This window comes from Macrotis lagotis, chromosome 4 (assembly GCF_037893015.1).
Source record: "Macrotis lagotis isolate mMagLag1 chromosome 4, bilby.v1.9.chrom.fasta, whole genome shotgun sequence".
Lineage (NCBI taxonomy): Eukaryota > Metazoa > Chordata > Mammalia > Peramelemorphia > Peramelidae > Macrotis > Macrotis lagotis.
Genome location: NC_133661.1, coordinates 216345469 through 216417557, shown reverse-complemented (window position 1 = coordinate 216417557; position 72089 = coordinate 216345469).

The window sequence follows — 72089 nt, the reverse complement described above, 5'->3', positions numbered from 1 at the left end:
AAGGGAGGAGATGAGAACCACCTGAATCTTCATCTCCTAAGACTTAGCTTAAAGTTAACTTAGACACACTTAATCAAGTTAAGAAACTTATCTTACCTTTCAAGCATTAAAAGGGGGGAAAGGGGAGGGGAAATCAGAAGGGGGACATAAAAGGGAACTAACAAAACAAAGGGAAGAAAGGGAAAAGGAAAAGGAAAAGGGGGAAAGTGGGAGGGGGTTTATATAAGAGGGCAAACACACTGAAAGTGATGATATTCAGAAGTAAAACACTGGGGAATATGGATAAAGAAAAAAAGGAGAAAGATACAAACAGAAGGAATATAGCATGGAAGGCAATAAAGAGGTAGTAATTATAACTTTGAATGTGAATAGGATGTACTCTAACTTTAAAACTTAAGCAAATAACAGAGTGGATTAAAAACCAGAATCCTATAATATCCTGCTTAAAAGAAACTCATTTGAAGCAGAGAGATACAATTACAGCAAAGGTAAAAGGTTGGAGCAAAATATATTTTGATGTAGCTGAAAAGAAAAAAGAAGGTGTAGCAATCCTTATCTCAGACAAAGCAGTTGCAAAAATATATAGGATTAAAAGAGATAAAGAAGGAAACTATATCCTCCTAAAAGGTACCATAAATAATAAATTAATTTCAATACTAAATATGTATTCACCCAAAAGGACAGCATCCAGATTCTTAGAGGAGAAGTTGAAAGAGCTAGAATTAGATCACAAAACTCTACTAGTGGGAGTTCTCAACCTTCCACTCTCAGATTTAGATAAATTGAATTATAAAATAAACAAGAAGGAAGTTAAGGAGGTAAATAGATTGTTAGAAAACCTAGATATGATAGACCTATGGAGGAAATTGAATGGGGATAGAAAGGAATATACCTTTTTTTCTGCAGTACATGGCACTTAAACAAAAAATTGACCACGTACTAGGGCATAAAACCCTAATGATCAGTTGCAGAAAGGCAGAAATAGTGAACATATCTTTCTCAGATCATAATGCAATAAAAATCTTATGCAATATTGAACCAGGGAGATGTAATTGGAAACTAAATAACCTCAAATTAAATAATGAGTGTATCAAGCAACAAACTAGGGAAAGAATTACTTTTTTAATTCTAGATAATGACAATAATGATACAACCTACCAAAACCTATGGGATACACTAAAGGCAGCTGTCAGGGGATATATTATATCTTTAAATGCTTACATGAATCAATTAGAGAAAGAAGAACTCAATGAACTCAATATGGAACTAAAAAAATTAGAGAAAGAAAAAATTCAAAACCCCCAATTAAATACCAAATTAGAAATTCTAAAACCTAAAGGAAAAAGGAATAAAATAGAAAGCAAGAAAACTATTGAAGTAGTAAATAAAACTAAGATCCGGTTTTGTACAAAAACAATAGAGCTCTGGTAAATTTGATTTAAAAAAAGAAAGAAGAAAACCAAATTGCTAGTATCATAAATGACAAAGGTGAACTCATCACCTATGAGGAATAAATTAAAATAATAATTCAGAATTATTTTGTCCAACTGTATGCCAATAAATTTGACAATCTAAGGGAAATGAATGGATATTTCAAAAATATAAGTTGTCCAGGTTAAATGAAGAGGAATTTAAAAACCTAAATAACACTATCTCAGAAAAAGACATTACTGAACTCCCTAAGAAAAAATCTCCAGGACCAGTTGGATTCACAAGTGAATTCTATCAAACAATTAAAAAATATTTGGTTCCAATTCCATATAAACTCTTTGGAAAAATAGATAAAGATGGGACTCTGCCTAACTCTTTTTATGACACCAATATTGTACTGATAACCTAAACCAGGAAGAGTTAAAACAGAGAAAGAAAATTATAGACCTATCTCCCTGATGAATATAGTTGCAAAAATCTTAAATAAAATCTTAGCAAAATTATTACAAGTTATCATGAGGACAATACATTATGATCAAGTAGGATTTATCCAAGGAGTGCAGGGTTGGTTCAATATTAGGAAAACTGTTAGCATAATTAATTCTATCAATAACATACCTATCAGAAATCATATGATCATATCAATAGATGCTGATAAAGCTTTTGCCAAAATACAGCATACATTCCTATTAAAAACACTAGAGAGTGTAGGAATAAATGGACTGTTCCTTAAAATAATTAGCAGTATCTATCTGAAACCATCAAGAAGCATTATATTCATTGGGGATAGGCTTGAAGCATTCCCAATAAAATCAGGGGTGAAAGAAGGATACCCATTATATCACTACTACTACTACTATACAATATAGTCTTACAAATTTTAGCCTCAACAATAAGAGATGAAAAAGAAATTGAAGGAATTAGAATAGGGAATGAGGAGACAAAACTCTTATTCTTTGAAAATGACATGATAATTCCAAAAGATAATCCCAAAAATTCATCTAAAAAACTACTAAAAATAATTAGCAACTTTAGCAAAGTACCAGCATATAAAATAAACCCTCATATATCCTCAACATTTCTATATATAACTGGCAAGATACTGCAGAAAGAGCTAAAAAGAGAAATCCTATTCAAAATAAGCTCAGACAAAATAAAATTCCTGGGAGTCTACCTGCCAAGGCAAACTCAAAACTTTTTGAAAATAATTACAAAACACTTCACATGCAAATAAAATCAGATTTAGATACCTGGTCAAACATCAACTGTTCATGATGGGGTGGAGCCAAAATGGCAATAGGAGAGGATCTCTCTTAGCTACTCTCTGTCTCCCATAATTCCAAACTTATAAACTAAGGACTCTAACTAAATTTTAGAGAGACAGAATCCACAGAAGTATCCCATGAGGCAGTTCTCCAGCCCAAGGTAAAGTTGAAAAGAGTGGGAAAGCTCCGTTCCATGGGGTTAGATGAGCAGCTTGCCACAGTGAAAGAACTTCAGCCTCCTAGAGGCAGCCCCAGGGTGCTGGAAGCCACGACTCTCAGCAACAGGGGCAGTTTCCTGATCTACACCCTGGGGAGCACCAGGAACAACTTGGGGGATGAGTGGGGTACCTCTACCAGAGTGAGCACATGAAGCCCAGCTCTCAGGGAACTCAGTGAGCAGCATGGCCAAGGCAGCCCAGATCCAGGAATTGGAAGCAGGCAGAGCCGGTAAGCAGGAGCCCCCAGACGCAAGTGCTAACCCTAGGGAGGGGAGTGAAGAGAGACTGCTGAGCTCTGTCCTCTGTCCCTGGAACAGGACTCTGGGTCTCTGACCACATTCAGATTCTTATCCCAGTCTAGGCCCCCCATAGAACACCAGGGCCCCGCCAACTCTGGCCTGTGGCAGAGGGGTGCACTTGTGGTTATTCACAGACTAGGAGAGAAGACAGAGCCACAAACATGGAGATCCTTGATGGGGGGGGGTGTCCCAATAGTACTCAAAAGCTCAGGAAGCACAGCAAAAGCAGGCACAGGTTGGGGAAATGAGTAAACAGAGAAAAAAGAAGAACACCATTGAGAAATACTTTGCCTAGGATTTCAAGAAGCATCAAAACACTCAATCTGAAGATGAGGAAGTACAAGCTCCTGCATCTACAGACTCCAGGGAAAACATAAATTGGGGTCAGGCTATGACAGAGCTCAAAAAAGACTTTGAAAATCAAGTGAAGCAGATAGAAGAAAAATTGGGAAAAGTAATCACAGAGATTCAGGAAAAACATGAAAATGAAGTCAGCAGCTTAGTCAAGGAGAACAAAAAATGATGATGAAAATAACATGTTAAAAACCAGCATAGGTCAAAGGAATAAAACAGTTCAAAAAGTTATTGAGGAGAAGAATGCTTTAAAAAAGCAGAATTGACCAGATGGATAAAGAGATAAGAAAACTCTCTCAGGAAAACAAATCCTTCAGGTGTAGAATGGAACTTTGGAAGGTTGCTGATTTTTTTTTAGATTTTTGCAAGGCAATGGGGTTAAGTGGCTTGCCCAAGGCCACACAGCTAGGTAACTATTAAGTGTCTGAGGCCGGATTTGAACTCAGCTACTCCTGACTCCTAGGCCAGTGCTCTATCCACTGCACCACCTAGCCGCCCCTGAGGTTGCTGATTTTATGATAAATCAGGACACAATACTTCAAAACCAAAAGAAGGAAAAATTACAAGAAAACGTGAAACATCTCATAGAAAAAAAAAAACAACTGATATGGAAAACAGATTTAGGAAAGAAAATTTAAAAATTATTGGAATAACAAAAGTCATGATCAGGAAAACAGCCTTCACATAATTTTCAAATAATTACTACATGAAAATTGCCCAGATATCCTAGAAACAGAGAGCAAAATAGAAATTGAAAGAATCCACCAATCTCCCCAAGAAAGAGATCCAAAAAGATCAAACCCCAGGAATAGTATAGCTAAGTTCCAGAACTCCCAGGTGAAAGAGAAATATTGCAAGCAGCCAGAAGGACACAATTCACATATTTTGGATCTGCAGTCAGGATCACACAGGACTTAGTAGCAACTACATTAAAAGCTAGTAGGTCTTGGAATATAATATTCCAGAAGGCAAAAGGGCTCAGAATCTACCTGAGAATCAACTACCCAGAAAAACTGAACATCCTCTTCCAGGGTAAAAGTTGGACTTTCAATGAATCAGGGGAATTTCAAATGTTACTGTTGGAATTGCCAGAGTTGAACAGAAGGTGTTATCTTCAAATAGAGGACTCAGGTGAAGGATAGAGAGTGGAGGAGAAGGGGAAAATATGAGGGACTTAATGATGATGAACTACATGTATTCCTGCATAGAAAAATGATACTGATAATATTCATATGAGCCTTCTCATTTAACAGAGCAAGTAGAAGTAGCTTTTATAGATGAACCACAGAAGAGAGCTGAATTTGAAGATATAATGTGGTATACAAATGGAGTCAATAGCTAAAAGGGAAATGTAATGGGAGAAAAAAAAGGAAAGGGAGAATAGTCAAAGGTATTTCATATAATAAGATATTTTTATTACAATGAGCTATTGCAATAATATAGAAGGGGAGAAGGCAAGGGGGTATGAGGGAATCTTTGTTCTCATCAGAGATGGCCAGGAGAGGAAACAGCATATATACTTAATGCAGTATAGACATCTAGAGTAAAAAGGAGAGAAGGGGGACAGGGGAAAGGAGGGTGAATGTGAGTGATGGAGGAGAGGATGGACCATGGAGGGAAATTGGTCAGATATAACACATTTTCTTTTTTTACTTCTTGCAAGGGGCTGGGAATGGATGGCCTGTCCAGGACCATAGGTCTAGGTGGATGCTGGGCCTAAGGGGTGGTTTGTGGCCTCGGGGCCTCTTGGCCCCAAGGCTGAGGAATCTGTCTGCTGCGCTACTCAGCTACCCTACAGCAGAGACAGCGTGAAAGGAGAAATAAAATATAGTATATGGTAGGGCATAAGTACGAATGGAGGAAGTTGTGATCAACAATGGCAACGTTGGAAAAATATGTGAGTAGCATTTGTGATGGACTTATCATGAAGAAAGAGATCCATCTGTGACAGAGCTGGAGGTGTTGTAACACAGACTGTAGCACATTTATTATTACTATTATTATTATTGGAGAGAGGTATGTAGGGCATATGGGGCTGGGTGGCTCACCTGGTACTGCACAGCTGGGAGAACGTTGGGTGTCTGAGGCCAGATTTGGATCCGATTGCTCCTGGCTCAGGGTCAGTGCTCTAACCACTGTGACACCTGGCCATCCCTACTATTATTATTATCATTATTATTATTATCATTTTATTTTAATTTGGGTCTTTTTTTGTTTTCTGGGTTTTTTTTACAGGGCAATGGGGTTGGGATGGCTTTCCTGGGGTCCCACAGCTGGATGACTTTTGGATGTCTGAGGGCAGATTTGGCCTCGGGTGCTCCTGGTTCCAGGGCCAGCTCTCCACCCACTGCACCACCTAGCTGCACCTATTATTATTAATATTCACTTTTATTATTATTATTATTAATTTCAATTTTAATTTTTTCTCTTTACTTTATCACTCATACAGGTCTATATTTTTTGGAAGGGGTATTATGTTTACTCTTAAATGAGAATATTTTAGTAAAGTATAAAAAAGCAACATCTGCACAAAAATAAGAATAAATAAACTAACAAACAAACAAAAAAATAAATAAAAACAACAATTCTACCAAAACTAAAATACTTATTTAGTGCCCCACCAAACAAAATTCCAAAAAATTACTTAAATGAGTTAGAAAAATATGCAAGTAAATTTATATGGAAAAATAAAAAGTCAAAAATTTCAAGGGATTTAATGAAAAAAGTGAAAAAGAAGGTGGTTTAGCCCTATTTTATCTAAAATATATTATAAATCATCAGTCATCAAAACTGGCTGGTATTACCTAAGAAATAGAGTGGTTTACCAGTGGAATAGACTAGGTGCAAAGCAGGAAACGATTATAGTAATCTGCTCTTTTATAAACCCAAATAGTCTGGCTATTAGGATAAAAACTCTCTCTTTGATTAAAACTGTTGGGAAAATGGAAGTTAGTATGGAAGAAATTTAGATTAGACAAATATATCACACACTATACCAAGATAAGATCCATGATTTAGACATAAAAAACAATATTATAAGCAAACTAGAAGATCAAGGAGTAGTTCACCTGTCAGATCTATGGAAAGGGAAACATTTTATGATGAAGGAAGAGATGGAGAACATCATTCAAAACAAACTAGATAATTCTGACTACATTAAGTAGAAAAGCTTTTGCACAGACGATACCACTGTAACCAAGATCTGAAGAAATATAATAAATTGGGAAACAATTTTTGTAGCTAGTATTTCCAACAAAAAACTCATTTCTAATACATACAGAGAACTGAGTCAAATTTTAAAACAAAAAAGTCATTCCCAGATTGACAAATGGTCAAAGGATATGCAAAGACAATTTACAGATGAGGAAATCAAAGCAATACATAATCATATGAAAAATTGCTCCAAATCATTACTTATTAGACAAATACAAATTAAATCATCTCTGAGATACTACATCACACCTCTCAGACTGGCCTATATGACCAGAATGGACAATGATCAATGTTGGAAGTGATGCGGGAAATCTGGGACACTAATATATTGTTGGTGGACCTGTGAACTCATCCAACCTTTCTGCAGAGCAGTTTGGGATTAAGCCCAAAGGGCAACAAAAATATGCACACTCTTCGACCCAGCAATAACACTACTAGGTCTATACCTTTAAGAGATGATTTAAAAAGGGTAAAAACATCAGTTGTACAAAATTTATTTATAGCAGCCCTGTTTGTGGTGGCAAATTTTGGAAATGAAGTGAATGTCCTTCAATTGGGGAATGGCTTAGCAACCTGTGGCATATGTATGTCATGGAACACTATTGTTTTATCAGAAACCAACATGGATGGGAATTCATGGAAGCGTGAAAATATTTGCATGGACTGAAGCTGAGCAAAATAAGCTGAACCAGAAGCACACTGTCAACCCTAACAGCAACATGGGAGTTATGATCAACACTGATGGACTTACTCATCCCTTCAGTGCAACAATCAGGGACAATTTAGAACTATCTGCAATGGAGAATACCATCTGTATCTAGAGAACAAATTATGGAAATTAAATAAAGACCAAAGACTACTACTGTGAAATTCGAAAAAATAAAGGTGCTATATTATTATGTAATTTTACTATCTTATAATTTATTCTCCTTCCTTAAATATATGATCTCTCTGTCATCACATTCAATTTAGATCAATGGAACAAATGTAAACACTAACAGAATACTGACTTGTGGGCTGGGGGGAGGGAAGAAAGGATTGGGGGAAATTGTAAAACTCAATTTAAATAAAATCTTTCTTAAAAAAAGTTTTGCCCAGCCAATTAACAGCAAGCAATGAAATTCGAGAGTTGAAAGAAAGCAAAAATTTGGAATATAATTCTTTTACAGTCAATGTTTCTGATAATAAACTTATTATTTAAAATATAAAGATATCTCAATGAATTTTAAAAGTCTGCATGTCATTCTTCAATTGAAAAATGTGTGCATGATATCAGGTAATTTTCAGATGAAAAATTAAAGCTATCTAGAGTCATATCAAAATAATTCTCAAAATCATTATTGAATAGAGAAATGCAAATTTTAAAACAGCTTTGAGGTACCACTTTATACCTATAAGATTGGCCAATATGACAAAAAATAGAAATGATGAATGGTGAATGGGATGTGGGAAAATTGTAACACTAATCTACAGTTGGTGGAATTGTTAATTGATCCAACCATTATACAATGAAATTTGGAAGTATACCAAAAAGGTTTCAAAATTGTGTGTACCCTTTGCATCAGAATACCACTACTAGGTCTGTGTTTCAAAGAAATCATAAAAAAGTGAAAATTATTCACTTGTATAAAAATATTTATAACAGCTCTTTTTTGTGGTGACATGCAATTGGAAACTGGTGATGCCCAGAAATTAGGTTATGGTTGAATAAGCAAGTTGTGATATAATATGATGAAATATTATTCTATAAGAAATGATGAGAAGGTTGTTTTCAGAAAAAACTGAAAAGATTCACATGAACTTGTGCAGAATGAAGTGACAAGAATGATGAGAACATTGTGCACATTAACAGAAACATTGTGTAATGATCAACAATGGTAGATTTAACTGTTCTCAGCTACAGACAATACCAAAAAACTCGTAATAGGAAATGTCATTCACACCCAGAGAAAGAACTATGGAGTCTGAATGTAAACCAAAGCATAATATTTTTATTTTTTCTATTTGTTTTGTTTTGTTTTCATTTTTTATTCCTCATGCCTTATTCCCCTCCTGTTGTGATTCTTTTTTCCCACAGCTTAACTAATATGGAACATATTTAACATGATCATATATGTATAACATATATATGTATATATATATATATATTTTAACTTTTAAAAATATTTTGAATATCAAAATTTCTCCTTTCACTCTACCAGCTCCTACCTTCCTGAGACTGTAAGCAATTTGGTATGTTATGCATGTACAATCATACAAAGTGTATTTCCACATTAGTCATATTTTGAAGGAAGAAACAAATCAAAAGGGGGAAAACATGAAAAAAAGAAAATGTAAAACAGCATGTTTGAATCTGCATTCACAATAAGTACTTTCTTTGGATGTTAGTTATTTTGTTCATCATGAGTTCTTTGGAATTGTTTAGAATCATTGTCTAAAAGAGAATAGATGAGACATTTGTGGTTGATATTTTTTTCAATATTGTTACCATACTCAATATTCTCTTGGTTTCTATTCACTTAATTCTTTATCAGTTCATTCAACTCTTTTCAAAGTTGTCAAGGAGAGATTCAATTACAGAAGACAATTCCCTTGAAACAAACTTTTTCTCCCTTTAATCTGCTGAAGTATGCATATATAAAATTTTAAAAAGGAAATCATTAGAACTTTGGATTTTATACATCAAACAGACAACAAATTGGAATTCACTATCATTTTACTAGTAAATTTCCTAAACTCTACTGGATTTCACAGTCAGTTTGAAGTGCCATTTAATCAAATGTTCAGCATTTCTCTTAGTAAAATGTATATATATATATATATATGTGTGTATGTATATATGTATATATAATGTAATATATGTGCTATAATTTCATATCACAACATGATCATCTATTTCCTAATTGATGATCATCCCTTAATTTTCAATTCTTTGAAACACAAAAAGAATTTTGATTAATGTTTTCTATATACACAAATTTGACTAAATTCTCTATGAATTTGAGAATTGAGGTTTTTATCAGAATCACTGTTTAAATTGTTTCCCAGTTTCTGCTTGCTTTCTAATATTGGTTGTTTTGGAGTTTTTTGGGCTGATTATTTTAATTTAATTAAATCAAAGTTATCAATTTTGCTTAAAGAAATGCTCTCTGTCTTTTATTTAATCAAAAATTCTTCTCTTCTCCAAAGATGTGTTAAATAAATGGTTCTATACTCTCTAATTTGCTTATTTTATCATTCTTGTTGTCAAAAGCATATATCCATTTTGACCTTCTCTTGGTATTTGGGTTAAGATGCCCTACTGTTTTGGAAGTCATTTTTGTCTTTTTTGAATTCTTATTCCCAAAATATCACTTTTTAAATAATACTAACTTGAAAAATACTAACTCTCAAAATAATACTAACTAAAATTTAGCTCCCTGAATATCCCAAAAATATTTATTTGTCCCTATGAATTGGAAAATTTCAATTTAATACTGGAGAAAGCGCAAACATCACTGGGGACCAAATTATTATTAAAAGACAAATCAGTAAATTACTTGCAGTTTAATTGGTAGGTTTAAATTTACCCTAGTTCCAGATAACATTCTGCTGAATATGATGATCTTGATTTTTAATTTTAATTTTCTAATTCTTCTGAACATCAACAATAGAAAGACTGTGTGTCCATTCCTAACACCTCAGGATCAAGAAGAGACTAAAAAGATGCTTAATTAATTTGGAAGACCTGCTCTAGAAAAATAAATGCATTTTACATTAGGTTAATCTGGTACAAAAATACAGTAAAAGACATTTTGAGAAATCAAAATTTTGAGAAATCAAAAGTATCAGGTCTACTTTTATTTTTGAAAAGTTGCCTGTTTGAAATATATTCATAAATCATTTAGTCATTTCACTTTCCATGCCTCGCTAAAAGAAAAGAAATATGACTGTTGACCTTTTTTTAATCCCATAACTACTTTTAACCTACTACTTGCTCTGTCTGTTATGTTCTATATCCCATTTCTGAAGGAAGTATACTATGATACTGTTAGAGCTTTATGGATGAAGAGATAAAATGGTACAATTCTGAGAACACTGAACAGGACAAAGTTTAAATTTCAGACTCTACCACTAACTTGATAATCTTGGACAAATTGTTGAAATTGGAAACTTAAAATTTCATTGAATTTCAAATTTTGGAGTTCTTGGTTTCAATTTGGCTTTGATTAGACAAGGGATAAAACAATTTTTTTAAGGTAAAGAAGCATGTTGAAAATGACAATGGGGACACTTCCATCCAAAATGACAGAGAGAAGACAGACACAGTTTTAATCAGATCTTTCCCCATCTATGATATGAAACAAACGTCTTAAGAGAAATCTGATCAGCAAAATCCAGAAAGAAAAGCCAGGAGAAAGAACATCTACCTCAGCATTTGTCTTCCACAGTCCTGGGTGAGTCCAGGGACAGAGGGCAGACCAGCTATGGATTAACCTGATTAGCTGCAGGGTTGGAGACTGGGAGGCTGAGGGCCCTAGAACTGGACTTCCTTGATCAGCTGCATGGCTAGAGCCTGGTCAACCCCAGGGGCTTGGGTCAACTAGGGAGCAGAGTCATTGGTGGTGTCAGTGACATTCTGGTGCTTGCCAGTAGAGAAAGGGGAAAATTCTGATGCAGGAGAGTTGCAGACATCATCCCAGGGCTCACTGGTCAGGATGAACTCCTACTGCAAGCCTCCATTACAGTTGAAGGCTCTTCCCAGAACAAACACAATTACATACTACTTCTACCCTAGGCACAGGTGTGTGAGCAGAAGAACCAGCTAAGCTGACAATAGGAAGAGGGATGACCTCACCCCAGGATAAAGCCCACCATTGATTTAAGACAAAATTATTTAAAAGCTTCAATCACTCCCTCCAGGCCAAGGTAGAAGGCCTCAATCAGGGTCACAGCCATTCCAGAGAAAGCAAACAGCACCTGCTACTGGCCAGCTGGAGAAATTACACTTAGTGAGCAAATCCTCAGCTGGAGATATTACATTCAGTAAATAAAGTGAAGTAAGTAAAGCCTCTAGGGATCCCAACACCCAACCTCTGTGAACCAGTCCCTCCCCAACTCAAGTTTTCAGCAAAACGAAGAAAGGTCAGCAGAAAGTTGGATCCATAGAAAAATTCTTGGAAAGAAAAGACACCAGCTCAGAGAGACCTAGAACCTCTGAGGAGAATATGATCTGGTCTCCAGCACAAAAGATTTCCTTGAAGAAATAATGAAGGAGTTTAAAAATCACCTGGAAAATTTGGGAAAAGAAACCCAAGAGAAAATTAACACCCTGCAACAAGAAAACAAACCATTGGAAAATATAATTGGATAAATACAAAATGTGAATCATTCTTTTAGATACTCAATTGGGCAAATGGAAAACAAAAATAATTCTCTCAAAACCTCAATTGCTCAAATTGAAAGCTCTTTCAAAAATAGAATTGATCAATTGGAAAAGTAGGTACAAAAGGTAAATGAAAAAAAATTCTACTCTAAAAAAGAATGGAGTCTGCAGAAACAAATAGATTTCATGAGACAGCAAGAGCCTGTTAAACAAAATCAAAAGATAGAAAAAATAGAAGAAAATGTAAACTACCTCATCAGAAAATGTAAACTACCTCACTGACCTTGAGAATAGATTGAGGAGCAACAACCTGAGAATTACTGGACTTCCTGAAAAGATTGAAGAGAAAAAAATCCTGGACTTAATATTACAGGATCTAGTGATGAAAAATTGCCTTTATATCATGGAATCAGAGGGCAAAGTAGTTATTGAAAAAATACATCGATCCTCTCTGGTAAAGAGATCCTAAAATGAAACTACAAAGGAATGTTTTGGCTAAATTCCAGAACTATCAGATAAAAGAGAAAATCCTTTAAGTAACCAAAAAGAAACAATAAATATATCAAGGAGCGACAGTAAGGCTTACACGGGACCTGGCTGCTTCAACGTTAAGGGATAGAAGGGCCTGGAATAAGTATTTGGAAGAGTAAGGGAGCTTGGATTGCAGCCAAGAATCCACTATTCCACAAAGCTAAGCCTTCTTTTTCAGGGGGGAAAAGATAGACATTTCACAAAGTGGAAGATTTCCAAAAATTCCTGATAAAAAGACCAGAGCTAAATAGACAATTTGGACATAAAATAGTGGGTTCAAAAGACACATGAAAAGGTAAAAAATGTGGGGAACTGTTATCCAATAATATGAAACTGGCTATATCCCAGCATCGGGAAAAAGATTCTCATAACTCTTGAGAATTGTCATTCAAAGAGAGAGAGAGAGAATATACCCAGGCTCAAGTGATGAACATTCATGACTTATCCATGAGATTGCTATCCAAAGGGATGAAACTGGCTATAACCCTACTTGGGAGAAAGAATCTAATAATTCTCAAGAATTGTAACTATTAGATAGAATATACTTAACTAGAAGTGATGGATACTCGGAATTTTCTATAACAGAAAGAATGATTTAAAAACACTTCCTCCTTAAAAAGGGGAACAGGAAGGAGATGGGAGGAGGGAGGGGATTGAATGGGGTAAATCTCATTACATTAAAAGGTACTAAAGACCTATGGTAATAGAGGGGAAGAAAGGAGGAGATGAGAAACACCTGAATCTTCTTCTCATTAGACTTGGCTTAAAGTCAACTAACACACATACTCAGTTACATTAAAAATATTTTACCTTTCAGGTATTAAAAAGAGAAAAGGGGAGGACAGCCATAGAAAGGGGGAGAAAAGGGGCACTAAGAGAAGGAATGGAAGGGAAAAGGGGAAAAGGGAAATGGGAGTGGGTTGGATATAGGAGGGCAAACACACAGAAGGATGTAGTATTCAGAAACAAAATACTGAGGAATATGGATAAAAGGGGGAAGGGGAAAAATACAAACAGAGGGAAGATAGCATGGAGGGCAATAAAGAGTTAGTAGTTATAACTTTGAATGTGAATGTGATGAACTCTCCCTTAAAACGTAAGTGAATAGCAGAGTGGGTTAAAAATCAAAATCCTACAATATGCTGCTTATAAGAAACTCATTTAAAGCAGAGAGATACAGAGTAAAGGTAAGAGGTTGGAGCAAAATATATTTTTGTGTAGCTGAAATGAACAAAACAGGGGTAGCAATCCTTGTCTCAGACAAAACAGCTGTAAAAATAGATAGTGTTAAAAGATCCACCTAAAAGGTACCATAGACAATAAAGTGATTACAATACTGAATATGTATATATATATATATGTATATATGTATATATATATACATATATGTATATATATATACATATATACATATATATATATATATATATATATATATATATATATATATACACCCAATGGAATAGTATCCAAATTCTTAGAGGAGAAGATGAAAGAGCCACAGGAAGACACAGACAGCAAAACTCTACTAGTGGGTGATCTCAACCTCCCTCTCTCAGATATAGATAAATTGTATCATAAAATAAACAAGAAAGAAGTTAAGAAGGCTAATAGATTGTTAGAAAAAACTAGGGGAGTCTAGGTGGCATAGTGGATGGAGCACCTGCCCTGGAGTCAAGAGTACATGACTTCAAACCTGGCCTCAGACACTTAATAATTGGGCAGCTAGGTGATGCAGTGCATAGAGCACCAGCCCTGGAGTTAGGAGTACCTGAGTTTAAATCCAGCCTCAGATAGTTAATAATTACCTAGCCTTGGGCAAGCCACTTAAGCACATTGCCTGGAAAAAATCTAAAAAAAAAAAGAATGAGTAGATCAAGCAACAAATTATAGAATGAATTATATTATCCTACATAATGACAATAATGAAACAATATAGCAAAACCTATGGGATTCACTCAAGGAGGCTGTTAGGGGATATATTATATCTTTAAATGCTTATATGAATATATTGGAGAAAGAGGAAATCAATGAAGTAAATATGTAACTAAAAAAATTAGAGAAAGAGCAATTTAAAAATCCTCAATCAAATACCAAAATAGAAATTCTAAAAATTAAAGGAGGAAATTAATAAAATCAAAAGTAAAATAAAACTATTGAATTAATAAATAAAACCAAGAGTTCATTTTATGAAAAGACTAATAAAATTGATAAACCTCTAATCAATTTGATTTAAAAAAAGAAAGAAGAAAACCAAATTGCTTGTATCATAAATGAAAACGGTGAACTCAGAACCTATGAGGAAGAAATTGAAGAAATAATTCACATTTATTTTGCCCAACTCTCTGCCAATAAATTTGGCAATCTAAGTGAAATGGATGCATAGTTACAAAAATATAAGTAGCTGAGGTTAAATGGACAGGAGATTAAATGCCTAAACTGCCCTATCTCAGAAAAAGAAATTCATCAAGCCATTATTGAACTCCCTAAAAAATATCTCCAGGGCCTGATGAATTCAAAAGTGAATTCTATCAAACATTAAGGAAAAATTGGTTCCAATTCTACATAACCTCTTTGGAAACATAGGGGAAGATGGGACTCTGCCTAAATCTTTCTATGAAACCAATATGGTGCTGATACCTAAACCAGGAAGAGGTAAAACAGAGAAAGAAAATTATAGACCTATCTCCCTGATGAATATAGATGCAAACATTTTAAATAAAATCTTAGCAAAATGATTACAAGTTATCGCTAGGATAACACATTTTGAACAAAGGTTTCATTTCAGGAATGCAGGGTTGGTTCAGTACTGGGAAACAGTATAATCAATTATATCAACAACAAACCTATCAGAAATTATATGATCATATCAATAGGTGCTGAAGAATCTTTTGACAAAATACAGCACCCAATTCCTACTAAAAGCACTAGAGAGTGTAGGAATAAATGGATTGTTCTTTAGAACAATAAGCAATATCTATCTTAAACCATCAACAAACATTATATTCAATGGGGAGAGGCAACAAGCATTCCCAATAATACCAGGGGTGAAACAAGGATGCACATTATCACCACTGCTATGCAATATCATATTTGAAATGTTAGCTTCAGCAATTAGAGAAGAAAAAAAAATTGAAGTAATTAGAATTGGGAAGGAAGAGACAAAACTCTCACTTTTGCAGATAACATGATGGTATAGCTAGATAATCCCAAGAAATCATCCCAAAACCCACTGGTAACAATTAACAATTTTAACAAAGTTGAAGGATATAAAATAAACCCTCATAAATCCTCAACCTTTCTATGTATATATCTAGCAAGATACAGCAGGAAGAGCTAGAAAGAGAACTCCCATTCAAAGTAACCTTAGGTGATATAAAATATCTGGGAGTCTATTTGCCAAGAAGACTCAGAAACTTTTTGAAAACAATTTTTTTTTTTTTAGTTTTTGCAAGGTAATGGGGTTACATAGCTAGGTAATTTTTAAGTGTCTGAAGCCGGTTTTGAACTTAAGATACTCCTGACTCCAGGACTGGTGCACTATCCACTGTGCCACCTAGCCACCACCTTGAAAACAATTATAAAACACTTCTCACAAAATTTAAATCAAATTTATATAACTGGGCAAACATCAACTGCTCATGGATATGTCAAGCTAATATAATAAAAATGACAGTTCTACCAAAACTAAACTCCCTGTTTAGTGCCTTACCAATAAAAATTCCTAAAAATTACTTTAATGAGTTAGAAAAATTTGTAAGTAAATTCATATGGAGAAATAAAAAGTCAAGAATTTCCAGAGGGGTGGCTAGGTGGCACAATGGATAGAGCACCAGCCCTGGAGTCTGGAGTACCTGAGTTCAAATCCAGCCTCAGACACTTAGTAATTACTTAGCTGTGTGGCCTTGGGCAAGACACTTAACTCCATTTGCCTTGCAAAAACCTAAAAAATAAAAATAAAAATGGGGAAAAAAAGTGTAAAAGATAGTGGCTTAGCCCTACCTGATGCAAACTTATGTTATAAAGCATCAGTCATCAAAACTTTCTGGTATTGGCTAATAAATAGAGTAGTTTACCAGTGGAATAGACTAGGTGCAAAAGCAGGAGATGTTTATAGTAATCTGCTGTTTGATAAACCCAGAGTCCAGCTACTGGGATAAAAATTCTCTCTTTGATAAATACTGCTGGGAAAATTGGAAGTTAGTGTGGAAGAAACTTATGTTAGACTAATACCTCACAACCTATTCCAAAACGAGATCCAAAATGGATAAAGGATTTAGACATAAAATAACAATACTAGAAGCAAACTAGAAGATTAAGGACTAGTTTACCTGTCTGATCTATGGAAAGGGAAGTAGTTTATGACTAAGGAAGAAATGGAGAACATGCACTCAAAACAAATTAGATGACTTCGATTACATTAAATTAAAAAGCTTTTGTACAGACAAAGCCACTTTAACTAAGAATCAAAGAAATTCAGTAAACTGGGAAACAATCTTTACAACTAATGTTTCTAACAACGGACTAATTTCTACAAAACACAGAGAACTGAGTCAAATTTTTTAAAAAGCCATTCCCTAATTTACAAATGATCAAAGGATATGCAATGGCAATTTATAGATGAGGAGATGAAAGAAATCCACAGACATATGAAAAATTGCTCTTAATCATTACTTCTTATAGAAATGCAAATTAAAGCTTCTCTGACATACCTCCTCACACCTCTCGAACTGGTCAATATGACCAGAAAGGATAATGATCACCATTGGAACGGTTGTGGGAAATCTGGGACACTATTTCATTGTTGGTGGAGGTGTGAACTCATCCTACCTTTTTGGAGACAAATCTGGACCTACGCCCAAAGGGCAGCAAAATGTGCATACTCTTTGATCCAGCAACACCACTCCTGGGTCTGTATCCTGAAGAGATGATGTAAAAGGGTAAAAACATCACTTTTTCAAAAATATTCATAGTGGCACTGTTTGTGGTGGCAAAGAATTGGAAATCAAATAAATGTCCTTCATTTGGGGAATGGCTTAGCAAATTGTGGTATATGTATGTCATGGATCACTATTGTTCTACAAGAAACTAGGAGGGAGCAGATATCAGAGAACCCTGAAAGGATTTACATGAACTGATGCTGAGCAAATGAGCAGAAGAAGTAAAACATTGTACATCCTAACAGGAACATGGGGGCAATGAGCAAACTTGATGGACTTGCTCATTCTAGCAGTGCAATACTCAGGGACAATTTGGTGCTCTCTTCAATGGAGAATACCATCTGTATCCAGAGACAGTACTGTGGAGTTTGAACAAAGAGCAAGAAGAAATACCTTTCATTAAGGGAAAAAAAAAACTGATATCTTATTGTCTGATCTTTCTATCTCTTAAACTTTGCTTCTTCCTTAAGGATATGATTTCTCTCTCATCACATTCAATTTGGATCAATGTATACCGTGGAAACAATGTAAAGACTGAAAAATTGCCTTCTGTGGGGGAGGGGGAGGGAAGCAAGACTAGGGAAAAAAAACTATAAAACTCAAAATAAGTTAAATAAATATGTTTGCCTGACTTCTGCAAAGATAGGGGCTCGATAAATGGGAGAGTAGATAATATGAAAAAGGAGGTTTTGTCACCATCAAACTGGTGTTCAGAGGCCCAATATCATGTAGATGCTCAAAGGTTCACAGTTTTGCTCTACCTAACTTCTCCAGGTTCTTGACTCTATTTTGACAAATACTATTCCAGTTTCAGCTTTCTCTTTAAAAAAAATCTTTCTCAAAAAGGAACACTATAGGTTGTTCTAATACTGTTAGGATACCATCTAGCCTAGAGTCAATGAAAGCCCCCTGCAATGAGAATGAAAGCCCCCTGCAATGAGAATTTGAGGTCTTTGGCCATAAATCTCTCTGTGAGCATTACAATGATGTCCTTCATCAGACTTTCAAAGCTATGTAATCCTGCTCTTACCTAGGGAACTCCCTTCACAATACAGCTAAAATGTTTTGAAGACTTAAAAATGCAACAATGATTTTAAAAAGTGACAGTTTCCTGAAACATATGAATTTCTTTAAAATGCCCACACCTCCCTAGGGTACTACAGCTTCAAAGTTGTCTGCTCCCACATTCATCTCAGCTTGGATTAAAGGTGAAAATAAACATGTTTTTTAAATTAATGGGATCAATGTATTTTTTTATGTGGTGAATGCCCTCAATACAGAGTTTGGAGAGATTTCATTACAGAAAACAATTCACTTGAAATAAACTTTTTCTCCCTTTAAACTCCCAAAGTATGCATATCATATAGGATTTTATAAAGGAAATCATTAGAACTTTGGATTTTATACATCAAACAGACAACAAAATGGAAATCACTATGATTTTACTAGTAAATTTCCTAAACTCTATGGGATTTCACAATCACTTTGAGGTGCCATTTAACTGAACAAGAGGATTGTCTTACAAAATAGGAGTATAAAAAATAATAGGTGACATTTATAAAGCACATTTAAGGTTCTGAAATATTACACAAATGCTTTCTTTTTTAAAAAAATATTTATTTTCACTGTTTTCTTCCACCCTCCCTTCCCATTACCCTCCCCTGAGAGATGAGCAGTCAGATTAGCATTATACCTAGATATTTTGATTAACATGTTTAAAGATTAGTAATTTTCAGTATGAGGAATTAGGATTAAGGGAAAGAGATACATAATAGATAATTTTTATAAAGTGTTCATCAGATTCTGAAGGGTTGGGGTTTTTGGTGAGTTTTGTTTTGTTTTGCTTCCTCTGGATGGAGAAAATATAGTCCATAGCCAGTCAAATACAGTTGTTCTAGCTCAATGGACTGCTGAGAGGGGCTGTATCCATCAACGTTGTACATGTCACAATGCTGTTGTTGATGTATATTATTCTCTTAGTTCTACTTCCTTTGCTTAGCATCGGATCCCTTAAGTCATTTCATGCTTTTCTAGAGTCCAACCACTTATGATTTCTTATTGAACAATAGTATTCCATAGCATTCATGTACAATAACTTGTTTAACCATTCCCCATTTGATGGGCATCCCTTCAATTTCCTTCTTTGTCACTACAAAAAGAGTTGCTATGAATATTTTGGAACATGAAGGACTTTTCACATTTTCTACAATTTCTTCTGGATGTATCACAAGTGCTTTCTGATTTTAATGTGATAATTACATTGCGAAATATATCTCATCATTAACTTCATGTTACAAAGACTTTGAAGTGCATAGAATAACTTGACTAGAGTAATATAACAAATAATTGAATGAAACACAATTCAATCACAGGTCTCTTATACTCATTCTTGCAATCTATTCACTATGCCATGGTGCATTGGTAGCTATGAGAGTACAGTCACAACCATTTTTTCACTCATAAAATTAATTATAACTTTATGGGTCTTCTGGTTGTAATAGAAAATAACACAAATGAATAGGAGCCAGGCATTGATGGACTGAATAAGAAACTTTATAGAGTACATTATACAAAACTACTCTCTTATTACATTTTTGTTTTTTCAGGATTAAGATTGTGAGGAAATTATAAAGCATATATCTATTGAAATCTCAAAAACTAGAATTTTGTTGTTTTTCAATTTTGTAACCTAGACCAAAGTTTAAACCTACAAGTCCTGTGCCACATGATTAAAATAAAGGTTGATGGGTTGAAAATTTTTTAAAAACATGAAATAAGGAATGGAATCATGTCTCAAAAAATAATTATTGAGATTTATGAATTTAATTCTATAGCAGCATTGAGGCAGATGAACAAATGAATAGATGGATAAATAGTAAATATACAAATAAATGAGTGAGGGAACAAATGGTTAAATAAATGAATGATTAAATTAAGCAAATAAATAAATGAGGAAACATAAATTGATAAAATAATATTTGTTGAATGGATTTATAAGCAATGAGAAGAATGAACAGAAAATTAAATGCAGGAAATATTATTTAATGAATAAACAGCTAGGTGAATGAATAAAAATGCTAAATGACTTAATGAATAGATTAATATACAATTGCATAAATAAAATCATGATCCATGCTGCTTCACTTTTTATAGATATCAATAAAAATGATGATTTAAGAGAAGGTATGCAGTCATTTTCTTTTAATTGAATCGATTATTGTACACTCTTTTCTTTCTTTTTTAAATTTATTTTCATCTATTGACATATATATATATATATATATATATATATATATATATATATATATATATCCAAGTTGCAAATTTTCCCTCCACCATCTTTTCTCACCCCCATCCCATTACTTGGGAACAGTCCGATTAGCATTTTACACAAACATTTTGTTTAACATATTTACAGATTAGTAGTTTTTGGCATGAGGAATTAGGATTAAGGGAAAGAGATATATAAGAGATAATTTTCAAAAAGTGTTCATCAGATTAGGTAGGGGTGGTTTTTTCTATGTATTTTGTTTTGTTTTGTTTTTCTTCCTATAGTTGAGGTTAATAAAGTTCATAATCTGTCAAATACAGTTGTCCTAGCTCTCTGGACTGCCGAGAGGGGTTGCTTCCATCAAGGTTGTTCATCTCATAATATTGATAGGTAAATTGTTCTCTTGGCTCTACTCCCTCTACTCAGTATCAGATCCTGTATGTCATTCCATGCTTTTCTAGAATCAGACCATTTATTGTTATTCATAAAACAATAATATTCCATAGTTTTTCTCTTACTATAACTTGCTTAGCCATTCCCTAATTGATGGGCATCTGCTCAAATTCCAATTCTTTGCCACTTAAAGAAGGGCTGCTATGAATATTTTAGAATATATAGAACTTTTTCCACTTTTTTCCAGTTTCTTCTGTCTATATTCTAAGAATTGTAATTGCTAGGTCAAAGGGTAAGAACAGTTTTATTGTTTTGGGGGGAATCATTCCATATTGTTCTCCAGAAAAGTTGGATTCATTCACAATGCCACCAGAAATGCATGAATGTCCCAATCCTCCCACAACCTCTCGAACATTGATCATCTTCCCTTTTTCTCATCTGGGCTAATCTAATAGGTGTGAGATGATAACTCATTGTTATATAATTTGCATTTCTCTAATCAATAGTGGTTTGGAGCATTTTCATATACGTATATATTGCTTTAACTTCTTCACTTGAAAACTGTCTGTTCATATCCTTTGACAATTTATCAACTGGGGAATGTTTTGTGACCTTACTAATTAATGCAATTCTCTATATAATTTAGAAATGTGATCTTTATCAGAACTTCTGGGTGTGAAAATTGTTTCCCAGCTTTCTGCTTTTCTTGTAATTTTGGCAGCATTGATTTTTTAGTGCAAAACCTTTTTGGTTTAATATGGTCAAAATCATTCATTTTGCAGTTTATAATGTGCTCTAATTCACGTATGGTCATAAATGTATACTTTTTCCCCATGGATCAGATAGATGGAATATTTTTTGATCTGTTAATTTATCTATGTAATTGCTCTTTATGTCTAAATCCTGTACCCATTTTGATCTTATTATGGTATACAGTGTGAGATGTGGATCTGTGCCTAGGTTTTTCCATTTTTTCCAGTTTTCCCAAAGATTTTGCTCAAATAGTGAATTATTATCCCAGCAACTGCTGCAGTAGTTTACTATACTTTCTGTTGAACCTATCCTAATCCATTGATTCATTATTCTATTTCTTAACCAGTCCCAGGCAGTTTTGATGACTGCTGCTTTATAGTATCATTTTAGATCTGGTAAAGCTAGGTCACCTTCCTTTATATTTTTTTTTATAAGTCCCCTTGCTATTCTTGCCATTTTGTTACTCCAGATGAATGATGCTGCTATTTTTTCTAGTCCGGTAAAGTATTTATTTGGTAGTTTGATTTGCATGGCACTGAATAAGTAAATTTAATTTGGGTAGAACTGTCATTTTTATTATATTAGCTTGACCTAACCATGAGCATTTTACATTTTTTTCTAATTATTTAGAACTGACTTTATCTGGGCAAGAGAACTTTATAATTGCGTTCACAAAATTACTGGCTTTGTCTTCAGAGGTAGATTGTCAAGTATTTAATGTTATTTACAGTTATATTAAATGGAATTTCTCTTTCTATCTCTTGTTCTTGCCCTTTGTTGTTCATATATAGAAACATCGATGATTTATGTGGGTTTATTTTATATCCTATTACTTTTCTGAATTTGTTAATTTTTTTTCAAGTAGCTTTTAAAATGATTTTCTTGGGTTCTCTAGCTGTACCATCTTATCATCTATAAAGAGTGAAACTTTTGCTCCTTCATTGGATATTCTGATTCCTTCAATTTCTTTTTCTTTTTTTTATTGCTGCTGCTCATGTTTCTAGTACTATAATGAAAAGTAATGTGATAGCATGTATTCTTGTTTCATCCCTGAATTTATTGGAAATGCTCTGAGTTTATTCCCTTTAAATATAATATTTGTTGATGATTTTATATAGATACTATTTATTATTTTAAGAAAAACTCCATATATTCATATACTTTATAGTGTTTTTAATAGGAATGGATGCTGCATTTTATCACAGGCTTTTTTCAGCATTTATTGAGATAATCAAATGTTTTCAGTTGGTTTTATGGTTGATATTATTAATTATATTGAGTGTTTTCCTAATGTTGAAGCAACCCTGCATACCTGATATAAATCCAACCTGATCATGGTGTATTATCCTAATAATAACTTCCTGTAGTCTCACTACTAAAATTTTATTTCAGATTTTTGCATCAATATTCATTTGGAAGATTGGTCTATAATTTTCTTTGTTTTGGTTCTTCCTGGTTTAGGTATCAGCACCATGTCAGTGTCATAAAAGGAGTTTGGTAGAACTCCTTCCTCTCCTATTTTTAAAATATTTCATATAGAATAGGAATTAGCTTGGTAGAATTCACTTGTAAATCCATCTGGACCTGGAGATTTCTTCTTAGGGAGTTTATTGGTGGTTTCTTCAAATTCTTTTTCTGAAATGGAGTTATTTAAGGATTTTAATTCCTCTTTTGTTAATGTGGGCAGTTTGTATTTTTCTAAACATTCATCCATTTCACTCAGATTGTCCAATTTATTGGCATACAGTTTGGCAAAATAGCTCCTAATTATCTCTTTAAATCCCTCCTCATTAATGGTTAGTTCATCCTCTTCATTTTTTATACTGGTTATTTGGTTATCTTCTCTCTTTTTTAATTGGCTTTTTCATAAAACCTACTCAGATTTATTTATGAAATTATTTTTTTTGGTTTCTATTTTATTAATTTCTCCATTGATTTTCAGAATTTCTAGTTTGGTATTTAATTGGGGATGTTCAATTTGTTCTTTTTCTAGTCTTTTTTTAGTTTCAAACCCAATTCATTGATCTCCTTTCTCTATTTAATTCATATAGGCAGCTAGAGATACAAAGTTTCCCTTCAAAACTACTTTGGCTGCATCCCATAAATTTTGGTATGATATCACAGTAGTATCATTTTCTCGGATATAATTATTGATTATTTCTATTATTTACTGTTTGATCCACCCATTATTAAAGATAAAACTATTTAAATTCCAATTAATTCTTAGCTAAACATCTCTGACTCTTTATTACATGTATTGCATCATGATCTGAGAAGTGTGTATTTAATATTTCTGCCTTTCTACATTGGGTTTATGGGTTTTTGTGCTTAGTACATGGTCAGTTTTGGTGAAGGTGCCATGTACTGCCTAGAAAAAGGTATATTCTTTTCTTTCCCCCATTAAGTTTTCTTCAGAGATTTATCATATCTAAGTTTTCTAAGATTTCATTCAAATGTTTAACTTCCTTCTTGTTTATTTTGTTGTTATATTTAGTTCTGAGAGAGGGAGGTCGAGGTCTTCCATTACTAAAGTTTTGCTGTCTGTTTCTCTTTGTAATTCACTCAACTTTTCCCCTAGGAATCTAGAAGCTATTCCACTACGTGCATATATGTTTAGTAATGATACAGCTTCATTCCCAATGGTAACTTTTAAGAAGATGTAGTTTCCTTCTTCATGTCTTTTAATAAGAATGATTTTTTGCTTTTACTTTGTCTGAGATTAGAATTGTCCCCCCCCATTGTTTTTTTTTACTTCAACTGAGGCATAATATATTTTGCTCCAACCTTTTGTCTTTATTCTGTGTTTTATCTTTCTACTTCAAATATGTTTCTTGTAAACAACATATTGTAGGATTCTGGTTTTTAATCTATTCTGTTATTCATTTCCATTTTATGGGACAGTTCATGCTATTCACATTTACATACTAATTCTGTATTTCTTTCTTTGTTAGGGGATACATTATATCTTTAAATGTTTACATGAATAAATATCAGAAAAAGGAAATCAATGAAAGAAACATGCAACTAAAACAATTAGAAGAAGAAAAATTTATGGACCCCCAATTAAATACCAACCTAGAAATTCTGAAAATTAATAAAATTGAAACTAAGAAAACTATTGAACTAATAAATAAAACCAAGAGTTGGTTTTATGAAAAAAGAATAAAATGGTAGACATCTGAGTAATTTCATTAAAAAAAAGAAAACTGGACTTCTGCCAAGATGGTGGAGAGAAGACAGGCAGAGTTCTAAAGTCTCCTGATCTTTCTCCATCTGTGATATGAAACAAACCTCTTAACAGAAATTCCACCCACAAAACCCAAGAAAAAAAGCTAGGAGAAAGAACATCTACTTCAGGATTTGTCTTCCACAGTCCTGGGTGAGTCCAGGCAGATCAGCCCCAGGATCAGCCAGATTAACAGTTGAATTGGAGCCGGGGAGCCTGAGGGCCCGAGAGCCAGAGAAGCTTGATCTGCTGTGGGGTAAGACATTGGGGTCTTGAGTCAACTAGGGAGCAGAGGCATAGGTGTCGGTGCCGACCCTTTGGAGATTGCCAACAGGGCTGGGGGGGAGAGTTCCGATGCAGAATAGCTGTGGACACCATCCCTGGGCTCCTCTGGTCTGAGGAAGTCTGAGTTCAGGCCTCCATTGCAGCTGAGGCCTCTTTCCAGAGCAAACACAATTACAGACTACTTCTTCCCCAGGCACAGGTGAGTGAGCAGAAGAACAAGCCCAGCTGACAATAGGGAGAGGGGTGACCTCACCCCAGGGTAAAGCCCAACATTGATTGACAGCAAAAGTATTCAATAGCTTCAATTGCTCCCTTCAATCTAAGGGAGAAGGCTTCAATCAAGGTCATAGACACTCCAGAGAAAGGAATCAGCACCTCCTACTGGCCAGCCAGAGAAATTGCACTCAGTGAGTAAAGCCTCTAGGGATTCCAACAACAAACCCCTGTAAACCATCCCCTCCCCAACTCAAGGTTTTAGCAAAATGAAGAAAGGAGAGTAGAAAGGTGGATCCATAGAAAAATTCTTGGAAGGAAAAGACCTTAAATCTGACTGTCTGAGAAGAATATGATCTGGTCTCCCACACAGAAAGACTTCCTTGAAGAAATAAGGAAGGAGTTTAAAAATCAATTGGAAAATCTGGGAGAGACAGTTAATACATTGCAACAAGAAAGAAAATCATTATAAAATATAACTGGTCAAATACAAAATGAGAATAAATCTCTCAGTTCTAAATCTCCCATATCCTTATCTCTCAGATCATCAATTTGGCAAATACAAAATGAGAATAATTCTCTCAGATATTCATTGGGAAAATGCAAAAAGAAAATAAATCTCTCACAACCCTAATTGGTCAAATGGAAAGCTCTTTCAAATGTAGAATTGAACAATTGGAAAGGGAGTTGCAAAAGGTTAAGGAAGAAAACTCCTCCCTAAAAAAAAGAATGGAGGTATGCAGAAACTAAGAACTTCATAAGACATCAAGAGCCTGTTAAACAAAATTAAAAAATAGAAGAAAATGCAAAATACCTCATCAGCAAAAACACTGACCTCAAAAATAGATCAAGGAGGGGCAACCTGAGAATTATTGGACTTCTGGAAAACATTAAAGAGTAAAAAAAAAAAAAAAAAAAAAAAAAACAACCTGGATTTAATATTACAGGATCTAGTGATGGAAAATTGCCCTGATGTCATGGAACCAGAGGCTGAAGTAGTTATTGAAAGAATACTTCAATCCCCTCCAGAAAGAGATCCTAAAATGAAAACACCAAGGAATGCTGTGGCCAAATTCTAAAACTCTCAGATAAAAGAGAAAATCCTGCAAGCAGCCAAAAAGAAACAATTTAAATATCAAGGAGCCACAGTAAGGATTACACAACACCTGGATGCATCAACATTAATAGATCAAAGTGCCTGGAATGAGATGTTTTGAAGAACAAGGGAGCTTGGAATGTAGCCAAGAATCCACTATCCTCAAAGCTGAGCCTTCTCTTCCAGGGACAAAGATAGACATTTACAAAAATGGAAAAATTCCAAATATTCCTGATGAAAAGAGCAGAGCTAAATAGAAAATTTGGGCATCAAAGAGGAGGATCAAGAGACACATGAAAAGGCTAAAAAAAGGGGGAGCAATAAAAGGAAAATAAAACTGCTATCCAATAAGTAGAAACTGGCTATATCCCAGCATGGGGAAAAAGATTCTCATAACTCATGATAATTGTAACTCTAACAGAGAGAATATACCTAGCTAGAAGTGATGGACATTCATGAACTATCCATGAGACTACAATCCAATGGGATGAAACTAGCTATAACCCCACTTGGGAGAAAGACTCTAATAACTCTCAAAAATTGTAACTCTATTAGATAGATTGTACTTAGCTAGAAGTGATGGATATTCAGAATTTTTTATGCCTCAGATAGAATAATTTTAAAAACACTACCTCCTTAAAAAAGGGGACAGGAAGGAGAAGGGAGGAGGGAGGGGATTGATTGGGGTAAATCTCATTACACTAAGAGGTACAAAACAACTATCTTAATAGAGGGGAAGAAGGGAGGAAATGAGAAAAACCTGAAACTTCTTCTCATCAGATTTGGCTTAAAGTCAATTTACACATAATTAGTTAACTTAAAAAAATCTAACCTTTCAAGTATTAAAAGGGGAAAAGGAGAGGGGGATGGAGAAAGGGGGGAAAGGCGGAACTAACAAAAGGAAGGGAAGGGAAAAGGAAAAAAGCAAAAGGGGAAAAAGGGGGAGGGGGTGTATATAGGAGGGCAAATACACTGAAGTGGGTGGTATTCAGAAACAAAATACTGGGGAATAGGGATAATGGGGGAAGTGGGAAAATACAAACAGAGGGAAGATAGCATGCAGGGCACTAAAGAATTAGTAATCATAACTTTGAATGTGAATGGGATGAACTATCCTTTAAAATGCATAGCAAAATGGATTAAAACCAGAACCCTACATATGCTGATTACAAGAAACTCATTTGAAGCAGAGAGATACATATAGAGTAAATGTAAAATGTTGAAGCAAAATATACTTTGCTTCAGCTGAAGTGAAAAAAGCAGGGATAGCAATCCTTATCTCAGACAAAACAGCTGCAAAAATAGATAGTGCTAGCATTAAAAGAGATAAGGTGGGAAACTTTATCATCCTAAAAGGTACCATAGATAATAGAGTTATTTCAAAACTGAATATATATGCACACAATGGGATAGCATCCAAATTCTAAGAGGAGAAGCTGAAAGAACTACAGGAAGACATAGACCCCAGAACTCTACTAGTGGGAGACCTCAACCTTCTGCACTCAGATCTAGATAAATCGAATCATAAAATAAACAAGAAAGAAGTTAAGGAGGTAAATAGGTTGTCAGAAAAACTAGATATGGTAGACTTATGGAGGAAATTGAATGGGATAGAAGGGAATATACTTTTTTCTCTGCAGTACATGGAACTTATACAAAAATTGACCATGTACTAGGAAATTAAAACCTAATGATCAACTGCAGAAAGGCAGAAATAGCGAATACATCTTTCTCAGATTACAATGCAATAAAAGTCATATGCAATATTGAGCCAAGGAGTTATTCCAGAACCAATTGGAAACGGAATAACCTCATTTTAAAGAATGAGTGGACCAAAAAATAAATTATATAAAGAAGTAATCATTTTATCCTAGATAATGACAATAATGAAACAACATACCAAAACCTTTGGTATTCATGCAAAGCTACTCTCGGGGCATATATAATATCTTTAAATACTTACATAAATAACTTAGAGAGAGAGGAAATCAATTAATTAAACATGCAGCTAAAAAAATAGAGAAAGAACAAATTCAATATCCCCAATTTAATACCAAATTAGAAATTCTAAAAATTAAAGTAGTAATTAATAAAATTGAAAGCAAAAAACTATTGAATTAATAAATAAAACCAAAAGTTGCTTTTGTGAAAAAAGCAATAAAATTGATAAACCCCTGCTCAATTTGAATAAAAAAAGAAAGAAGAAAACCAAATTGCTAGTATCATAAATGAAAAAGATGAACTCACCACCAATGAGAAGGAAATTAAAGTAATAATTTGAAATTATTTTGCACAACTCTATGCCAAAAAATTTGATAATCTAATTGAAATGGATTAATATTTACAAAAAATATAAGTTGCCTAGGTTAAATGAAGAGGAAATTAAATACGTAAACAATCCTATATCAGAAAAAGAAATTCAACAAGCCATCATTGAACTCCTTAAGATAAACTCTCCAGGGCCTGATGGGTTCACAAGTGAATTCTACTAAACATTTAAGGAACAATTGGTTCCAATTCCTTATAAACTCTTTGGAAAAATAGGGGAACACAGAACTCTGCCTAACTCTTTCTATGAAACCAATATGGTGCTGATACCTAAACCAGGAAGAGTTAAAACAGAGAAAGAAATTTATAGACCTATCTCCCTAATGAATATAGATGTAAAAATCTTAAATGAAATCTTAGCAAAATGATTACAACAAGTTATCACTGGGATAATACATTATGATCTAGTAAGATTTACCACAGGAATGCAGGGTTGGTTCAATATTAGAAAAACTGTTAGTATACTCAATTATATCAACAACAAACCTATTAGAATTTATATGATCATATCAATAGATGATGAAAAAGCTTTTAACAAAATACAGCATCCATTCCTACTAAAAAAGTACTAGAGAGTGTATGAATAAATGGACTGTTACTTAGAATATTTAGCAGTTTCTATCTGAAACCATCAACAAGCATTATATTCCATGGGGAGAGGCTAGAGGCATTCCCAGTAAGATCAGGGGTGAAACAACGATGCCCATGCCCATTATCAGCACTACTATTCAATGTTGTATTAGAAATGTTAGCTTCAGCAATAAGAGAAGAAAAAGAAATTGAAGGAATAAGAACTGGGAAGGAAGAGACAAAACTCTCACACTTTGCAGATGACATGGTGTTATACCTAAAAAATCCTGAGAAATAAATCATCCAAAAAACTACTGGAAACAATTAGCAATTTTAGCAAAGTTACAGGTTATAAAATAAAGCCTCATATATCCTCAACTTTACTATATATGACTAGCAAGATACAGAGGAAGAGCTAGAAAGAGAAATTCAATTCAAAGTAACCTCAGACAATATAAAATACCTGGGAGTCTATTTGCCAAGACAGACACATAAATTAAATCAGATTTAAGTAACTGGGTAATTATCGACTGCATATGGATAGGTAGAGCTAATATAATAAAAATGACAATTCTACCCAAACTAAAATACCTGTTTAGTGCACTACCAATCAAAATTTCAAAAAATATTTAATGAGTTAGAAAAAGTTGTAAGTAACTTCATATGGAGAAATAAAAAGTCAAGAATTTCCAGGAATTTAATGGAAAAAAGTGCAAAAGAAGGGGGTTTAGCCCTACCTCGTCTAAAATTATATTATAATGCATCATTCATCAAAACTGTTTGTTACTGGCTATGAAATAGAGTGGTGGATGAATGGAATAGACTAGGTGCAAAAATAGGAGACGATTATAGTAATCTGCTGTTTGATAAACCCGAAGAGTCCAGCTATTGGGATAAAAACTCTCTCTTTGATAAAAACTGCTTGGAAAACTGTCAGTTAGTATGGAAGAAACTTAGATTAGCCCAACACCTCACACCCTTTACCAAGATAAGATCCAAATTAATACAGGATTTAGACATCAAAAACAATACTATATGCAAATTAGAAGATGAAGGACTAGCTTACCTGTCAGATCTATGGAAAGGGCACAGTTTATGGCTAAGGAAGAGATGGAGAACATTAGCAAAAACAAAGTAGATGATTTTGATTACATTAATTTAAAAAGCTTTTGCACAGATAAAACCACTGTAACCAAGATCAAAAGCAATGTAGTAAGTTGGGAAACAATCTTTGCAACTAATGACTCTGACAAAGGACTCATTTCTAAAATGTACAGAGAACTGAGTCATATTTTTTTTAAAAAAAGCCATTCGCCAATTGACAAATGGTCAAAGGATATGCAAAGGCAATTTACAGATGAGGAGATCAAAGCAATCCATAGCCATATGAAAAATTGCTCTAAATCATTAATTATTAAAAAAATGCAAATCAAAGATTCTCTGAGGTGTCACCTCACACCTCTCAGACTGGCCAATATGATCAGAAATGATAATGATCATTGCTGGAAGGGTTGTGGGAAATCTGGGACACTATTACATTGTTGCTGGAGCTGTGACCTCATCCAAACTTTCTGGAGAGAAATTTGGAACTATGCCCAAAGGGCAATAAAAATGATTATACCCTTTGATCCAGCATTATCACTACTGGGTCTATACCTTGAAGAGATGATGAAAAAGGCTAAAAACATCACTTGTACAAAAATATTCATAACAGCCCTGTTTGTGGTGGCAAAGAATTGGAAATCAAATAAGCATCCTTCAATTGGGGAATGGCTTAGCAAACTGTAATATATGTTTGTCATGGGACACTATTGTTCTATTAAAAACCAGGAGAGATGGGAATTCAGGGTAGCCTGGAGGGATTTGAATGAACTGATGATGAGTGAGGTGAGCAGAACCAGAAAAGCACTGTACACCCTAACAGCAACATGGGGTTAATGTTCAACCTTGCAGCAGTGCAGCAATCAGGGATAATTTTGGGCTGTCTGCAAAGGAGAATACCATGTGTATCCAGATAAATAGTTGTGGAGTTTGAACATAGTTCAAGGACTATTCCCTTTAATATAGAAGAAAAACAATTTTATGTTATTTTATGATCTTTATGTTCACTCTTATACTTTTTGTTTCTTCCTTAAGGATGTGATTTCTCTCTCATCACACTCAATTTGGATCAATGTACAACATGGAAACAAAATAAGGACAGACAGATCTCTTTCTGTGGGGGTGGGGGTGGGGTGAGGGAAGTAAGATTGGGAGAAAAATTTTAAAACTCAAATAAAATGTTTAAAATAAAAAACAAATTTACATGTGCATATGGATGAAAATAAATGAAGTGAAAAATGAAGATATAAAAAAATGAAAACAATGAAAAAAGTAAATACAAAAAAGCTGAACAGGCCTTGTGGGAAAAAGATATAAAAGTCCACTGTATAAAATAATTCCTCAAAAAGTAGAATTGAATAATTGTAAAAGGAATTAAAATTCTCATCAAAATTCCTTAAAAATTATGAGCAAGTGGATGTCAATAACTGTATGAGGAAACAAAACAATAAAACAAAATCAAAATAATGAAAACTAGAATAAAATATGAAAAATATCATTGGAAAAAGCAATGATCTTGAATTTAGGTCCAGGAGAAATAATTTAAGAATTATGTTATTAATTGAATGTTTTGTTCAACAAAGGAAGCTGGACATCATTTTTCATAAAATTATCAAGGAAAATGGCCCTGATATTCCTGAATTAGAAAATAAAATACAAAGAATCCACCAATTACCTTCTGAAAGAGATCCAAAAATGAATACTTCCAGGAATAATAAAGTCAAATTTCAGAGCACTTAGATCAAGGTGAAAATTTTGAAAGCTTACAGGATGATAGAATTTGAATATCATGGAGCCATAGTAGGAATAACAAAACTCTCTGAAACTTCTACATTAAATAATGATAGGGCTTGGGATATTATATTGTGAAAAGCAAACTTTCAAGCATTCTTCAAGAAAAAGTCAGTAATAATAAGAAAATTTTACTTTCAAATACAATATTGAAGAGAATTATAGAAAGCATTAAACAGGAAAGAGAAATCATGAGGGACTCAATAAGGTTACATTATTTTCATTCCTACATGGAAAAATGATATTTGTAACCCATAATAGCTGTCTCATTTTTAAGAGGTTTCTAAAACCATCAATTTCAACTATATCCAAATCACAAATTCTATCCTTTCACATTCCTGCTAAATTACAAATCAGATAGGGGGGTACTATATTTTCCTTGAAATGTATTTATAACTTAAAGGAGGAATTACATTACATTATATATAATTAAAAGAATCAGAGCAAGCTATCAAGGAAAGATGAGAAAACAACTACTTGGGAGGTCTTCAAGTGCAGGTTGAGGTATAACTTGACTTGGATGACTCTGGATTGGGATATTCTTTTTTTTTAGAAAGATTTTATTTTTTGTTTGAGCTTTACAATTTTTCTGCCATTCTTGCTTCCCTCCCCCTACTCCTCACAGAAGGCATTCTGTTAGTATTTACATTGTTTCCATGGTATACATTGATCTCAGTTGAATGTAATGACAGAGAGAAATCATATCTTTAAGGAAGAAAACTGTCATAAAAGAGATAGCAAAATTACATAATAAGATAACTTTTTTTCCACTAAATTTAAGGTAGTAGTCTTTGGTTTTTGTTCAAACTCCACAACTCTTTCTCTGGATACAGATCGTATTCTCCATTACAATAAAAAATGTCCCTGATTGTTGCTCTAATTCAATGAGTGAGCAAGTACATCAAGTTTGATCATTATCCCCATGTTGCTGTAAGGGTGTACATTGTTTTTCTGCTTCTACTCATCTTGCTCAGCATCAGTTCATGCAAATCCTTTCAGGATTCCCTGAATTCCATTCCCTCTTAGTTTCTGGTAGAACAATAGTGTTCCATGACATACATATACCACAGTGTGTTAAGCCATTCTCCAATTGAAGGACATTCTCTTAATTTCCAATTCTTTGCCACCACAAAGAGGGTTGCTATGAATATTTTTGTACAAGTGTTGCTTTTACCCTTTTTCATCATAGTGGTATTGCTTGATCAAAGGTTATGCACATTTTTGTTGCCCTTTGGATATAGTTTTAGACTGCTCTCCAGAAAGATTAGATGAGTTCACAGCTCCACCAACAATGAATGTGCCCCAGATTTGCTACATCCCTTCCAACATTGTTCGTGTCCTTTCTGGTCACATTGGCCAGTCTGAGAGGTGTGAGGTGGTACCTCAGAGATGCATTAATTTGCATTTATCCAATAGGTAATGATTTAGAGCAATTTTTCATATGACTATGCATTGCTTTGAAATACTCAGTTGTAAATTGCCTTTGCATATCCTTTGACCATTTGTCAATTGTGAAATGGCATGTTTTTTTTTTAATTTGACTCAGTTCTCTGTGTACATTAGAAATGAGTCCTTTGTCAGAAATACTAGTTGTAAAAATTGTTTCACAATTTATGGCATTTATTTTGATCTTGGTTACAGTGTTTTTGTTTGTGCAAAAGTTTTTAAATTTAATGTAATAAAATTTTTTAGTTTGTTTTTAATGGTGTCTCAATCTCTTCTTTGCTCATAAACTTTTTCCCTTTCCATAGATCTGACAGGTCAACTTGATCTTCTAGTTTGATTATAATTGTTTTTTATGTCTAAATCTTGTATCCATTTTGATCTTATCATTGTACAGGGTGTGAGGTGTTGGTCTAATCTAAGTTTCTTGCATACTAACTCCCAATTATTCCAATAATTTTTATTCAAAAAGAGAGTTTTTAATCCCAGTAGCTGGACTCTGGGTTTATCAAACAGCAGATTATTATAATCATTTCCTGCTATTGCATCTAATCTTTTCCACTGATCCACCACTTTATTTCTTAGCCAATACTAGACAATTTTGATGACTGATGCTTTATAATATAATTTTAGATCTTTTATAGCTAAGTCATATTCTTTTGTACTTTTTCTTCATTGAATCTCTGGAAATTATTGACTTTTTCTTTTTCCATATAAATTTATTACAACATTTTCCAATTCATTAAAGTAATTTTTTGGAATTTTGATTGGTAGGGCATTAAACAGTTTTGGTAGAATTGTCATTTTTTATTATATTAGCTTGACCTATCCATGAACAATTGGTGTTTACCCAGTTATTTAAATATGATTTAATTTTCCTGAGAAGTTTTTTGTAATTGTTTTCAAAAAGTTTCTTAGTCTGTCTTGACAGATAGACTCCCAGGTATATAAAGTATTTTATATTGTCTGAGGTTACTTTGAATGGAATTTCCCTTTCAAGCTCTTTCTGCTGTATCTTGTGATTATATATATATATATATATATATATATATGTATATATATGTATGTATATATATAGAGTAGATTTATGAGGGTTTATTTTATATTTATATTTTATATCCTGTTACTTTTTCCAAAGTTGCTAATTATTTCAAGTAGTTTTTTAGTTGATTGTTTTGGATTCTCTAGGTCTACTATCATGTCATCTTCAAAAAGTGAGACTTTTGTCTCTTCCTTTCTGATTCTAATTCCTTCAATTTCTTTTTCTTCTCTTATCACTGAAGCTAACATTACTAATATAATATTGAATAGTAGTGATGATAATGGGAATCCTTGTTTCACCTTGATTTTATCGGGAATACCTCTAGCCTATCCCCATTACATATAATGCTTGTTGATGGATTCAGATAGATAATGCTTATTATTCTGAGGAACAATCCATTTATTCCTATACTCTAGTGTTTTTATTAGGAATGGGTGCTGTATTTTATTAAAAACTTTATCTGTTGATATGATCATAAGATTTCTGATAGGTATGTTATTGATATAATTAATTATACTAACAGTTTTCCTAAAATTGAACCAACCCTGCATTCCTGGGTAAGTCCTACTTGATCATAATGTATTATCCTAGATATAACTTGTTGAAATTGTTTTGCTAAGATTTTTCTTAAGATTTTTGCATACATATTTATCAGGGAGATAGGCCTATAATTTTCTTTCCCTGTTTTAACTCTTCCTGGTTTAGGTATAAGCACGATATTGATGCCATAGGAAGAGTTAGACAAAATTCCATCTTTACCTATTTTTTCCAAAGAGTTTATATAGAATTGGAACCAGTTGTCCTTTAATGTTTGATAGAATTCACTTGTGAATCCATCTGGCCATGGAGATTTTTTCTTAGGGATTGCAATAATGGCTTGTTGAATTTCTTTTTTCTGAGATATGGTTATTTAGGTTTTTAATTTCTTCTTCACTTAATTTAGGCAACTTATATTTTTGTAAATATTCATCCATTTCACTTAGATTGTCAAATTTATTGGCATAGAGTTGGGCAAAATAATTCCCAAATTATCCATTTTTTTTCATAAATCCATCTCTTGGTTTTATTTATTATTTCAATAGTTTTCTTGCTTTTGATTTTATTAATTTCTCATTTAATTTTTAGAATTTTTAATTTGGTATTTAACTGAGGATTTCTAATTTGTTCTTTCTCTAATTTTTTAGTTGAATATTTAGTTCACTGATTTCTTCTTTCTCTAATTTATTCATGTAAGCATTTAAAGTTATAATATATCCCCCGACAGTTGCCTTCAGTGAATACCTTAGGTTTTGGTATGTTGTTTCATTATTTTCATTATCTTGGATGAAATAATTAATTCTTTCTATAATTTGTTATAACATTGTTTAAAATGAGGTTATTTAGTTTCCAACTAATTTTGTGTCTATATATCCCTGGCCCAATATTTCATATGATTTTTATTTCATTATGATGTGAGAAAGGTGTATTCACTATTTCTGCCTTTTTGCAAAAGATCATTAGTTTTTATGTCTTGGTATGTGGTCAATTTTTGTGTAAGTGCCATGTAATGCAGAAAAACAAATGTATATTCCTTTCTATCCCCATTCAATTTCCTTCTTAGGTCTTCTGGTATCTAAGTTTTCTATCATTCTATTTACTTCCTTAACTTCCTTCCTGATTATTTTATCATTAGAGTGATCTAAATCTGAGAGTGGAAGGTTTAGGTCTCCCACTAGTAGAGTTTTGCTCTCTATGTCTTCCTGTAGTACTATCAACTTCCCCTCTAAGAATTTGGATGCTATACTATTGGGTGCATATATATTTAGTTTTAAAATTACTTTATTATCTATGGTACATTTTAGTATGTTATAGTTTCCTTCCTTATCTCTTTTAATGCTATCTAAAGTTGGATCTTGCACCAGCCACTGACCAAAGTTTCTTGTTTTTTCTTTTTTTTTCCAATACCAACAACTCTGCAGTGGGTGGATCACATTCTTTATGATAAGTCCATGGCAAAAGTTATTTCCATATTTTTCCACCATTGCCATTGCTGATTGCAACTCCCTCCTTTCGTATTTCTCCACTACCATGTACTGTATTTTCTCTCTTTCCTTTCATTCTGACTCTGATGTAGTGTAGCTGAATGGTGCAGCAGACAGATCCCTGGCGCTGAGGCCAAGAGGCCCTGATTCCCCCATAGCACTCCTTAGGCCCAGAATCCACCTGGCCCTGGGGAGGCCATCCAATCCCAACCCCTTGCAAGAAGTAAAAAAAGAAATGTGTTATATATGACCATTCTCCCCCCCCCATGATCCATACTCTCCTGCTTCATTCACATCCCCACCCCTTCACCCTGTCCACCCCTCTTTCTTTCTCCAGATGCCTATACCTCATTGAGTATATATGCTGTTTCCTCTCCTAACCACCTCTGATGAGAGTGAAGATTCCCTCATTCTCCCTTGTCTTCCCCCCTTCCATATCATTGCAGTAGCTCATTGTTATAAAGAAAAGTCTTCTGATATGAAATATCTTGGCCTATTCCCCCTCTCTTTTTTCTTTCTCCTAATACATTTCCCTTTTCTTCTATTGACTCCATTTTTACACCATATTTTGTCTTCAAATTCAGCTTTCTCCTGTGCTTCAACTATAAAAGCTCCCTCTACCTGCTCTATTAACTGAGAAGGGTCATATGAGTATTATCAGTGTCATTTTTCTATGCAGGGATACATGCAGTTCATCATCATGTCCCTCATATTTTCCCCTTCTCCTCCAATCTCTGTGATTCACCTGAGTCCTGTATCTGAAGATTAAACCTTCTGTTCAGCTCTGGCCATTCCAGCAGAAACATTTGAAATTCCCTTGGTTAATTGAAAGCCCATCTTTATCCTTGGAAGAGGACATTCAGCCTTGCTGGGTAATTGATTCTCGGTTGCATTCTAAGCTCTTTTGCCTTCTGGAATATTATATTCCAAGCCCTATGAGCTTGCAAGGTAGTTGCTGCTAAGTCCTGTGTGATCCTGACTGAACCTCCACGATATTTGAACTGTATCCTTCTGGCTGCTTGTAATATTTTCTCTTTGACTTGGGAGTTCTGGAATTTGGCTATAATATTCCTAGGCGTTGTTTTTTGGGGATCTCTTTCTCAGGGGGATTGGTGGATTCTCTCCATTTCTATTTTACCCTCTGCTTCTAGAATATCAGGGCAATTTTCCTGTAGTAATTCTTTGAAAATGTCAAGGCTCTTTTCCTGATCATGACTTTCAGGAATTCCAATAATTTTTAAATTATCTTTCCTATGTCTCTTTTCCATATCAGGTCTTTTTTCAATGAAATATTTCACATTTTCTTCTAATTTTTAATTATTTTGGTTTTGAAGTATTGATTCCTGATCCCTGGTAAATTCATCAATCTCCCTGAATTCTATTCTTTGTCTGAAGGATTTGTTCTCCTCAGAGAGTTTTCTTATCTCTTTTTCCATCTGGCCAATTTTGCTTTTAAATTCATTCTTCTCCTCAATAACATTTTGAACTGTTTTATCCATTTGACCTAAGCTGGTTTTTAGCATGCTATTCTCTTCAGCATTTTTTTTTTTGGATTTCCTTGACTAGGCTGCTGACTTCATTTTCATGTTTTTCTTGCATTTTTCTCATTTCTTTTCCCCGTTTTTCTTCTAACTCCCTCATTTGATTTTCAAAGTCTTTTTAAAGCTCTGTCATAGCCTAAGCCCAATTTCTGTTTTTTCCTGGAGTCTTTAGATGTAGGAGCTTGTGCTTCCTCATCTTCAGACTGAGTATTTTGATCCTTTTTGGGCTCATATGAAAAATATTTCTCAATGGTGTTCTTTTTTCTCTGCTTGCTCATTTTCCCATCCTAAGTCTGTTTTGGGGATGCTTCCTGAGATTTTGGGACACTCCCACAGGGGTCTCAGTTTGTGAAGGTCTGTCCTCCCTCCTGTACTGTGAATGGCCATATGCACTCCCCTCTGCCACAGGGCTGAGGTGGGGTGGCCTTGCTCTTCTATTGGGGGGCCCTAGACTGCAGTCAGGATCTTAATGTGGTCAGAGCCCCAGAGTCCTGTTCCAGGGGCAGAGGACAGAGCTCTGCAGTCTCTCTTCACTCCCCTCCCTAGGTTCATTGGGGTCATGCCCTGGGGGCTCCTGCTTACCAGTTCTTCCTGCTTCTGGTCCTGGAACTTGGCTGCTCTGGCCATGCTGCTCTCTGTGTGCCCTGAGGGCTGGGCTTCACATGCTTGTTGTGGCAGAGGTCCCCCCAATTTTCCCCCAATTTGTGCCTGGTGTTCCGCCATGGTGTAGTTCAGGAAACTCCCAAGCTGCTGTGAGCCCAGCTCCCAGTGCCCTGGGGCTGCCTCTGCAAGGCTGAAGTTCTTTTACTCTGGTAGGCCACCCCTTTGGTGGGCCACCCCTTTGGTGGGTTGCCCCTCCAACCCTGAGGAGCAGAGCCTTTCTGCTCTTTCCCAGGTTTTCTTGAGTAATAGAACTGCCTCACTGGGTCCCTCTGTGGGTTTTGTCTCTTGAAAATTTAGTTAGAGTCCTTAGGTTATGAGTTTTATGAGAGACCACCTAAGACAGGATCCATTCTTGTCCCTGACCAAAGTTTCTATGGCTGATGCTGTCCCTATGGCTTACATCAGCTGCTGTTCCTGCACTGAGCCTCTGCTCTTGTATTCTGGTTCACTCATGGTCCCCTGAGAGAGACCTTCTTGGTAGGTGTTTTCCTAGTTTCTCTTTCTGAGTTTTATCAATTGAATATCTGCTAAAAGGTTTCTTTCATGTTGTTTTTGAGTGAGAAAGAGAAGCATTTAACAGAGTGCCTGCTTTCTCTCCACCATCTTGGCTGGAAGTGGATTGGGTATATTCTACCTGTCTCATTTTTAAACTAGTTAGAAGGAGTGTACATGGACAAAGAACATGGGTGTTGAATATCAAGGGATGGTATCTAAAAAGCTATAATAATAAGGGTCAAAAAAAAGGAATATACCAAGAAAAAAGGGGAAAGGCAGAAGTAGAATGAAGGATATTATTTCACATAAAGGAGATGCAAAAGAACTTTTAAAATGAAGGGGAAAATAAAAGATATGGGAGAATACTTGAATCTTACTCTCATTGGAATTAGTTCAAAGAGGGGACACTATACATACTCAATTGGGGATAGAAATCTATTTTACTCTAGGAGTAAGTAGAAAGAAAATGGAATAAAAGAATAGGAGAGGTTGATGGAAGAGAGGGTGGTTTAGTCACAAGAAAAACTCTTGTGAATGGATAGAGTGAAACATGAAAAAGCAGAATAAACATGCAGAAAATTGAATGGAGGGAAATGAAACCAAGATTTCGCTTTGGTTGAGTTCTCTCCTAAACTTTCATTAACTCTAATGTCAACCAGATAATCCTGAAAACATTCTTCTGTGTTCAGGGGAATTTATTTTCATTTCCTCTTATCTTTTGATACTTTAGGTCCAGAAAGTATCTGATACCTTCTGTACACAATTCCTTCAGGAGAGGAAGATGAATTCTGTTATGGACATGGGAAGTGCCAAATCATTTCTTTTTACATAGATAAGACACCAGTGAAAGAGAAGTTTGGTAAATTTTTCTTCAAATAAGTAGCAGGACATCAAACAATTCAGAAAAGTATGATTGTGAAGGGACGATGTATAGTGACTGATTTCTTTAGCATCCTCGCCCCTTCCTTCTCAACAAGTGATAAAATAGCATTCTTCTGCATTGGCTACCCTTCTATTATATCTTTCCAGATGCTCTTCAAGTAATAATCCAGTTTATAATGTTTTTTTTCCTTAAAATATCATATTCAGAACCTAACTCCATTCATGAATCTATCAAAGTATAATAAAGATGGATTTTAATTATTATTCTGATATATCTTCTTTTAATACAATAAATGATCATACAGCCAGTTAGGTGGCACAGTTGATAGAGTTAGAAACACTTACCCTGAGTTAAAATCTTGCCTTAGGCACAGACTGAACTGAGTGACCCTGGGTAAGTCATTGAGTTTGCTTACATTAATTTCCTCATCTGTAAAATGATGGGGGTTTGCTTGTTTTTATTTTTGTCCTTCATTTTTCAAAGAACTCAGTGTCAGGGAGGTGATGCCATGACAAGCATTGATTTTGAGTGATAGAATTCTGTGCTAAATCAACCAACCTCTTTTTCTCCTTTAGAGCCATCTTGGTCCAGTGACCCCCTATGCTCTATCCACTCCTAGTAGTACAATAAATATATAATAGGACTCCAGACAAGTTAATATAGAGAGACTATTAGGAATTCTGGTTTTATTTTCTATACCATCTATCTGTTGTAAACTAAACAAAATTTTTTAAGAAAATCTTTACATAGGTAACTCTTCATAGTTTATTGAATTGTTTGGATGGTTTGAGATTTTTGTTTCATGCACAGAACCTCCTAGCAATTAGTTTACTATGAAAACAGGGATCAGGTGTGGGCCACAGTTTCTTCTGGCACAAATGATCTTATAGTATTCTGAAGAACAAAAAAAAGTGAACCTTCTATTAATAAAGATGATATAATCCATAAATGCATCAGTGAATTTTGCCAGAATTTGGGATAATACACAATGCATAGAGATATCAGAAAATTCAGCAAACACAATTATTATATGGTGAATCAACATTAACTAGTGGACTTCAACATTGGTTTTCTAGCCTAAAGTAGGTTCCTATATTCTCGCCTTTGTGCCTTAATATAGAATGAAATTCCCCCAAACAGACAAATGAATAGCCCTTTGTGAATTTGACAGTATTTATTTGTCCAATAAATCCCTGTCAACAAAGCTCTGTGGAAGGCTAGAATTAACCCTTCTTTGAAGTGATAATGGCTAAAAGTCTGACTTTTTAGGAAATATAAAGGAATAGAAAGAAAAATGGATAAAATAACAAGATCAGAAGGAATAATGGGTGAAGAAAGAAAAAAGGATAATATGTAAGAAAGACTACAACTCTATATGCTTCCCGGTTTACTTTGAAAATAGTCTTCATTGATAAAATGAAGAAATTTTTTGAGATCATGATGGAAGACTTTAAATTTTCAAAATTGGTGAAGGTTTTAGCTTGAGCAGCACTCATGAAAACTATGTCCATCATGTTGACACTGGACAAGCACTGAAGGGACTGTTTTGTCCTAAACCCTCCAATTATATCAAATATCTTTCCTCAATCTCCTAAGCATAAGATAATAAAGAGAAAGGAAAATAAAATTATTTATAAGGGGAGCAGCTAGGTGGTGCAGTGGATAGAGTACTGACCCTGGAGTCAGGAGGACTTGAGTTCAAATCTGAAATTAGACACTTAATAATTGCCTAGCTGTGTGACCTTGGGCAAGTCATTTAACACTATTGCCTTAAATAAATAAAATTTTTAAAAAGCCTTTTATAAAAATTGCTGTCCTTCCAGTCTGGTGAAATAAAAAATGCATGGAACAGAAATCTCACAGCAGACAAAATTATATGCTTTGACCTTTCTTTTCTTCCTTTCTTCCTTCCCTCTATCACCCTGATTTAACCTATGTACTGTTTACTTTTAATGGAAATCTGTTTAGATATTTCAAAGTATAAATCTCTGCTTAGAGGCACCTAGGCAACTCAGAGCTTAGTGCTGGAATTTGAGTTTAAATTTTGTCTCAGACATTGTTATGCTATTTGGATAATCTTATTTAGCTTCTGTTTGCCTTAGTTTCTTAACTTGTAAAATGGCAATAAAATAATATCCACCTCCCAGAGTTGTTGTCTCAAATGAAATGGCAATTGTATAATGCCTAGTGAAGTTTCTGGAATATAATAATCATTTTATAAATATAGACTAATATTATTATTAACTTTGACCTCAAAATTTTACTGCGAGATCCTGAGCATGTTGCTTAATTCCTGTTTGCCTTGTTTTCCTCATCTATAAAATGGGAATCATTATAATAGTTGCTGTACTGGGTTATTGTGAGGATTGAAAAAATATTTCTAACATGATATTATCATATAAATTGGATAAAATAATTGTAAAGCACTTAACATAATGCTTTCCACATATAAGTAAGCACTATTTAAATGTTATTATTAGTTGCTGTTAATAGGTTTTTATTTAAAATGGAATGTTTTTAGGTTCAATTCTGACTATCCTTAAGGCATATTAATTACATGTATCCATTAATGATCTTTAAAAATAGAAATATAGAAAGAAGTATAAGGATTTAAGAATTAGTATGGCAAGAAGGTATAAAGTTTATAAATATAAATATAGCCAATGGTGATCTCCTGGGTGAATTAAATACTTGCCAGCTTCATGAGTTCTGATCACCATTTTTTGGACTGTGACCATTATACTATGATTCCTACATATATAAAACTTTCCTGAAAGGATTCAGCCTGAAATCTAACTACAGCTTAAGAAATAACTGCCCTCTACTTAATATCGAAACTGCATAATGTCATGTTAACATAAACAATGCATTGATGATAAAATATCTAGCAATATAAGTTGATTAGCTCCAATATGTCCGGCCTATTCAAATGTGTTAGTCTTGAAGGGACATTGCTGTACCTAATTTGATTTTCCCCTGAGCAGTACATGATGTGTTATTTGATGCCCTTCAAAGGACACTATTAGCCAAGCTATAAAGTGTCTGATTTTATTAGCTTTGTTGGATTTTATCAGTTTGTAAATGTGTTATTTTCTCCATTTATTGTGCCTATGGGATCCAGAGATAGAGTGAGCTTCAAGTTAATATGTTTTGGGAAGGCAGCAATGGTCATACTTTAATACTTATGCTCTGTTGCGATGACACTGAAGGTGGAGTCGTGCAATCTCTAATGTCAAGGCCATTTATCAAGGCAATTCCTCAATGCTGTAAAACTTGACTGTGACATTGAATTCAATAGTAGGCTTTTGTCTTAAATAGAACCAAGTGTTTCTGGGCTAGATTGCTAACAATCCTTAGTAACTGAATAACAAGTAGTCAATAAGAAGAACATGAGTCAGACAGATGGTCAGAAAAGAAAGAAGCAAAGGTCTTAGCATGGGCTTCAATATTTAAGATGTCTGCTATGGAAGAAGGGATATGATTTTAAGCATTTAAATCAGAAAAGAAAATGTGAATATAAAACTACTTTAAGATTTTAAATGTAAATTACCAAATGAAGTATAATTCATTTGTTGAGCAGAGAAGTTCAAATAGTGCTAAATCTAATAACAAATTAATGTCAGAGATGGTTATGATAGTCAACAGATGTTTATGGCTTACATTTCCTGTGTTTCTTTTCAGATTTTCTCCTTAATCCTTTGAGTACTTAAAGGCATCTGTCAGTGGTCTGAATATGAGGAAGTTTGATTTTCAAATTGAATGAATTCAGTCTTACTTTTGAAGCAATGAATTTAATCAACAATAATAGATATCCACATTGTTATTATTTTTTCATATATGTACCTATTTAGGGTAATTTCTTTGTTGAGTTTTTACTGAAAGCTCAAGAAATATCCCAATTTGAAGGAGTAGGAAGGAATTCTCAGCATTAAAAGACCACATCTCAAGATTACAATTCCTAATCTAGAAGGGAACTAATTAGGTTGCTGTAGATCATATCTTTCATTTTATATTTGAATAAACTGAAGCTCTAAGACTTTAAAGAAACTATCTCATGTCATGTGTAATGAGTGGCAGTGCCATCATCTGAATTAAATTTCTGTGACTCCAAATTTTCATTGCATTAGGTTATTATGTTGAGGATATTTTTAAGGATTTGGTTATGCTAATCCATTTTAAAGATGAAGCCTCAAGCCTCAAAAGAATTTGTATATGTAAAATATGCATGAATTTATGTGTATGCACACATAATTCAATAATTATCTCTGTTCATATGATTTCCAGATCTAGGCATCTATCCTTAATCTTCCCTGGACTGTAAAATCACATTACTAACACACATTCAAGCTTTATCACCTTTTGCCTTAAGTATTGTAATTGCCTTCTTATTATTCTCACCTTATTTTCTAATTCTTCCTCTATACCTCTGACAAAATGAATTTTCTAAGGCACAGATTTTGCTACACTACTCAGTAAAGTTGGCAGATGCAGCTTCAGATGGTGAAGTAAAAGCAAGGACTTGTCCAAACTCACCCCACAAACACTCCAAATACATTTAAAAAATTAATCAAATAATAGTGGTAGAACCCTCAAAAAGACTAAATTAAACAATCTTCCAACCCAAGACAACTTGGAAGATCAACAGGAAAGTTCTATTATACCAGGGTAGAGAAAAGTGTGGATCAGCTTGAGTTCACACTAGAGTCAACAACTGGCCTTAGCCTTCCAGGAACTGGAAACCCAGTGATTGGGACAATGGCAGCAGTGGCCAATTGCAGATCTCTCAGTCAAGGGATTGCCAAGGATATCTTTGAAGACCAACAGGAAAACTGTGCTGCACAGGGGAAAGATTGGAGCAGTGCAGACTTAACACCAACAGAAAAGGAGCAGATCATCGGGGCCACTGAAACAGCAGCAGTAGCTGCTTCTGGAGCTCTTGTTCAAGGGACAGTAATACAAGGCACCTATGCCAAAATTGACCATTGACTAGAGCATTGAAATCTTAAAAATCAAATGCAAAAAGACAGAAATAATAAATGCATACTTTTCATATCATAATGTGATAAAAATTACTTATTATAAAGGACATGGAAACAAAAGAAAAATTAATTGGAAGCTAAATATTTTAATTTTTCAGAATAAGTAGATCACACAACAAATCAGAAATAATCGATCATTTTACCTAAGAAAATTATAACAATGACATACCAAAATACATGGGATGCAAACAAAACAATTTTTGGGAAAAATTTTATGTCTCTAAATGCTTATAAAAAATCTAAGGAAAAGAACAAATTAAAGATCCCTAATTAAGTACTGAATTAGACAATCTAAAGATCAAAGGATAGCTAAATAAAACTGAAAGCAAGAAAACCATTGATCTAATAAATAAAACTAAGAGTTGGTTTTATAAAAAAATGAAATTGATAAAGCTTTGATTAATCTGATTTAAAAAGAAAAAGAAGGGGGGGTAGCTGAATGGCACAGTGGGTAGAGCACTGGCCCAGAGTCAGGAGGACCTGATTTCAAATCTGGCCTCAGACAATTAATAATTACTTACCTGTGTGACCTTGGGCAAGTCACTTAACCCCATTGCCTTACAAAAACCAAAAAGAAAAAAGAAAAAAAGAAAAATAGTACCAAATCACTGGTATCAAAATGAAAAGGTTGTACTCAACACTAATGGGAGGGGCAATTAATGAGATAATTTAGAGGCATTTTACCTACTATATGACAATAAGTTTCAAAATCTGAGTGAAATGAATAGATATTTTAAAAATATAAGCTATTCAGATTAAAAGAGAGAAAATAAAATACTTAAATATCCCCCATTTCAGGGGGGAAAAATTGAAGTAACCATCAATAAACTATGAAAAAGTTTACAGGTCCAGATGGATTAACAAGTGAATTTGATTAAATACTCAAGGAAATTTTAATTTCAGTTCTACATTAATTATTTTAAAATAGTAGTTCTGCCAAATTTCTTTTATGACACCAATATTGTATTGATACCTAAACCAGGAAATGTCAAACTAGACAAAGAAAATTAAATACCTCTCTCCCAAATAAACACTGAAGCAAAAATTTTAGCAAAAAGATTTCAGCAATTTTTTACTAGGAAAAAAACACCATGATCAGGTAGGATTTATACCACACATACAGAGATGGTTCAATAATAAGAAAACACTCAAGCTAATTGAACATCTAAATAAAAAAACCAACAGAAATCTTCTGACTCTCTCAATAGATGCTGAAAAAATCTTTTGATAAAATATAACATCCATTCCCATTAAAAGCAGTAGTGTATAGATGAATGGAGTTTTCCTTAAAATAATGAGTATCTATCTAAAACCACCAACAAATATTAAACATAATGGGAATAAAATAGGAGCACTTCCAGTAGATCAGGGGTGAAGCAAGGATGCCCATTATCACCAATGCTATTTAATATACTGTTAGAAATGTTTGCTATAGCAATAAAAAAGAAAAAGAAATTGAAGAAAGTAAAACTGGTAATGAAGAATCAAAACTTTTACTCTTCTTGGATGATATGATATCTTTCTTAATTATATCTTAAAAAATCCTAAAGAAATCATCTAAAAAAACTACTTGAAGCAATCAATAAATTAAGCATAATACAGAATATTAAAATAAACTCACATAAATTTTCATCATTTCTATATATTACTAACTAATCGTTACAACTAATATTTCTGACAAAGAACTCATTTCTAAAATATACAGAGAACTGAGTCATATTTTTCAAAAAAGCCATTTCCAATTGACAAATGGTCAAAGGATATACAAAGACAATTTACAGATGAGGAGATCAAAGCAGTCCATAGTCATATGAAAAATTGCTCTAAATAAATACCTAATAGAGAAATACAAATTAAAGCTTCTCTGAGGTACCACCTCACACCTCTCAGACTGGCCAATATGACCAGAAGGGATAATGATCATTGTTGGAAGGATTGTGGGGAATCTGGAACACTATTACATTGTTAGTGGACTGTGAAGTCATCCAACCTTTCTGGAGAGAAATTTGAAATGATGTCCAAAGGGCAGCAAAAATGGGGATTCCCTTTGATCCATCAGTATCACTGCTGGATATATACCCTGAAGAGATGATGAAAAAGGGTAAAAACATGACTTGTACAAAAATATTCTTAGCAGCCCTGTTTGTGGTGGCAAAGAATTGGAAATCAAGTAAATGTCCTTCAATTGGGGAATGGCTTAGCAAACTGTGGTATATGTATGTCATGGAACACTATTGTTCTATTAGAAAGCAGGAGGGATGGGAATTCAGTGAAGCCTGGAGGGATGTGCATGAACTGATGCTGAGTGAGATGAGCAGAACCAGAAAAGCACTGTACACCCTAACAGCAACATGGGGGCGATGATCAACCTTGATGGACTTGCTCATTCCAACAGTGCAACAATCAGGGACAATTTGAGGCTGTCTGCAATGGAGAATACCATCTGTATCCAGAGAAATATCTGTAGAGTTTGAACAAAGACCGAGGACTATTACCTTAAATTTAGAAAAAAAAACTGATATTTTATTGTCTGATCTTGCTATCTCTTATACTTTATGTTTCTTCCTTAAGAATATGATTTTCCCCTCATCACACTTAATTTGGATCATTGTATACCATGGAAACATTGTGAAGACTGAGAAACTACCTTCTGTGTGTGTGAGGGGGAAAGTGTAAAACTCAAAATAAATAAATCTTTAATTAAAAAAAATATATAAAATTTTCACACCAAAATTCATATCTAAACAACTGGAAAACTGTTAATTCCTCAAGGTTTGGTTGAAATAACATGATAAAATTGACAATTCTAACTAAACTAAATTAGTTATTCAGTGCCATAACAAACAGACTACCAAATCACCTTTTTATGGGCTAGAAAATATAACAAAAGTTATCTGGAGCAACAAAATATCAAGAATATAGTGGGAACTGATAAAAAAAACAACATGTAAAGGAAGGTGGCCTAACTCCTCCAGATCTAAAACTGTCAGTCATCAAAACTGCCTGATCCTCCTGAACCAGTAGATTAGGACAGGTACAAAAGAAACAGTAGTAAATGACTATAGTAAATTATTGTTATTCAAACCCAAATACATTAGCTTCTGGAATAATTACTCAATATTAAACAAAAATTATTGAGAAAGAGTGAAATGGTATGGTTAAAAACTAAGCATAAACTCATGTCTGAGATCCTATACCAAAATCAGGTCAAAAAAGGGTACAGGATTCAGGCATAAAACTGATACCATAGACCAAGTAAAAGATCAAGAAATACTTTATCTGTCAGTTCTATGAAAAGGAGAGAAATTTATGTCCAAGCATTAAATAGATTATATTATAAATTGCAAAATGCACAACAAAATGTTGTGCACTAATATGTCCAATGCTGCTATGATTAAAAGAAAAATAGAAATCTGGGGACAGCTAGGTGGCGCAGTGGATAGAGCACTGGCCCTGGAGTTAGGAGTACCTGAGTTCAAATCCAGCCTGAGACACATAATAATTACCTAGCTGTGTGGCATTGGGCAAGCCACTTAACCCCATTGCCTTGCAAAGCTAAAAAAACAAAAAAAAATAGAAATCTGGGAATCAATTGTCAGAGCTTGAGGTTCTGATAAAAGTCTCATTTCAAAAATATATTGAGAATTGAATCACATTTAAAAGGTTGAAATCATCTCCTAATTGTTTAATGGACAAAGGATATGAACAAACAGGCTTCAAATGATGAAGTTAAATCTATATATGATCATATTTAATATTCCAAATCATTACTGATTAGAAAAATAGAAATACCACCTCATGACTATCAGATTATATTGAGGGCAAAAAAAGAGTTAGTAATTATAGATTTGGATGTGAATAGGATGGTGGCGGCTAGGTGATGCAGTGGACCGAGCACTGGCCCTGGAGTTAGGAGTACCTGAGTTCAAAACTGGCCTCAGACACTTAATAATTATCCAGCTGTGTGACCTTGGGCAACCCCATTTGCCTTGCAAAAAAAAGCTTAAAAAAAAAAAAAGAATGTGAATAGGATGAACTCTCCCATGAAATGTAAGCAAATACCAGAGTGAATTAAAAACCAGAATCCTATAATTTTCTGTTTACAAGAAACACATTTGAAGCGGAGAGATACATTTAAAGCAAAGGTAAAAGTTTGGAGCAGAGGACTTCTGGCCAAGATGGCGGAGAGAAGGCATAGTTCTAAAGTCTCCTGATCTCTTCCCCATCTATCACATGAAACAAACCTCTTAAAAGAATTCCGATCCAGAAAACCCAGAAAGAAAAGCCAGAAGAACAGCTACCCCAGGATTTGTGTCCTGCAGCAGCCTTGGACGAATCCCGGCGGGTGAGTCTGGGCTCCAAGGGAGGATCTGCCCTGGATCAGCCAGATTAACAGCTGAATTGGAACCGGGAGTCTGAGGGCCCCAGAGTGGACCTGCTGGATCAGTGGTGGGGCTGGATGAAAGGGGCTTGGGTCCGTGGGGAAGCAGAGGCGCTGGTGTTGGTGCTGTCCCCCTAGAGCTCCGGGACCAGGCTGGGGGAAGTATTCTGGTGCAGGAGAATGGAAGACACCATCCCTAGGCTTCTCGGGGCTGAGAAACTCTGAGGGCACATCTCCATTGCACAGAGGCTTCTCCTCAAACAAAGGTAAATTACTTCTGTCTCAGGCCCAGGTGTGTGAGCAAAAGAATCAGCCCAGCTGAGGAATGACCTCAGGCCAGGGTAAAGCCCATCATTGATTGAAGGCAAAAGAATTCAATAGTTCCAACTCCTGCCTTCAGGCAAAGGGAGAAGGCCTCCCAACCAAGGTCACAGACACTCCAGAGAGGAAAACTAGCACCTCCTACTGGCCAGCCAGAGAAACTGCACTCAGGAAAGCCTTCAGCGATATCAAGCCCAGGTGAACCAGCCCCTCCCCCCAACTCAAGGTCTTAGCATAATGAAGAAGGGTCAGCGGAAAGGCGGATATATAGAAAAATTCCTGGAAAGGAAAGACCCCAACTCCAGGAGACCTGGAACCTCTGAGGAGAATACAATCTGGTCTTCTTGAAGAAAAAACGAAGGTGCTTAAAAATTTGGGGGAGACAATTAATACCTTAGAAAGTACAATTGGACAAACACAAAAGGAGAATAAATCTCTCAGATCATCAATTGGACAAATACAAAATGAGAATAATTCTCTCAGATCCTCAAATGAGCAAATGCAAAAAGAAATTAATTCTCTCAAAACCTCAATTGGTCAAATGGAAAGCGCTTTCAAAAGTAGAATTGACAAATTCGTAAAAGAGTTGCAAAAAGTTAATGAAGAAAACTTCTCCCCCCAAAAAATAATGGAGTCTACAGAAACTAATGACTCCATGAGACAGTAAGAGTCAGTTAAACAAAATCAAAAAATAGAAAGAATAGAAGCAAATGTAAAATACCTCATAAAGAAAACCACTGACCTTGAGAATAGAATGAGGAGGGGCAACCTGAAAATTATAGGACTTCCTGAAAACATTGAAGAGAAAAAAAGTCTGGACTCAATATTACAGGATCTAGTGATGGAAAACTGCCCTGATATCATGGAATCGGAGGGCAAAGTAGTTATTGAAAGAGTACATCATTCCCCACCAGAAAAAGATCCTAAAATGAAAACACCAAGGAATGTTGTGGCCAAACTACAGAACTATAAGATAAAAGAGAAAATCGTGCAAGCAGCCAGAAAGAAACAATTTAAATATCAAGGAGCCACAGTAAGGATCACGCAGGACTTGGCTGCAGCAAATTTAAGGGATTAAAGGGCATGGAACGAGATATTTCGAAGAGCATGGGAGCTTGGGATGCAGCCAAAAATCTACTTTCCTGCAAAGCTGAGCCTTCTCTTCCAGGGAATAAGATGGACATTTAACGAAATGGAAGAATTCCAAAAATTTCTGATGAAAAGACCAGAGCTAAACAGAAAATTTGAATATAAAACAGGAGGTTCAAGAGACCCATGAAAAGGTAAAAAAAAGGGGGGGGGGTAAAAGAAAAAAAATGCAATCCAGTAAGTTGAAATTGGCTAAACCCCAGCATGGGGATAAAAAAAATTTTAAAAAAAGATTCTCATAAACCTTGAGAAATGTAACTCTAACGGAGAGAATACACCTAGCCAGAAATGATGGACATTCATGACCTATCCATGAGACTACTATCCAATGGGATGTAACTGGCTTTAACCCCACTTGGGAGAAAGACTCTAATAACTCTCAGGAATTTTGACTCTATTCGACAGAATGTACGGATCTAGAAGGGACAGACACTCAGAATTTTCTATGACTTAGACAGAAGGATCGAAAAAACATACATTACCGCCCTAAAAAGGGGGACAGGAAAGAGATGGGAGGAGGGAGGGCATTGAATGGGGGTAAATCTCATTACACTAAGAGGTACAAAAAACCTATGGTAATAGTGGGGAAGAAGGGAGCAGAGGAGAAACACCTGAATCTTCTTCTCATCAGATTTGGCTTAAAGTTAACCTACACATATTCAGTTAACTTATAAAACATCTAACCTTTCAAGTATTAAAAGGGGAAAAGGGGAAAAGGGGAGGGGGGAGGGAGAAAGGGAAGGGGAGTGGGGGAAATAAGGGGAAATAACAAAAGGAAGGGAAGGGAAAAGGGAAAAAGGGAAAAAGGGAAAAAGGGAAAAAGGGAAAAAGGGAAAGGGGAAAGAAAGGGGAGGGTGTGATATAGGAGAGCAAAAACACTGAAGGGGGTGGTTTTGAGAAACAAAAGACTGGGGAATATGGATTAAAGGGGGAAAAGGGGGAAAAATACAAATAGAGTGAATATAGCACAGAAGGAAATAAAGAATTAGTAATCATAACGTTGAATGTGAATGGGATGAACTCTCCCTTAAAATGTAAGCAAATAGCAGAGTGTAATAAAAACCAGAATCCTACAATATGCTGCTTACAAGAAACTCATTTGAAGCAGAGAGATACATATAGAGTAAAGGTAAAAGGTTGGAGCAAAATATATTTTGATTCAGCTGAAGTAAAAAAAGCAGGAGTAGCAATCCTTATCTCAGACAAAGCAGCAGCAAAAATAGATAGCATTAATAGAAATAAGGAAGGAAACTTTATCCTCCTAAAAGGTACCATAGACAATAAAGTCATTTCCCTGAAGCAGTAATTTCTTCTCTTTTTTTAATGTTTGATTAGTTAGAGGAAAAATTTATTATGGAGATCTAGGACAGAGAACTGTAATTAGCTGGAGATCAAGCTTGGTAGGATGCTCTGTGTCCACGGTCTTGCAGGTATAATTGCATTTTAAATATTATTAGGGGTGGGAAGGAGGGAAACTAGAAAGGCATGACTCTGAAATTTAAATGGACAGATTCTCTCATAGCAAGTACCATATATGTTAATGTATTTGGAATTTAAATGAATTGGGGACATATTTTAATCAGATTTTTATATCTGAAAGATGCTTAAGCTATGTTGTATGTCCAGTCATCAAAGTTTAAGCAAATCTTTGGTGGTTATATATCATGGGTAAGATGTTTTCCTGAATTTAGTAGAAATGAATAGGGTGTATAATGAGGTAAACACACCTAAGAAATGTACATTTTGGTCTCTATTCAGATTGACTTGTTACTCTTAGATGCTTACTCTAAACAGGAATGTTTTGTTGGGAGGTGCTGCTAACCTTAGGTTGAGGGAATAATTTTCTAGTAAGAGTTGCAATTTCTTAAGCTCAAACACACACTGGCTATTACCTTAGAATATCTATGATGAATCTGCAAATTACTCATTTGTGTGTTTTGAATCAAATAAGATGCAAAACTACAAAAAGTTAACAAGAAATAAATACACTGGGTTATACTGCATGAGTTTTAAATTGGTGTAGAATAGATATAATGGAAACTTTGGATAGTTCTCAGTGTTGGACTTCAGAATTTTGCACTACAGTAGTGATTTCCAACTTTTATACTATGGAATACTCCTAAATTTTTCATGGACCTCACCTGTCCCTCCTCCATTCTCCACTCCAGCTCATATCATAAATGAAAAAAAAAACAATTATGAATTCAATGACATAATTGAATTCATTTTATTCACAGTAGTATCTGGTTCATTTACAAATTAGTAATACATGTATATGTGAGACATTTACTCTCCAGACAGTATTTTTTCTTGGTCTATTTATTGAGATAGACACTTTATATTAACTTTGAGGGGTCCTTGGCCTACAGGTCCTTGGTCCTGTGCTAAGACAGTAGTCCTTGTTGCTTTTTTATGAACCCAGTAAGAGTTAATAGTGGTTGTATTTAGCATTTGGGACCCATAGGAACCATCATCAACAGCTTTTTTTTTGCATGTGTGTTTGTGTGTTAAAAACTAACATCCCTCTTTGTGACTGTTGTTAGTAATGTCACTTAATAGAACTTGAAGATTTATAAGACAGAACTTAATTCCATACATTGCAAATAATTCTGTGTGTATATGTGTATGATGCCATTTATCTGTGGCATAATGAGAAAGTGGAGTCATCATAGGATACAGCAGGGAAGGGAGGGAACCTCAATGGTCATCTTCCTCCATTTAAAAATGAGGAAATGGTTTCAGAGATCTTCGTAGAACACATTCTAGAATCAAAGCCTTCTGTTATCAAACTCCTTCTCATTTATCCTGCATCACATAGGGCCCAAATATCTGAATTACTTCTCTATTCCGTTCTCATTCTGAGCATATCGAACAGTGAAGTGTGGGCTACTCTTTTCTTTGTTCAACTTAAACTTAGCTCATAGACTTTATGAACTAAAATATGGGGCTTTATTAGCCAAACTAATAGAATTGGAAGGTTGGGATTAATTCTGCACAATTTGGGAACTCTGACTTTAGAATAAGAGGAATCCAGAGTATGGGTACATAGGAACTGTTTAGGGTTTAAGAACTAGGCTTGTCTAAGACCTTGATGGGCCATTGTGAATGTAGGGAAAGGATTTAAACCTTAAGTGTCTATGTGGGAGGCACTGTGCTAAGCACTTTTTAAATCTCTCATTTCTTCTTTACAATTCTTTGAGGCAGGTGTTGTTATATCATGTTATAGTTGTAACAGGTAGCCAAGTGACTTGTCTAGGGTTGCCCAACTAGGAAGTATTTAACTCCTCTAAAATGAAACAAGTCGTAAATGAGTGACCAAATGAAACCAAACCACAGATTTACTAGCAAATGATATTAAATGTTACTTCAAGCCGTTTGGATTAACCAGACAATCCAGAGGTACCATCAAATCTATGATAAAAATTAGTGTTTGATACCTAAATCAGGGAGACAGCAAAGAAAGTCATAGGCCAAAACTCGTAATGGTCTTTGATGTAATCATTTTAAGTAAAATGTTACTAAGATTATAAAAAAAGTATGAAGATTACTCTTATGATCTGGTTGGATTTATGCTTAGAATGCAGGTTTGGTTCAATATTAGGGAAAATGACAATGTAAAATAAAAGTATATGATACCTGTAGATGCTGAAAAGGCTTCTGATAAAATCACTTAATGTTAAAAACTAGAAATAATAGGAGCAAAAGGACCTTTCTGAATAGTATTTCTCTAAATTCAAGATCAAACAGGAAATGGAGAAAAGTTTGAGACCTTTTCAGTGAGATCACTGGTAAAACAAGAATATTCATCTATTATCCCTTTTACTGTTTTACACATTGCAAAAATTTAAATATAACCAAGAAAAGAGGAAATAAAATGATATTTTGGAGAGTGAGTTTTTTTAGGAAACTAGGAAGTCAACTAAATAATTTATTTTACCAACAACCCAGTAGAAAGAAGATGGAGAAATTCAATTGAAAATAAAAAAAATCAGTATGCTAAGAGATGGTATGCCTAAAAACTGCAAAATAATCTTTACATAAATAGAAAAATAATCTTTACACAAATAGAAACAGCTAAATGCAGAAATATAAATTGCTCATATGTAGTCTGAGGCAATATGGGAAAAATTATTACCTAATTGCCCAAATAAACTTGCAAATATTTCATACAGATAGGGAAAAAAGAATCACCAAAAGGTCAATATTAAGGGAAATTATGAAAGGGAAGAAATTTACAAGCATCATATCTGAAACTTTATTTCAAAGCAGTTTTTAAAAGATGACTTTTAAAGAAAGGGAGATTGAGTAGTGAAATAGATTAGATACACAATATACAGAAGTTAATGGAAAACATTATTTGATAAACCAAAAGATCCCAGTTATGATTAAAAACATAACAATTAACTAGGAAGTGGCAGAAATGTCTCATAGTATGTTCCAAGATAAGATACCAGGTACATGACTTAGTGACATCAGGAAACAAATTAGAGGAACAAGAAATAACTTGAAATAAGAGAAAGGGAAAGTTCAATACCAAATATTGGTGTATGGTGAGAGAAAATAAACCCTTAAATAAAATTTTAAAATTTTTGCACAAACAACTGTTACAGCTAAGATTAGAAGAGATGCAGGTAAATGAGAAAAAAAATTCTGACTATTTACAAATTTATAAGTAGTCTTTTCCCCAAATGATAAATGGGCAAAGGATAGAAATGCAGTTTTCAGAGGAAGAAATCAAGCTATCAATAGATGGGAGGATGTAGAAATTCCAAATCACTAACTACATTAGTAGTGCAAATAGATTTAGAAACTGATCAGCATAATCAATCATGATTTCAGAGAACTCAAAATGCTGCCTACCTTCTGGCTTAGCAATGATGGACTTGAGTGCAGATTGAGATTTACATTTATTGGACATGGCCAAAACAAGAATTTGTTTTGTTGACTAGGCATATCTTGTTACAGGTTTTTGTATTTCTTTTTGGGTGATGGAGAACTAATGTGAATAAGTTAAATACATGTTAAAAAATCTGTTGAATTTGCTAAATACTTGAAAAAACAAACTATATAATAGAGATTCATGATTTCATATACTGTTCCTTATATATGGGAATGTTTATGTTGGGGAGGGGAATAAATACAGGAAGAAATTTATGCAATGTAAAGAAGATACTAATAAGAATTTATTTTAAAAAATATAAAAAGGGACTTCTGTCCAGTCCCTGAGGTCAAAAGCAAAAAAAAAAGTTTGGAGCAAAATATATTTTGCTTCAGCTGAAGTGAAAAAGGCAGGGGTAGCAATCCTTATCTCAAACAAAGCAGCTGCAAAATAGATCTCATTAAAAGAGATAAGGAAGGAAACTATATCCTTCTAAAAGTTACCATAGAAAATGATGCAATTTCATTACTAAATATGGATGTACCAAATGGTACAGAATCTGAATTCTTAGAGGAGAAGATGAATGAGTTACAGGAAGATATAGACAGAAAATCTCTACTGGTGGGAGACCTCAACCTTCCTCTCTCAGATTTAGAGAAATCTAATCATAAAATAAACAAGAAGGAAGGTAAGGAGGTAAATAGAATGTCAGAAAATCTAGACATGATAGACATTTGGAGAAAATTAACTGGGGATAAAAAGGAATATACTTTTCTCTTCAGTACATGGCACTTAGACAAATGTTGACCATATACTAGGGCATTAAATACCTCATAATCAAATGCAGAAAACCAGAAATAGTGAATACTTCCTTCTCAGATCATAATGCATTAAACATCACATGCAATGATGGGCCATAGAGAGATAAGCCTAAAACTAATTGGAAACTATATAAGCTTATTTTAAAGAATGAGAAGAGTAAACAACAAATTATAGATGGAATTAATGGTTTCATTCTAGATAATGCCAATAACAAGACAACATACCAGAACTTATGGGATACAATTAAAGCATTCTTTAGAACATCTTTAAATGTGAATAAAATAGAGAAAAAGGAAATCAATGAACTAAGTATGCAACTAAAAAGTTAGAGAAGGAAAAAGTAAATTAAAAATCCTCAATTAAACACCAATTTAGAAATTCTCAAAATTATTCAGTTTCCAATTGGTTCTGGGTCTGTATCTCCTTGGCGCAATATTTCATATAACTTTTATTGCATTGTGATCTGAGAAAGATATATTCATTATTTCTGCCTTTCTGCAGTTGATCATTACATTTTTATGTCCTAGTACATGGTCAATTTTTGTATAAGTTCCATGTACTGCAGAGAAAAAAGTATATTCCTTTCTATCCCCATTCAGTTTCCTCCATAAGTCTACCATATCTAGTATTTCTAACAATTTATTTACCTCCTTAACTTCTTTCTTGTTTATTTTATGAATTGATTTATCTAGATCTGAGAGCATGAGGTTGAGGTCTCCCACAAAATTAAAGGAGAAATTAATAAAATTGAAAGTAAGAAAGCCACTGAACTAGTAAATAAAACCAAGAGTTGGTCCTATGAAAAAAACAACAAAACTGATAAACCTTGGCTTAATTTGATTAAGAAAAAGAAAACCAATTTACATAAAGGAAAAACATGAACTCACCACCAATGAGGAGGAAATTAAAGTAATAATTTGGAACTATTTTGTCCAAATGTATGCTAATAAATTGATTATCTACATGAAATGGTTGAATACTTACAAAAATATAAGTTGCCCGGGTTAAATCAAGAGGAAATTAAATACTTAAGTAAGCCTATCTTAGAAAAAGAAATTTGACAGGCCATCATTGAATTCCCTAAAAATATATCTCCAGGGCCAGATGGATTCACAAGTGAATTCTGTCAAACATTTAAGGTACAATTGATTCCAATTCTATATAAACTATTTGAAAAAACAGGTGAAGATAGAACTCTGCCTAACTCCTATGACACTAATATGGTGCTGATACCCAAACAAAAAAGAGTCAAAACAGGGAAAGGAAATTATAGACCAATTTACCTAATTAATATGGATGCAACAATTTTAAATAAAATCTTAGCAAAGTACTTTCGACAAGTTATCACTAGGATAATACACTCTGATCAAGCAGGATTTATCCCAGGAATGCAAGGTTGGTTCAATATTAGGAAAATTGTTATATAATTGACTATAACAATAGCAAACCTAATATAAACCATATGATCATCACAATAGATTCTTAAAAAGCCTTTGACAAAATACAGCACCCATTCCTATTAAAAACACTGGAGAGCTTAAGAATAAGAATGTTAAGTAGTATCTATCTAAAGCCATCAACAAGCATTGTATGCAATGGGGATAAACTAGAGGCATTCCCAATAAGATTGGGGTGAAGCAAGGATTCACATTAACACCACTACTATTCAACATCATATTAGAAATGTTAGCTTCTGCAAGAAGAGAAGAAAAAGAAATTGAAGGAATTAAAATTGGGAAGGAAGTAACAAAACTCTCACTCTTCACAGATGACATGATGGTTTACCTAGAGAACTCTAAAAGTGATCTAAAAAATTACTAGAAACAATTAGCAACTTTAGCAAAGACACAGGATATACAATATATCTATATAATTCTGTAGCATTTCTATTTATTACTGGAAAGATAATAATTACTGCAGCAAGCAATAGAAAGAGAAATCGCATTTAAAGTAACTTTAGACAATTTAAAATACTTGGGAGCCTACCTGCCAAGGCAAACTCAGACACTTTTCACACAAATAAAATCAGATTTAAATTACTGGGCAAATATCAACTGATCCTGGATAGACCAAGCTAACACAATAAAAATGGCAATTCTACATAAATTAAACTACTTATTTAGCACCTTACAAATCAAACTTTCAAAAAATTACTTTAATAAGATAGAAAAATTGCAACTAAATTAATATGGAGAAACAAAAATCAAGGATATCAAGGGATTAATTAAAAAAATACAAAAAATGTAGTTTAGTCTTGCTAGAACTTAAATTATATTATAAAACATCAATCATCAAAACTATCTGATACTGACTAAGAAATAGTGGTGGATCAGTGGAATAGACTAGGTGCTAAAGAGACAGCAGGAAATGATTATAGTGATCTGCGGTTTGAGAAACCCAAAGAGTCCAGCTTCTAGGATAAAAGTTATTTCTTCAATAAAAACTGTTGGGAAAATTGGAAGCCAGCTATGTCAGAAACTTGGATTAGACCAACATCTCATACCATATACCAAGTTAAGATTAAAATGGGTGCAGGATTTAGACATAAAAGTCAATATAATAAATAAACTAGCAGATCAGGGAATAGTTTTGCTGTCAGATCTATGGAAAGGGAAGCATTTTATAGCCAAGAAATGAATGAAGACCATCACTAAAAAAAAAAAATGAGTAATTTTGATTATATTAAATTATAAAGCTTTTGCACAAGCAAACCCACTATAACCAAGATCAAAAGAAATTTAGTATTTTGGTAATCAAATTTTATAACTTGTATTTCTGACTGATTCATTTATAAAATATATAGAGAATTGAGTAAAATTTATAAAAACCCAAGCTATTCCCCAATTGACAAATGGTCAGAGGATATGCAACAACAATTATCAGATTAAGAAATGAAAGCTATTCATAGGCATATGAAAAATTGCTTTAATTATTACTGGTTAGGGAAATACAAATTAATGCATCTCTGAAATACTACCTCACTCTTCTACACTTGGTCAATATGACCAGAAAGAACAATGATCATTGTCGGATGGATGCAGGAAATCTGGGACACTAAACATTGGTGCTGGAGCTGTGAACTGATCCAACTTTTCTGGGGAGCAATTTGGAATTATGCTGAAAGAACAATAAAAATATGCATATCTTTTGATCTTGCAATAATACTACTGGGTCTATGCCCTGAAGAGAACATGAAAAGTGATACAAAAGTACAAAAATATTCAAACCAGTTTTTTTGTAGCAAAGAATTGGAAATCGAGTTAAAGTCCAGCAATTGGGGAACGGCTAAACAAATTGTGGTATATGCATATTATGGAATATTATTGTCCTATTAGAAACCAGAATGGGTGGCATTTCAAAGAAGTCTGGAAAAATTTGCATGAACTGATGCTGAGTGAAATGTATACCCTAATAGCAACATGGAGGTGATGATCAACCTCAATGAACTTGCTTATTCAATTAGTACAATAATCAGGGATAATTTTGGTGTATCTGCAATGGTGAATACCATCTATAGCCAGAGAAAGAACTGTGGAGTTTAAACAAAGACCAAAGACTATTACCTCCAATTTAAGAAAAAAAAAACTGTCCTATGTAATACATAATTTTGCTATCTCTGATATTTTATTTTTGCCTCAAGGATAGGATTTTTCTCTCAAGTCATTCAATTTTGATCAATGTATTGCATGAAAACAATGTCAGGATTATCAGACTACCTTCTGTGAATGGGTGGAGGGGAGGGAAGAAGGGATGAGAAAAAATGTGTAAATTTCAAAACCCTACCAAAGGGTGATGGGTATAAACTACTACTGTATACAATTGAAAAACAAATAAAATATGTATATAATAAAAAATGAAAAGGTGGACAGTCAATGAAATAGGGGACTTTTATGGATGAAATGACTAGAGATGAAGAGAAACTTTGATCTTCAAGTACAGTATTCAGTTGAAGCATGGAGGGGGTGTATGGGAAGGATGAATCATAAGGAACTTAATGATGTTTATTTGCCTGTATTCCTGAATGGGAAGGTGATACTGAAAGCTCATATGAACCTTCTCATTATTTCAGGCAGTTAGGAGCAATTATAGATAAGGTACAGGAGGGAAAATAATTTGAAGGGATAATGTATTATAAAAAATGAAGTTGATGGGGAATATTGGGAGAAAGTGAAAAAAGAGGTAGAATGGAGTAGCTATTTTACATAACAGAGAAAAGAAAAAAACTTTTGCAATGATATGTGAGAGGGGGAAGGTGAGTAGCTCATCAGAAGTGGCTTAGAGAGCAACTAACATTCACATTTAATTGAGTATAGAAATCTATTTTTCCTTGGAGTACAAAATGAGAGGAAAAGGAGAAAGTGGACAGGGGGAGGGGAGGGACAGTGTAGGTGATAGAAATGAGGAAGGATCCTGGGAGAGATTAGTCAGATACAACACACTTTTATGGAGAGACAGTATAAAAGAAGAGAAAGAATAGAAAAAATCAGGGTGGGAGGGAATAGGATGGAGGGAAACAGAGTTAGCAATGGCAACTATGGAAAAAGTATTGAAGCAACTTTCTCTGATAAAACATCATCTCCTAATATAGATAACAGAGTTAAATTTATAAGACATAGGAGCCATCTTCCTATTGATAAATAATCAAGAAACATGAACAATTTTCAGATGAGGTTACTAATAAAATCTATTTAAACATTTTAAAAAATCCCACCTGTTGATAGGAGAAATATGAGTTGGAACAATTCTAAGGTACTGTCTTATACCTATTGGATTGACTAATAGGACAGAAGGAGAAAATGACAAATGTTGGAAGGGATGTAGGGAAATTGAAAAAGTAAAATTAAACAAATGGAAAAGGAAAAACAAATACTAACTGAAGGAAATAAAGCCTTAAAAATTTGAATTGGATAAATAGAAACTAAAGAATCTATGAGACACCACGATTCCATTAAGCAACACAAAATGGCTGAAAAGATTGAAGAAAAACTATAGTAACTTTTAGGAAAAACAAAGGACCTGAAAATTGGCCCAGGAGAGAGAATTTCATAATTATTGGTCTACCAGAAAGTCAGTGCCTCAAAAATATTCTTCAGTAAATAATAAAGGAAAACGGTCACAACATTAAGGAGACAAAACAGTCCCTGAAAGAATACAAGAACACTTTTAGAAAGAGACCATATAATAAAAACTTTGAGGACTAGCATAGACTAACCTTAGTGGACTTGCTCATTCCATTAGTGCAATAATCAGGGACAATTTGAGTGTATCTGCAATGGAGAATGCAATCTATAGCCAGAGGAAGAACTGTGGAGTTTAAACAAAAACCAAAAGCTATTACCTTCAATTAAAAAAAAACTGTCCTATGTACTACAAAGTAAGCACAATTAGAATTTCTTAGGACTTATGAGCCTCAATTTTAAAAAAATTGAAGGACCTGGAATATGAGCTTCTGGTGGACAAAGGACATTGGATTATAACCAAGAATTTACTAACCTGAAATTCAGCATATTCTGTCAGGGGAAAAGATATATTTATCAATGAAATAAAGGACTTTCAAGATTTTCTGATTAAAAAGGTCAGGATTAAACAGAAAATTCAATCTCCAAATACAAGACTCAAGAGATGCATGCAAAGGTAAATGGAAATGGGAAAAAAGAGGAAATCTTGGTCAAGAACATTAGATTGTATACATCCACTTAAGAAAAGATAATACTTCTAACTCTTGAAAATTGTATTTCTCTTAAGACAATTAAGGGGCTGAAGAGAGTTAAAGGAATTGTACTTAGAAATTATGGGTATAATTGCTTCTTGTCATTCTTATCAAAAAAGACCAAACATGACATCATCATGTTTGAGACAAATTAAAGTGTGTCTGACTGTAGCTGATTGGACCACTATGAGTTTAGAATGCTCTATTGCAGGTCTGTCACAAGTAGTCCAGGAGAATACCTGGGATGCTTACTCTAAACTTACTTATCTCATGTTTCCTTTGAGCTACTTTATATCTGCCTTCCTCATAGGGCTTAGCACTTTCTCTGAGGGTGGTGCCCTATGCTGGACAATGCTGTACCAGAGTTTCCCATACTTTAAAGTCAATTCTAAAGTGCTTAAAAGAAATATTCAGAGTGTCCCAGTTCTTAGGGTACTTAGAGGTTCTAAGCATAATTAAATTAGAAGTGATCTTACTTTACTAGATACCTTAATTAAAGAGAGTTGGGGTTCAATAGGGAGAGACAGGGAGCCTGCATAGAAGGGTTAGACATGAAGAGATTAAAAGTCATAATCCATACTTACGCTTTAACTTAAGTATTTTAGCAAGATAGTTGGGGTGCTAAAGGCACAGAGGGAGAGAGTGTACCTAATATTTTGGTTGAAAATGATTGTAGGGCTAGATTGGAGCACTATAGAGAAGGAGGAGAAAATGTATTTAGAGGGACTGGACAGGAAATCATCATGAAGAGACTATGCTTTGCTTAACACTTTGGTTACAACTCCAAGGAATGGGCTGGGGAGTAGTTACAAATAGTTCAGGAAATGATTTGGCTTTGTGTGATGCTTTGGCTCATAATGATTATGTATCCATGGAGGGTACTGGAAAAGGCGGGGAGGTAGAAAATGATTATAATTTGATGTGGTTTATGACTCTTGAGAAGTATATTTCTAATGAGTCAGAAGAGGGAAGGATACTTAGTGACTATGAGGCAATCCTTATCAATCATTCAATTAACTTTTGAGAATAATACTTCTATAAAAACAGATAAAAGGAGTATATTTTGGAGAAGAGGTTGTAAGTACAAGACAGGGTTAAAACAATAAAAACAAAAAAGGACTATATTTGGCCAAGGAAGAAAAAATGAATAAATAACACCAGGTGAAGAGGCACAAATACCTTTTATAATAGTGTGAATACCGAATAAAACTACTCAATAGATTTGATCAAGAGCGAGAATGACATATATTCTCAACTGGGTTTACCAAACTATTCTGCCCTAGAGGTAAAAAAAAGAGGAAGAAGGGATTGATAAAAGGGAAGGTGGGGGTAAAAGTGAAAGCAAGGTTCTGCTATACCAAAATTGACCATGTAGTAGGATATAATAGTCTTATAATCAAATGCAGAAAGGCAGAAATAATAAGTGTTTTTTTAGGATGATGATAGAATTAAAATAGCTTGTAGAAAAGAGCCATGGAGAGATAAATCAAAAGTCATTTGGGGGGACATGTATTTTTCTTTGTTTTCTTTTCTTTTCTTTTTATTAATGTTTTATGTTTTTCCAAATACATGATATTAAAGTATTTTAAGCATTCATCCATATGTCTATAATATTTCTCAGTTACAACATTTTCTTCCCCCCTCCCTTCCCACCCTCCTCTCCTCAGTGGTGAAGAGTCAAGTTAATATTGTACTTACACATTCATGTTAAGTATGTTTACAGGTTAGCCATTTTTGGTCTCAGGAATTAGGATTAAGGGGAAGAAATACATAAGAGATATTTTATCAAAAAAGAGAATGTAATGTTCTTCAGATTCCAAAGTATTTTTGTTTTATTTTGTTTTGTTTTGTTTTGTTTTTCTTCCTCTGAATGGGAATAGCATTGTTCATAGTTAGTCTAATTCAGTTGTCCTAACTCTCTGAAGTACTGAGAGCAGCTGCATCCATCAGGGTTGATCATCTCACTATGTTGTTAATGTGTACATTTTTCTTTTGGATTTGCTCCATAAGGTCAGCATTAGATCCTAGAATTCCTTCCATGCTTTTCTAGAGTCTGATCATTTATGGTAACTTATAGAGCAATAGTATTCCATAATATTCATGTACCATAATTTATTTAACCATTCCCCAGTTGGTTGATGGGCATCCCCTCAATTTCCAATTCTTTGTCATTACAAAAAAAGTTGCTATGTATATTTTAGAACATGTGGAAATTTTCCCATGTTTTATGGTTTCTTCTGAGTAAAGACCTAGAATTGGAATTGTTTTTATCAAAGAGAATGAACAGTTTTTCATTGCTCTTTGAGAATATTTTCATATTGCTCTCCAGAATGGTTGGATCACTTCACAATTCCACCAGTAAGGCATTAATATCCCAAACTTCACACAAATTCTCCAACATGGATCATTTTCCCTTTTTTTATCATCTTTAGTCAATTTGATAAGTGTGAGGTAACTCCTCAGAGTTATTTCAATTTACAGTTCTCTAATCAATAATGATTTGGAGCATTTTTACATGTTTATATATAGCTTTAATTTCTTCATTTGAAAACTGTCTAGGGGCAGCTAGGTGGCACCAGCCCTGGAGTCAGGAGTACCTGAGTTCAAATATGGCCTCAGACACTTAATAATTACATAGCTGTGTGGCCTTGGGCAAGCCACTTAACTCCATTGCCTAGCAAAAAAAAAACCTAAAAAAACCCCCAATAAAACTGTCTATTCATATCTTTTGACCATTTATCAATTAGGAAATGACTTTCAACCTTGTAAATTTGATGCAGCTCTCTATATATTTTAGAAATGAGACCTTTATCAGAACTTCCAGTTGTGAAGGTTGTCTCCAAGCTTTCTGCTTTCCTTCTAAGTTTAGCAGCATTAATTTTATTAGTGCAAAACCTTTTTAATTTAATATAGTAAAATCATTCATTTTGCAGTTTATAATATACTCTGTTTCTTGCTTGGTCATAAATTTGTCCCCTTTTCAAAGATCAGAAAGAGAGAGGAGTAATTCTTGCTCTATTAATATTTATGGTGCTGCCCTTTAAGTCTAAATCCTGTACCCATTTTGACCATATTTTGGTATTAGTATAGAATGTAAGGCTAGTTTTTAACATACAATTTTCTAATTTTCACAACAATTTTTGTCAATTTTGTTCTCCCCGAAGCTGATATGTTTGGATTTGTCAAGTAGTAGATTACCGTTGTCATTTACTATATTTTCTTTTCAACTTATCCTAATCCACTGATCCACTCTATTTCTTAACCAGTATCAGACAGATTTGATGACTGTAGATTTATAGGGTAGTTTTCTATTTGGTAGAGCTAAGTCATCTTCCTTTATATTTTTTATCAGTTCCCTTGTTATTTTTGCCCTTTTGTTGCTCCAGATGAATTTTGTTACTATGTTCTCATGCTCAATAAAAGAATTATTTGGTAGTTTGATTTGTATGGCTCTGAATAAGTAATTTAATTTGGGTAGAATTGTCTTTTTATTATATTGGCTCAACCTAACCATGAGCAATTAATTTTTTTCCAATTATTTAGATCCAATTTTATTTAGGTGAGAAGTGCTTTATCATTGTGTTCATGCAGTAAAATCAAATTAATTTTAAAGAGTGAGTGAATCAAACAACAAATCATAGGAATAATTATCCATTTCATCCAAGAAAATGATAACAATGAAACACATACCAAAATATAAGGGATGTGGTCAAATCAGTTTTTAGGGTAAATTTCATATCTCTGAATTTTTATAAAATTAAAATGGAGGAAGAGGAGATCAATCACTTGGGTTTGGAAACAAAAAAACCTAGAAATTACAAATTAAATATCCTCATATAAATACCATTAAAAAATTCTGAAAATCAAGGGGGAGATTAGCAAAATTGAAAGCAAGAAAACAATTTATCTAATAAATAAAGTTAAGAATTGGTTTTATGAAAAAAACCCGAATAAAATAGATAAAGCTTTGGTTAATCTGATTTAAGAAAAACAAAGAACAGCAAGTTACCCTTATCAAAAATGAAAAGGGTGAACTTATCCCAATGAGGAGGAAATTAAAAACATAATTCAGAGCTATTTTGCCCAACTTTATGCTATTAAATTTGACAACTGGAGTGAAACAGATGAATATTTATAAAAATACAAGCTTTCCATGTTAACAGAAGAGGAAACAAGATATTTAAAGAACCCCATTTCAGAAAAAATAAAATAAGAAACCATCATCAAATTCCCTTGAAAAGTCTCCTGGCCCATATGGATTTACAAGTGAAAGATATCAAATATTTAAGGAAAAACTAATTCCAATTCTACATAAACTATTTTAAAAAATAGAGGAAGGATGCCTGTCAAATTCCTTTTATGACACCAATATGGTGCCAATCTCTAAATCAGGAAGACTCAAAACACACAGAGAAAACTGGAAAATAATATGGCAAACATTGGTATAGACCCATATCTCATAATCAAAACCAAAATAAGGTCAAAATGTGTAAAGAATTTAGACTGGTGATAGCAGAGACCAATAAACAGATCAGGAAATTCTCTATCTCAAAGATCTAAGGAAAGGGGAGAAATTTATGGCCAAGCAAGAAATAGAGAATGGAGAATTTTGACTATATTGAATTAAAAAAAGGTTTTGCATTAATAAAAGAATGCTGCCAAGATTAGAAGGAAAACAAAGTAGGGAAACAGTTTTCATAGTATTTTACAAATTGTCTTAAAATTTTAAATGAATCATGTTACTCTTTGGTCATTTTGATTTCCCATGTATAACTTTGTCCTTTAATATTCCATTTATCATCTTTTGTATTTTCTTGGGTGGGAATTATTTATTTTTTGACTTTGTATTTTTAATGAACTAGGAAATGTCCTAATTTTATTAGTTCTGGTTTATTAAGCAATTACTTTACCCATTTTTATATAAAAATTTCACTCTATTTTATCCAAAATATAGAGGAAGTTTAAAACATTCCCTTATTTTGTTATTGCCTAAGTCTTTTTTGAAATTCATTTAAATTTTCTTGTTCAGTTAATAAGACATTTTAAATGTTAAAATTAAATATTATTTTGACTTCTTTGTGTTTAATGAAGTTCCCTTATTTATTTCTGCCGTAAAATTTTGTATTTTCTTTATGTGAGAAATTTGTTAAAACTTCTACTTTCTTGCATTGAAATGATGCATTATACATTTTGTTTCAGTTCCACATTTTTATTTGCATGTCTTTCTATTTTAGCAAGCCTTTACCATACAAAAATTTTTCTATTTTATTTTGTGATTTCCTGTTATCAACAATGTTTTTTTATCCACTATCCAATCTGTCTCTCTTTTTTTGCAATTTATTTTATTGCATAATCCATTCACATTTCAAGTAGCCATAATTGCATGACATTTGTGTCCACATGTCATGTAGACATTTTTAGTATGCCTGTGTGTATACCTGAATTTTTTTCTGTTTTTTTCCTTAAGGATATTACTTTTTCTCATTTTTCTTTAATGTAATTTAATTCAGGTCTATTTACATAATCTCTCTCTCAAGTCCCCTTTCCCATTTGTAACTTCTTTTGTCTAATTTTTAGCTTTACTTATCTTTTTCTTTTATTCCCTGTACCTAGTTGCATATTTTCTTGTATTTTATTCTGCTAATTAATTAGGTAAGTACCTTTGTTTATCTCTTCTTTTAATTTTTAATTTTTTTATTTCCATATTTTTTCTAAACAAGATTTATTTCCACATTTTTAGTTTTCTTTCTTTCCAGTCTATTTTAAAAGTTTAATCATTTAATCATAATTCTCACATGTATTCTTTCCTTCTTTATTTTCTTTCCTCTTCATGGAATTAAAGTTTCTAAGAAACTTTTTTTAGCTTACCTTTTCTAAGGAGTTCTTTGTTTTTTGTAGAACTCACACAGTACCTTTTTTTCAGTCCCACCTAAACTCCTAGATTTAATATAAATACTTGCAAGTTTAGAGAGGAAAGAAACTTCCTTGAATTCCTAATTGTGCAATCAATTTCTACCCCCTCTCTTTTTAATCTCCCCTCATAATTATCTTTCACATTTATCATGAAATATTCTCTTCAGATGTATGTTTGGAAATCCCTTTTTTTAAAGTTTTTTGCAAGGCAAATGGGGTTAAGTGGCTTGCCCAAGACCACACAGCTAGGTAATTATGAAATGTCTGACACTGGATTTGAACCCAGGTACTCCTGACTCCAAAGCTGGTGCTTTATCCACTACTCCACCTAGCTGTCCCTGGAAATTCTTCTGAATGAAATTTTCTCCCATTGGCTCTTATTGTCTCTATTCAATTCCCTGATGTATCTATCGTTCAATGGGAGTCTTTTTCAGTGGAAACCCTCTCACCACTTAATTGAAATTTCTTTAATTCTTTTTCTTGTTCTATTGTTTTCTTCTGACACCAAAATCCATCTTTCTTATAAAAAGTTTGAGGACTTACCTTATTTCCCCATATATAAGATACACCCTTTTTTGAAAAATTTGGAGTCTAAAAATTGGAGAGTCTTATACAGTGGTTGTAGATTTTTTTACCTGCATTTACTGCTTTATCATGCTTGTTGTCTTTTTGCTTATTGTTTTGCATTTGTTACTGGTATGCTGGGTTGTATTTTGCCCAGAAATGACTCAGAAAATATTTTCAAACAGTGCTGAATTCAAGTTCAAAGTGATCCAGTTTGCAAAAGTGAATGGAAATCATGCTGCTGAATGCAATTTTGGTCCTACTCCAACTGAGAAAACAACTTAAGACTAGCTATTGGAAGAAGAAACTCTACTGAAAATGCCACAGCAGAAGAAGGTCATGAGAGGCAAATCAGCAAATTGGCCTGAATTAGAGAGGGATTTGAAGCTATGGATTGAAGATCAAAGGGCAATTAGAATTCCTGTGTCCACAAAGATGATTCAACATGAGACAAGAAGAATTGCTGATGAAAAAGAAGTAACTGATCTCAAAGGAAGGCACATTTGGTGCTTCAGGTTCATGAAATGGAATAGAATAAGCATGTGTACATGAACTGGCCTTGCCCAAATGATGCCAGAAAGCTATGCACAGAAGGTCCTTGAATTTGATAATGAATGCAACTTGAGTTCAATAACTTTATGTAATATTTTTTTTAAATCCTGGGCCCCAAAACTAAGGTGTGTCATATACATGGGGGAAATATGGTGTTTTCTCTTCATTGTTGACCATTATTCTCAGAAAATCTTTAGTTGGGACAGTCTCCTGGTAGTTTAAGTCAATATTGGAACAAAATGGAATACTAGTAGATCATTCAAACAAAAATGTTATTTACTTAGACATAGAAGAAAAAGGATACTGAATAGAGATAAGTTTTGATGACAAGTTAAGTGTTTGTAGCTGAATGAAACTTCCTTGTCTTATTATTCATCTTGAACCAGAAAATAAGCATCAGAGAATAATATAATGTGCTTGCATATTCATATGGATGTATGCATTTATATGTGTACATATATGTATATATAAATGAATAAACTTGGTTTTGTGTGTATAAAAATATAAATGTTTATGTGTAAATATGCCAATGTATATATATATATATATATATATATATATATATATATATATATGTGTGTGTGTGTGTGTGTGTGTGTGTGTGTGTGTGTGTGTGTTGATGTATATGGGTATGTATATAAAACAATAAGAACAGATTTATTTGTAGGCATGGTTTTATGAAGATTATTCCATTCTCTCACTCCTCCATTATTTACATTTAAGTTTTAATTTCAACAACTTTAGCTCAATGCTTAATATTATAAAGATTTCTCTTAATTATCATTCTGTTATGCTTTTTTATCTTAGAGATATTCTTTTATTTCTAGTTTTCCTTTTTTCAGAATTTGTTGGAGGGGTTGTTTGTTTTTTACTTGGTAGTGGGATTTTAAAATTATTTTTTGGAATTTCCTTTTAAAATTTTCTTTTTGTTTTTGCAAGGCAATAGAGGGAAATGTCTTGCCCAAGTTCACATAGGTAGGTAATTTTTAAGTGACTGAAGCTGGATTTGAACATGTCTTCCTGATTCCAGGGTCTGTGCTCTATCCACTGTGCCATCTAGCTGCTCCTTTGATATTTCTTTTTTCTGGAGCATTTTCAAATTAAATAATCTGTCATAAATAATTTTTTTTTAGATTTCGAGAAAACTTCAAATACTTGTCTTTAATTGAGTATGCTTTTGTATTATTGATTAGCTTTGTGATTTTAGGTCATTTCACTTTTGGATTGTATCTTGAGCACCTTTGCTATTTGGAACATGTCATTTTATTCACTTTTGATATTTCTGAGAGACACGTAATAGTTTTGTGTTATTTGAATTTCCTTTCCTTTCAATTTAAAGTTGTTTCATTGAGCAATTGTCTTATTGAATTCCTGGTGATTTGGCCTATGAAGACAATTGAAATTTTGTGTTTTGTTGAAACGTTACCATTCATCAAAAAATTATTTGGAGAGTTTTGAAAATTACTGAAGCTGCATTTTTTGGTTGTGTCTTCATTTGTTTTCTTACAAATGAAAAGCATCATGATTTTCCTGAAATTTTTTGTGCATACAATTTGTTAGTTCAATAATTATGATTCAATATAAGTTAATTGCTTATTTGAATGAAAATAATCAGATCTAAATAAATGCAATATGTCAAATAGTCATGATTATGTGAAGCTAATATAATAAAACTGACAATTCTACCCAAATTAAATTACTTATTCAGTGCCATATCAATCAAATTACCAAATAACTACTTTACTGAACTAAAGAAATAGTAACAAAATTCATCTGGATCAAGAAAAGGGCAAGAACAGCAAGGGAACTGATGGAAAAAGAGTAAAAGAACGTAGTCTGGTTCTCCCAGATGTAAAACTATACTATAAAGCAGTAGCCATCAAAACTGCCTGGTACCAGTTAAGAAATAGAATAATGGATCAGTTGATTAGGATAGGTTCAAATGAAGTTACAGTAAATGACTATAGCAATTTACTGTTTGACAAAACCAAAGACATCAGCTCCTGGGATAAGAACTCACCATTTGAC